The sequence below is a fragment of the Pleurodeles waltl genome, chromosome 5 (assembly GCF_031143425.1).
Source record: "Pleurodeles waltl isolate 20211129_DDA chromosome 5, aPleWal1.hap1.20221129, whole genome shotgun sequence".
Lineage (NCBI taxonomy): Eukaryota > Metazoa > Chordata > Amphibia > Caudata > Salamandridae > Pleurodeles > Pleurodeles waltl.
The window spans coordinates 68,276,410-68,348,498 of NC_090444.1; the positions used below are offsets into that span (position 1 = coordinate 68,276,410).

The 72,089-nt window shown below is 51.8% G+C and overlaps 1 protein-coding gene across 1 annotated transcript; it reads right to left on the minus strand.

The window, feature by feature from the left end:
- Positions 1-17,336: 17,336 nt before the first annotated feature.
- LOC138296988 (serine/arginine repetitive matrix protein 1-like) lies at positions 17,337-42,964 on the minus strand. The gene is made up of 2 exons (XM_069236504.1): positions 42,882-42,964; positions 17,337-17,934 (listed from the first exon to the last, which is right to left on the minus strand). The coding sequence occupies exons 1-2, from the start codon at positions 42,962-42,964 to the stop codon at positions 17,337-17,339; spliced, it is 681 nt and encodes a 226-aa protein (XP_069092605.1).
- Positions 42,965-72,089: the final 29,125 nt, after the last annotated feature.

The window sequence follows — 72,089 nt, forward strand, 5'->3', positions numbered from 1 at the left end:
CGCATGGAAAGAGGAAAAAGCCTCCCAGGATTGTTTTTGTGCAGGAAGGTGCCTCTTCCTGCACAAAAACAAACCTGCATGCAACACAGACACCCTGCACCATGCCGCAAGGGTGTTTACGTTTACATTAGGGGATCAAAACCGCGTCAGCGCAGTGGGAGAGGACAGGAATGCGCCGTATGCCATAGATCGGTGACTTGCTGCGTTGCCCTGCGTCAAAAGCCCATAAATACGGGCGTCGGCCCCCGCTGCTTCTGATGAGGGGTGGACGGCGCGTACCGTAGCCAAGATGCAATTTTCTTGTTTGTTTTGGATGACTGAATGGAAAATTATTTGTATATTCGTGAGAGAGGTTTAATGTTTGGTTTGCCTATTTGGCATGAGATCAAACATAAATAAAAGAAATTGGAACTCCTGTCAAAATAAACACTCAATTTGCAAAATAGACTTTGTTTCGGATTGTTTCTTAAATTGTTACATGTAAAGCACTTTCACAAGTGGCTGCAGTTCAAGTGTGTAATGAAGTACAGATAGATCTCTGCTTTCTTGTAATAAACTCCAGCTGAACGACGAATAATTACGAGGCAAGAAATGTCTCTTTATCAACTAATAACTGCATTTTCAGGAATAATACTAGGAAAAGAGCTGTAAAACTAGTTTTCCCTTTCTTGTTGTCGCCAGACCTTTCACTCTGCTGGCTCTTGCTCAGAATAAATAATAAATCATTACAGTAGAGTAGCGCTGTCATATTCTTATTACAGTGAGTAGCGCGGTTATCTCAGCTGTGTTGAGGAAACTGAAGAAACATTTTAAATGGTTATTGCAGACCTGCATATATTACTGTACTATAAAGCAGGCTGCCTGCTATGTGGTCTCTTGGATAATGTTCAGACACGCTGTTAGAGGGGCTGGGGACGGGCCCCTGGTCGGTCATTCCAGTTCCGGACCATTCTGGTCCATGACCTATGACCTTCATTACCCTGAGCCCTGGTCCTCTTGGTCACACCCCCTCCCATCTCCAACCCCATTGGCCTCTACATTCTCCTAGTCTTGCCTGGGATTTGCAGGTCGCCCACTAAGGTGGGATTGGAAGATATGGAGAAGGGAATCTTAAGGTAAAGAGCAGAACCGTGGATAAAAAACATAGATTTCTTCTTTTTTCTTTCCTTTCAGAGAGGGAAGGAGGGTGGACAAAGGGGTAATGACATGCGATGAAGCATGTAGGGCACCCCCTCCCCCCGGCCTCACCCTCCTCCCTCCTTCTTTTCCATTCACTGCCCCCAGCTCTCAAGGCAGAGGCTCCATTCACAGGGGTAAGAAAAGCGACGCCGATGAAAACGAAAATCTAGAACTACCTAGTGATGACGTGTGATGTGACAACCCTCTGTTAAGTGTGAGACGCAAATATAACCATCAGAGGGAACATAGGCAAATATATAGTTATCTGCATCAAGTCTCTGTCCTTGCCTGCTTCCCAGATGTCTGAATCCCTGCCTCCTCTCTTCCTGTGTGCTTCCTTCCATACCCACAGCATCCCTGCGTCTACGTGTCTGCAGCATCTCTGCATCCGTGTCTGCGGCATCTCTGCATTCGTGTCTGCAGCATCTCTGCATCCGTGTTTGCGGCATCTCTGCATCCGTGTCTGGAGCATCTCTGCATCTGTGTCTGCAGCATCCTTGCACCTATGTCTGCAGCATCCTTGCACCTATGTCTGCAGCATCACTGTCTCCATGTCTGCAGCATCTCTGTCTCTATGTCTGCAGCATCTCTGTCTCCATGTCTGCAGCATCTCTGCACCTATGTCTGCAGCATCTCTGCATCCGTGTCTGCAGCATCTCTGCATCCGTGTCTTCAGCATCTCTGCATCCGTGTCTTCAGCATCTCTGCATCCATGTCTGTGGCGTCTCTGCATCCGTGTCTGCAGCGTCTCTGCACACGTCTGCAGCATTACTGCATCTGTCTTTGCAGCATCCCTGCATCCGTGTCTGCAGCATCTCTGCATCCAGGTCTGCAACATATCTGTAACGATGTCTGCAGCATCTCTGTCTATGTCTGCAGCATCTCTGTACCCATGTCTGCAGCATCTCTGCATCCGTGTCTGCAGCATCTCTTCATCTGTGTCTGCAGCATCTCTGCACCCATGTCTCAGCATTACTGCATCTATGTCTGCGGCATCTCTGCATCTGTGTGTGCAGCATCTTTGCATCTGTGTCTGCAGCATCTCTGCGCCCATGTCTCAGCATTACTGCATCTATGTCTGCAGCATGTCTTCATCTGTGTCTGCAGCATCTCTGTCCATGTCTGCAGCATCTCTATCCATGTCTGCAGCATCTCTGCATCTATGTTTTCAGCATCTCTGCATGTATATATCTGCAGCATCTCTGCACCTATGTCTGCAGCATCTCAGCATCTATGTCTGCAGCATCTTTCCATATATGCCGGCAGCATATCTGCACCTATGTCTACAGCATCTCTGCACCTATGTCTACAGCATCTCAGCATCTATGCCTGCAGCATCTCTGCATCCATGTCTGCGGCATTTCTGCATCTATGTTTGCAGCATCTCTGCATCTATGTTTGCAGTATCTCTGCATCCATGTCTGCGGTATCTCTGCATCTATGTCTGCAGCGTCACTGCACCTGTGTCTTTGACATCTGTGCAACTGTCTGCAGCATCTCTGTATTTATGTCTGCAGAATCTCTGGACTTATGTCTGCAGCATCTCTGTCTATGTCTGCAGCATCTCTGCATCCATGTCTACAGCATCTCTGCATCCATGTCTGCAGCGTCTCTGTATCTATGTCTTCAGCACCACTACATATATGTCTGCAGCATCTCTGCATCTATGTCTTCAGCACCTCTGCATCTATGTCTGCAGCATCTCTGCACCTATGTCTTCAGCACCTCTGCATCTATGTCTGCAGCATCTCTGCATCTGTGTCTACTGCATCTCTGCATCCGAGTCTTCAGCAACTCTGCATCAATGCTTGCAGCATCTCTGCATCTATGTCTGCACCATCTCTGCATCTATGTCTACAGCATCTCTGTCTATGTCTGAAGCATCTCTGCATCTATGTCTGCAGCATCTCTATGTCTGCAGCATCTCTGTCTATGTCTGCAGCATCTCTGTCTATGCCTGCAGCATCTCTGCATCTGTGTCTGCAGCATCTCTGCATGTGTGTCTACAGCATCACTGCATCTGAGACTGTGGCACCTCTGCATCTATGTCTGCAGCATATCTGTCTATGTCTGCAGCATTGCTGCATCTGTGTCTGCAGCATCTCTATCTGTGTCTGCAACATCTCTGAATCTGTGTCTGCAGCATTTCTGCATGGTGTATGTCTGCAGCATCTCTGCATCTTGTAGCAGCAAATGTGGATCTGCACCATCTCTCCATGTCTGTCTGCAGCACGTCTGCAGCTACATCTTCAGCATCTCTGCACCCATGCCTGCTAATGAGATGCATGCACCGAAACCCTTCTGTCCCTAACTGCATGCACTCATCCTTTCTGACATTTCTGCATCCATGCCTGTCTAACTTCATGCATCCATGCCTTCCTATATCACTGCCTGCATTCATACCTACCTCCATGCCTGACTGCATTCATGCATCCTGCCTTCCTATATCACTGCCTGCAACTATTCCTGCATCCATACCTGCCTCCTTCCTATATCACTGCCTGCATCTGTTCCTGCATCCATGCCTGCCTCCTTCCTATGTCACTGTCTGCATCTATTCCTGCATCTATGCCTGCCTGCATTCATGCATCCCTGCCTTCCTATGTCACTGCCTGCATTCATGCCTACATCCATGCCTGCCTACATTCATGCACTCCTGCCTTCCTATATCACTGCCTGCATCTATTCCTGCATCCATGCCTGCCTCCTTCCTATATCATTGCCTGTATATATTCCTGCATCCATGCCTGCCTGCATTAATGCATCCCTGCCTGCATCTATGCCCACATCCTTGCCTGAATGCATTTATGCACACCTGCCTTCCTGTATCATTGCCTGCATCTATTCCTGCATCCATGCCTGCCTCCTTCCTATGTCACTGCCTGCATCTGTTCCTGCATCCATGCCTGCCTCTTTCCTATGTCACTGCCTGCATCTATTCCTACATCCATGCCTGACTGCATCCATGCATGGCTCCTTCCTATATCACTGCCTGTAGATATTCCTGCCTCCATGCCTGCCTGCATTCATGCACCCCCACCCTTGCCTGTCTCCCTTCCTCTCTGCACTTACCCCTTCCTATGTACCTGCCTCCTCGCACCACTGTCTACATCTAGACTTACCCACAGCTCCACCCCCCCCCCCCCACTCACTCCTGTCCCTCCCCTCCCCCGCCAGAGCCTGCACCCACACCCCCCATCCTTCGTCCTATCTGCCTGCACAGCTCGCTGCGCCCCGACCCTTCCCCTCCTTCCACCCATGCCTGCCCGCCTTCCTGCACCCCGGCACGGATTCTTATCTGTATCCCTGCGTGACTGCCAGCATCCATCAGGGCCCACCTCTGCCTCCGCCCTCGCGCCTCATCACGCGCCTGTCTGCGCCCTCCCAGCAGTGCCTGCGCGCATCCTCTGGGGGGATCCAGGCTCCCTGCACACCTGGACCCCTCCCTTCCTGCTTGTGCACCTCCTGCCTACCTGACGCCGCCCTGCAGCCCTGTCTGCCTCCTTCCCTTCTCCGCTGCCTGTCTGCGCCCTCCCAGCAGTGCCTGCGCGCATCCTCTGAGGGTGCACCCTCCCTGCACACCTAGACCCTTCCTTTCCTGCGTGTGCACCTCCTGCCTCCCTGACACCTTCCTGCAGCCCTGCCTGCCTCCTTCCCTTCTCCGCTGCCTGTCTGCGCCCTCCCAGCATTGCCTGCTCGTATCCTCGCCTGCGAGCATCCTCTGGTGGGTGCACCCTCCCTGCACACCTGGACCCTTCCCTTCCTGCGTGTGCACCTCCTGCCTCCTGACGCCGCCCTGCAGCCCTGCCTGCCTCCTTCCCTTCGCCACTGCCTGTCTGCGCCCTCCCAGCAGTGCCTGCGCGCATCCTCTGGGGGGATCCAGGCTCCCTGCACACCTGGACCCCTCCCTTCCTGCTTGTGCACCTCCTGCCTACCTGACGCCGCCCTGCAGCCCTGTCTGCCTCCTTCCCTTCTCCGCTGCCTGTCTGCGCCCTCCCAGCAGTGCCTGCGCGCATCCTCTGAGGGTGCACCCTCCCTGCACACCTAGACCCTTCCTTTCCTGCGTGTGCACCTCCTGCCTCCCTGACACCTTCCTGCAGCCCTGCCTGCCTCCTTCCCTTCGCCACTGCCTGTCTGCGCCCTCCCAGAAGTGCCTGCGCGCATCCTCGCCTGCGCGCATCCTCTGGGGGGTGCACCCTCCCTGCACACCTGGACCCTTCCCTTCCTGCGTCCCCTGCCGCCCTGCAGCCCTGTCTGCCTCCTTCCCTTCTCCGCTGCCTGTCTGCGCCCTCCCAGCAGTGCCTGCGCGCATCCTCTGAGGGTGCACCCTCCCTGCACACCTAGACCCTTCCTTTCCTGCGTGTGCACCTCCTGCCTCCCTGACACCTTCCTGCAGCCCTGCCTGCCTCCTTCCCTTCGCCACTGCCTGTCTGCGCCCTCCCAGAAGTGCCTGCGCGCATCCTCTGGGGGGTCCACCCATCCGTGCACACCTGGACCCTTCCCTTCCTGCGTCCCCTGCCGTCCTGCAGCCCTGCCTGCTTCCTTCTCTCCTCCACTGCCTGCCTGTCACTCTGTGCCCTCTCCAGCTGTGAGACCAGGACCCCTGAGCACTACTGCTGGTCGTTCCAACAACAAACTGTGCGATCCTGGCGAGTACTTTTATTTCTCTCAGCATAAGTCCTCGTGTCTGTGAAACTGGTAGCGCTTAGAAGCGGTGTGAGCGCTGTGAAGGCCCAGAAAGGGCGCTATCTGGTCGGTGCTCAGGTACAATGAATCGATATGTCATGGCTTCTGATTTGGGATACTCGTGGCCCCGCCCATGGCCCCGCCCCTAAGGGTTGTGGTTGCGTTGGCGCTGATACTGCACCTGTCCGTGCCCCTTCCCGTTCTTCATTTCGATGTGAACCGACAGAACATACTTTTCGTGAAAACGCGGATAAATAAATGTATTTTTTATAGCGCCAAGAAAGCGGAGCCTTGTTTTGCTGGCCCTGGTGTTAACTTACTTTTATCAACTCATTTTATTATTTCATCTCTATAAGAAAGTACAGTACTGCTTCTGGGCGCGTTATAATAACATGTGTTCGTCCTATCCCAAGTAATGGCTTTCATTACACACTGAAAAGATGAAATCCTGACTCGGCCCTGTTATTCAAACCCGTGACACGCAAATTACATTCATACCTCTACGATAGGCGCATTAATATGCCGAACACAATTGCTCGACCATAGCTGATACTATAGCTCACTGAAACGCAGCGATGGGTTTATGGGCGCTATAAGGCGGGGTTGAATCTCTCCTTGCGGACCCCCGGGGCTGCAGGCGGCGCACTCACCCACCAAGCGTCCACCCGCAGTTCACCCGGATCTGTCTGTGCTCCAGGGGACCAGCAGGAGAGCGACGAAACACCACATCTAGCAAGGAGACGCGAACTGCACCCCAAAAACACTGGACATGCAACGAAGTAAATAAGCGCCCCGGTCAGTGTGTGCCCCCGGACCCTCGGGGGGACCCGGGTTCAGTGCTCGGGGTTTACACCGACCCCTCTCGCAGGCATTGGTTTGTGGCCGCTTCGTGTCTGTGGTTATTTTGTTTTAATGGCACTTGGTGGCCCTAAAATAGATTGTTGCAGCTGTGGGCGCCCTGGGGGGCGCAGATAACTCGGGCACTTCGGGTCCCTACCAGCTCGGCCGCTCGGTGTCTTTGTTAAGTGTTTTACCAGTTGCCACGGTGGTCCACGTGATGTGGTTCCGTTTGCCCTCCCGGCTGCAGGAGATGCTCGTCTCTCGTGGGGACGAGCCAGGGCAGGGGTGGGTTTATTTCAGGGGGCCTCGTTGTCTCCCCATCCGAGAGAACAAAAAATAACAAACACAGAAACTTCACCTGCTTGGATCGACAATCACAAGAGGTGGGTTTCAACGAAATGCGATATATTTACATGTTACACCTTCGTTCGTTGCATTAGAAAAATAAAAAGCGAAACTCGGGGAGGCAGCTCAATAGAAAGAAACATCTGTTCCGCCAGCTCGGCGGGTTAATGCGCCTGGAGCACAGACCTTGTGTGTAAAGCGAAGATCCGGCGGGTAAAGTAGGGGGCGGCTCCGCGTTTCATCTTCCTGCGGTCGATGAAATGAGCGCAGTGTGAGCCCGTGTCTTGTACCCAGACCCCCGGCCTGGCCGAGCTCTGAGGCTGGAAATCAGGGGCTGCTCGAGCGAGGGGCACTTGTACTGAAATACATCTACTTATTGCCCCGTGGGCCGTTTATTATCAGAATATGGCGCTACATCGGCCTCAGGGCGCGCATCAGGGTTTGTTTTCACGTCGAACCATCCGGCGGTTTCAGATCTTCACATTATGAATCCAGCCCCGGGGGAGACGCCCTCCTTTTATACCAAGATATGGTCCTGGAGGGGTACACAGCATCAGGTAACGGGGACCCCCGGAGAAGCCGCGGCTCTGCCTAGCGCCTTCACTGACAGCAAACACTAGCGCCTCCACTAGCGCCTCCACTGACAGCAGATACTAGCGCCTAGCGCCTCCACTGACAGCAGACACTAGCACCTAGCGCCTCCACTGACAGCAGACACTAGCGCCTTCACTGACAGCAGACACTAGCGCCTTCACTGATAGCAGACACTAACGCCTCCACTGACAGCAGAAACTAGCGCCTTCACTGACAGTAGCGCCTAGCGCCTCCACTGACAGCAGACACTAGAGCCTCCACTGACAGCAGACACTAGCGCCTTCACTGACAGCAAACACTAGCGCCCAGCGCCTCCACTGACAGCAGACACTAGCGCCTTCACTGACAGCAAACACTAGCGCCTAGCGCCTCCACTGACAGCAGACACTAGCGCCTCCACTGACAGCAGACACCGGCACCCACCCTGAATGTACACATATGTGCTGAGCCCCCGGGAGAGAAAATACCCCGAACCTCGTTTCTTTATGTTAAACACATCACCCCCCAGAGACAAGTACGAGGCGTGAATGATGGAATCAGGAGCTATGACCGGGCGGACGCAAAGCATCACGAATCAAGTGATAATATCGGGAGGAGGGGCGCCTGAGCGGGAGTTCAGCTCCCTTAACGTGACTGTCGGGGCACATTGTTAGGGTGCAATGGGACAGTGATTAAACGACTGTAGCGCCTCTCGGTGGGACTGCAGATTGTGTCCCCCTCCCCTCAGGTGGCAGTCGGGGCACACTGTGAGGGTACCCTTGGACGGTGATTAAACGAGTGTAGCGCCTCTCGACGGGACTGCAGATCGTGCACCCCTTCCCCTCATGCGGCAGTCGGGGGACACTGTTAGGGTACCCTTGGACGGTGATTAAACGAGTGTAGCGCCTCTCGACGGGACTGCAGATGGTGTCCCCCTTCCCCTCACGCGGCAGTCGGGGCACACTGTGAGGGTACCCTTGGACGGTGATTAAACGAGTGTAGCGCCTCTCGACGGGACTGCAGATCGTGTACCCCTTCCCCTCATGCGGCAGTCGGGGGACACTGTTAGGGTACCCTGGGACTGTGATTAAACGAGTGTAGCGCCTCTCGACGGGACTGCAGATGGTGTCCCCCTTCCCCTCACGCGGCAGTCGGGGCACACTGTTAGGGTACCCTTGACGGTGATTAAACGAGTGTAGCGCCTCTCGACGGGACTGCAGATCGTGTACCCCTTCCCCTCACGCGGCAGTCGGGACACACTGTTAGGGTATAATTGGACGGTGATTAAACGAATGTAGCGCCTCTCGGTGGGACTGCAGATCGTGTATCCCTTCCCCTCATGCGGCAGTCGGGGGCACACTATTAGGGTGCAATGGGACGGTGATTAAACGAGTGTAGCACCTCTCGATGGGACTGCAGATCGTATACCACCCCACGCGGCAGCCGGGGCACCCTGTTAGGGTACCCTTGGACAGTGATTAAACGAGTGTAGCGCCTCTCGGTCGGACTGCAGATGAGAAGCCCCTCGAACAACAATACCTTTATCTTTGGAGGCGCTGCAGCTATTTAGCGCTATGCACCCCAGCAGTAAATGATGCAGGTTTCATGTGGGTGGGGGGAGGGGAGACAGCGCGGAAAGTAACACCCACAGCAGAGAGCACGAAAAGGACATTTTCCATCATTTTTTGTTGAAAAAGAACATTTGGCTGCAAAGGAAAGAGCTGTGCAGCCTGGTCCAAAACCCAGGCTCTCTCGCCGCATCTCAGTAACACCGGGGTAATATTACTTACACCCATAGCCTATTATTATACCCTATATCTAGCCGTAGCGCCCACACAACAGCACGTAGCGCTACTAATTTTAACGAGCAAGATATCTATTTTTCTATAATTGATCTATTTCTCCCCACCAGCGCTTTGGGCGATATATTACGACATTGAACAAAAAATGTTCAAATCAGAAAACAAAATCAAAATAAAAAAATGCCCCATTTAATTTTTTTCTTATTTTGATTCGCAAATATTTATTGACAGGAATGCAAGAACAGTTGGACTGGATTTCCGTTCCATTAGAAAATGTTAGGACATTTCACTCGTGAAATGATTGCACACTGTGAGCTATTTATAGCGAGTACTCAATAAACGGAATTATCTACTGAAGTCCAACACCTGGCGTTGTAATGGGCTACACATCTGGTACTCATTTTTTTTTTTATCAATCTGAGATGGATGAGAGGCTGAGACAGCCATCAGGACGCTAACATGTCGCTTGCAAGTTACACGCACGGGTATCCCCAGACGTGTCTCGTGCTCACTGCGCCCCTGGATTCAATCTAGCCTGGCTGATGAAGGTGATACCCCGAAACCAGCCCTAGGATGCTTGCTTCCGGTCCAGGGAGGACCTGGCCTGGCTGTTGGAGTTGGACTGTTCTCATTGGGAAGAGGGTCAAGACTTATTTCAATTTGGCTGGGTCCAAACTAGGGTGGCATAGTGAGCAAAAAAAACTTGGATTAAACCCAGATCTGTGATTGGGATGAGTGAAAAGTTTCAGGATTCCCTCCCTCATCCTTGTAAGTTACACGCACATCTCTGCAGAAGGTGCATGAACCCATCAGCTGTCTTCCTGTGATATAAAGGTGCGACCCACAGGCTGGTTAGAGGTCTGCAGATGGTGGGATAACGGGGTCCCCTTCCCCGTGGCTTGTCGTAGGTGAGGCAGAGCGCTCTGCGGTACCCACGATAACCCACTGAGTTATCTTACGAGCTAGCCACATACCATCTCTGATACTTTTATAACACAGTCACCATCTTGCGGCGTTTTTCAATGGCTCCCTACAACTCCCTGCCTCGTATGCTGATCCCGCCTCCAGGCGCCTTGACTCCAGAGTAGGCGCTGGCGGGGTCAGCCAGGCGCGCAGGATGAACTCCCATCCGCCACGGGGCGCGATCATGGAATTAATTAAGGTGCTAATAGAGACGCGCCGGCATTAGCGTCCGAGAAGATCCCATTATAGCTGGCGGCTCTAGCGCATCGATGCGCGGCGGCGCGCCAGGAGCTATCCATCACCCGCGAGTCTGCGCGCCGCGCAGCCAGGCGTGGAAATTAATCTGTTCATTCACATTAAACAGGAATAGAAAGCCCCGAGCTCGCTCTGATCGCCTTGGCGCCTCTCCAGGAATGCGCCCCTCGGCGCTTTAATTTAGGAACCAGAGACCTAGGCCTCTGCTCTTTTTATTTTTTCTCTGTCTTAAAATATAATTACCGTTTTATATGAAGCGCTTACATTCGCCTCGCAGCATCGAAGCGCTGCACTTGTCTTCACGAAGAGCGTCTCTGAAAGAGGCGCAGCGCGCGGTAAACGAACACTTCAGAGTGACAGCAAGGGAGGGGTGTTACTGCAGTAACATTACTCAGACGTCACTTATTATTCATTGCAGAGAAAGCATTGCAGGGGAGGGAAAGCGAACGTCATCAATAGTATTATTCGGCTATTTAGATACATATTTGGCCAAATCTCTTCCTCGGATGTAATTTAAATCGTATACGATGTGTTTCATATATATATATATATATATATATATATATATATATATAAAAAACACATCGTACAAGATTTAAATTGCTGTTCACAATAAAACAAACACCTTTTTCAACCTCCAGAGAACGAAGAGTTAAAAACGGAGACAGTGAGGAGACCTTCCAGGCCGCTGCTACCACTTTCAGGGGCGTCTCTGCAGCAGGTGCATTAACCTATCGAGCTCTCCTACGGGGATGGAAAACGGAGGATCTCACACGTGCACGCACTCTCTTGACTCACATTAACCCCCAGAGCTATCCCAGTAGACTTCAAATATGTCCCCCGCAGACAGTGCTTAATTTGTAAATAAAACGTTGCCGGTGCCCACAGCCCTCCTCTGAAACACGCGGCCGCTGCAGCTAAATATCCGAGCATCGAATACTGAGGCAGGTAATCCTGAAGCCATCTCGGGCCTCTTTTTCAAATTATTTTTATTGCGATGAAAGAAACATTCGGTTATCAACAACAAAACAATTCCTGAGTTACATCCGGAGTCTGTCAAACGAGTTAAAGTATTTTCCTTTTTTTTTCAAATCGTCCCCCGCCCCCCCCCTACAATCCACAGATAAATCAAAGACTCGTATCGGGCACCACAATCCCACATCGTCTAGTATTTAAATCAGTGTGCGGAACAGGAGTACACCCCCCCCCCAACCCCTTGGAGGAATTGCATTTTTCCCAATTTTTTGGGGCATCCTCTACTTTCGTAGACCGATTTTTCCTCACCCATATTGCATTGGTCGCGAGAGGCTGGTTTCCTCCCAAATCTTGAGAGGCATGATTTGGGGGTGCACCTCAGTCCCACCCACTTGTGTGTTCGACACAGGATTAGAGGTCCCCAGTATCGAAGGACCTTCCCGCCCACCACAGCCCCCGGGGGCGCCCCGGTGGGATCTTCCCCATCTCTGTCGGGGTGGGGCAGGCACAGTAACACCTATGGCGGATTCTGAGCTGGACCTATAGCGGAATCTATAGGATTGCTACCTCTCTGAGCTGTTTGTCATTCGTTGTCTCCAAGAAGCCCCAACTAATGTTCCAGCGCCTGGAAGTCACCGGAGAGTCAGGGGAGCTGTTTGTGGTGGGTGAGGGAGAGCTTTGTGTCGGTGTGGGGGGGTCCTCTGGTAGCCTGTCTTCTGGGGGGCGCCCAGGGAAGGTCCTTCTATTTTGTCAGTGCCTGTAATAGGGCGTCTTATTTGTAGATATCGGGAGGTTTCGGTAGGGGGCCTCTGATATTCTGTTTGGAGTTCTATAAATGGGTTCACCCATGGTTAATTTGTGAATAAAGACGTGCCGGTGTCCAAAACCCTCCTCTTAAACACGGGCTGCTGCAATTAAATGTGGGAGCACGGAATACTGAGGCAGCGTAATCCTGAAGCCATCTGGGGCCTCTTCAATCCATATGAAGCCACTCTCTGCCCCTTCAGCTCACTCTTGCAGATTTCAGCTTTCTCCCTTTGTGACGCTTTTTCGTTTTTTCCTTCCTCCGTCTTTCCCATATGTGTCTTTAGCTCGCAGTAAATGCTGGAGGCAGAAAAATAATTGCCGGCTCCCAAAAATAAGTGCCGTGTCCCCGCACCGGTAACCACCGGTTCAAATTAAGCACTGACCCACCTCCCCCTCCATAAGTCCCCCACCCTCGACAGGCTTATGAGGTCCCATTTTTAAAACCTCCCTGGTTTCCTAACAACCCCAGTTGGGGCGAACCCCATAGGGGAGCTGCTAGAGTGATTTTGTCTCCCCAACCCAATGGCTTCCTTGCCTTATGCCAGATAGATATGGTGAGCTTTGTAGAGATCGGGATGGGGAGGGCACGCCCCCTCCATAGATGGCTTTGTAGCTCCAGTGATTGATTACCACAAGTTGGGCTCCCCAGTAGCACTTCTGTACATGGGGGCAGAGCACACCTCCCATCACACCAGTGACTATCTCAGACCTCTTTAATCCATTTACAGCCACTCCCTGCCCCATCAGCTCACTCTTGCAGCTTTCTGCTTTCTCCCTTTGTGAAGCTTTTTCGTTTTTTTCTTCTTCCGTCTTTCCCATATTTCTTTTGCTGCAGTAAATGACTGATGCAGAAAAATAAGTGCCGGTTCCCCGCACCGGAAACCACCGGCTCAAATTAAGCACTGTCTGCAGAATACCCACACAACTCTACAGCAGGTGCAACACCCACGGGCAGTCTCCCCAGGATGGGACATGTGATCTGCATGTTGTGCGCAGATCTCCGCAGTAGGTGCATCAACCCACGAACTATCTTACTCTCAGTAGAACCTCAAACCTCGAAGTTGCGCAAAAATCTGAAGTGCCGCAACCCACTGGGCTATCTTAGTAGGAGCGGATTCTGCGATCTCTTCACCATTCATCCACCAGGAAATATGTTACAGAAAATGTCCACTTGTGCAAAACACAGGGCAATGCATTTGCATCGATGTTTGCTGATTTTGTTCGATGAGCAGGGAGGACGGCAATTGCACCAAGTAAATTCGCGCAGTTTTTTGCTGTTTATGTTCCAATAAATGAACACATGGATTCCGTCTACTTTTCAAATGTGAAATATGCGTCCAAGCTCCAGACGCAGAGAGGCAATAACGTTTATTGATTATGGAGCAGTTAAAATCAGTTCTATTTCTTCAAACAGGTTACTCACGACTCGGATTTATTTGCCGAAAATCTCACTTAGCGCCTGGAAAATGGGTCTTAAGTACAAAGTGCACGTTGTATACGCCGCAAAGATTCGATAAACATTTGTATAGATTTGAAAAGTGATGGAGAGATCTTTTAGTGGCGGGGCTGGAGCAAACTGTGCTTGTTCCGTTCTCGTGCACAAGCGCAAGGTCACCGCGACTAGATCATAGCGCCTTTGACCTCACACGGGTCATCGAGGCTCTCGACACATTTTCAGCCCATTTCTACCTCCCCAGCACAAGCCTCGTGCTCGTTCACACTGAAGTGCTTCGGCGCCGCTCAAGGCAACGAGGCGCCATAGAAATCTACTACAGCAAAACATAATTTGAACAACGAATTAAACAGTATTTTTTTCCACCAACGAAACTCATCTGAAACGTGGCCCCATATATCTTTATTTTATAAAAAGAGACTCAGTTTTTTTGCAGTAATTTCACTATATTTCACGAGAGTCCGTGCACGGAAGAACAAGTCAGTGCACAGGCAGTGACACCCGCTGCACACCCGGCAAATGTAAAGTTCCCGGCACATGTATGTGAGAGCGCGGGGGTCCTTTGGGGGCTCGGCACGTTGCACTATTTTAGAAACACATTCTGCAGACACCAATGTGAGTGGCAGGGCCGGGGATAGACAGGGTCAGACAGGGAGAGACAGGAGAAGAGAGATCCAGCGATGAACCCACGGACAGGGTCTGCGATTAGCGTTTTTTACATAGCGCTACCCCAGAGTTGGTACTTCGCAGCGCTGTAAATTACAACCGTTGCTGTTGGCCACTGGCATAGTAATCGATATATTTACTTCGAGGGCGCGAAGGACAGAGATGGGCGTGCCTTTTGCTCACTGTTGACTTGTAGATGTCAGCAGCGAGTGTTTAACTCCCTGTGATATATTTTCGGCTGGGGGGGGGGGAGGGGAGGAGAGAGACAGAAAAGCTGTGGCTGGTGGAGACACTAGGGAGACCAAGGGACAGGGCTCGTGGTGAATGGAGGGACAGGGTGAGGGGAGAGGGATGAATATTCAGAGGGGCGACGCCGTAATGGTGGGTCCCGTCCACAGGTGGGGTCCACACCTGGCCCGGGGGGGGGTGGGGGGAGGCACGCTTGGCACCCATTGGCTGCCTGTGAGCCTGAGGGTTTTTCACCCGCCCATCCCCCCATCGCTTCCTGCCGTCCGTACACGCTGGCGCTGGACACAAGCTCCTTGAAGCCGCCCGCCCATCCCCTGGATGATGATTGAAGGGAGGCAGTTTGGCGTTCTGATTGTTCCTCGTCAAGTTTCTCCAGCTGTGTGTTTCCTTCGAGTATATTTTCATGATTTCTCACTTTATGTGGGAAGGAGTCAGGTTCGGCCACAAAGCCAGCAGACCCCTGGCATCTGGAACAAGAAGGCAGGTGAGCTCTGGACACATTTGGCTTTAAACTTCTGACCAAGTCAGGTAAGTGCTACGGTCCGTAAGGCAGGGCCCGGGGGTGGGCTACACGGATTGCCCTTGGCCCTTGGTGCTCTGTTGCATTGCCCTGGGTTTGTTGGTGGATGGAGCTTGCACCAGGGGCCAAGACCCAACCCGGCTGCCCAGACCCATCTCCCGAGGTTGCCGGGGAGGACCCCTCTTTGGGTTGCTCTGGCTTGGATGTTTAGGGGTTCAGCTCACTTGGCCTGGGCTCCCCTCCTTGTGAGGGAGCAGGTGAGCCCACCTGGTAAAGGGGACACCTCAGGGGTCTCGGTAGGGGCTCTGAGTGGATTCCACTTCATGGTGTAATAGGGTCCCTGACAGCAGCTCCAGGACAGAGGTGACCTACTGTGAACTGTCCATTTACTAACATTGTAAGATGGCACACTCCGTGCCGCAGGGCGGGGCCAGGGGGCGCGTTTGCATGTTATACAACTGTCCATAGCTCTCTCGCCCCACCAAGGCCGCCAGTTGAATATTGTCCTGGGGTGTATGACAGAGCCCCGCGAGCATGTACCCCGCATGCCTTTACAACAGTCTCTACCACGACTGCAATATTACTATGCATTACTTTACCACACAAGTCATCACAACGACTTACCTTAGGGGAGCTGGACTTTGGAATAACAGAAATGACTATTCCAGCTACACTCTACGCAACAGTAGGGAAGGTTTTGGACTTAAAAATCCAACACCAATCTAACAACGTGCCCCCTATGGCAAGTTGTTATAACGACTTGCGTGGTAAAGTAATACGTGGTAACGCCGCGGTCGTGGTAGAGACTGCGCTGTAAAGGCGGGGCGTTGCTCTGACTGCGCTGTAAAGGCGTGGCGTCGGCCTGACTGCGCTGTAAAGGCGGGGCATTGCTCTGACTGCGCTATAAAGGCAGGGCGTTGCTCTGACTGACTGCGCTGTAAAGGCGGGCATTTCTCTGACTGCGCTGTTAGGATCCAGAGGCCTCCAGCCAGCCCCCACTCCCCCCACCAGCTATACACAGACCGACAATCTTAATTGTTGGAAGAAGTTTTTATTAACACACCTTTGTATCCTTATAGCATAAAGCCATAAATCATTTATAAAAAACATTACACAAATGTTTACAAGTCATGAGATACCAAATTAGTGACCATAAATCTTTTCTGACAGGATCCCTTCCTGTCCTGACCCACCATTGGACCACACAGGTGACCCATATCTCACCTGTATCCTTAGGAGGGGCGGTTACCGTGACTACACCGATCCTTGTCCTCACGCTCAGGGTTCCGCCCCCTCCCCTCCAAACACAAATCAGTCTCGGGGAGTAACGGGGCGGCCAAGAGCTGGAGCCCCATTGCCCCCCCAGCGATCTGTGCTCCCTTACCCCTTGATCTGGTGTGTACATCCGCAGGTTGGCTCAGAACTTCAGGATCCTATCTCTGGTGTCTTCCCGGGGCCCCAACCTTGGGGACCCCTCTATTGTTTCTGGTCACTTTAATACCTCAAAACTAAAAACCTTACTTCGCAACCTAAATTAAGGAGAGGGTGGGTGGGACAACTGCGGGCCCCAGCAAGATCCAGCCGCCGCATCCGGAAAAGAAGGACGAGCCTTCTTGGGTGGGCTCTTAAATAGCCCCCCACCGGCTCGCGGCGGCTGGATCTGGCTAGCGGCCAACGCAGCCACTACGATCCCTCTTGTCTGTACTTCCGCCCCCACGCCTAACGAGGCATGGGGGCGGAAGTCCTGGCCAGTCTCACGCACCACCAGTGCATAAGGGGAGCATCGGGCCTCGGAGGCCCCGTCCCCTAACGGGCCGCGCTCCCCCATGTTGGGGGGCGCTTTACCCAAAGGCAGGGCGTTGCTCTGATTGCGCTGTAAAGGTGGGGTGTTGCTCTGACTGCGCTGTAAAGGTGGGGTGTTGCTCTGACTGCGCTGTAAAGGCGGGGCGTTGCTCTGACTGCGCTGTAAAGGCATGGCGTTGCTCTGACTGCGCTGTAAAGGCGGGGCATTGCTCTGACTGCTCTATAAAGGCAGGGCGTTGCTCTGACTGTGCTGTAAAGGCGGGGCGTTGCTCTGACTGCGCTGTAAAGGCGGGGCGTTGCTCTGACTGCGCTGTAAAGGCGGGTTGTTGCTCTGACTGCGCTGTAAAGGCGGGGTGTTGCTCTGACTTCGCTGTAAAGGCGGGGCGTTGCTCTGACTGCGCTGTAAAGGCAGGGCATTGCTCTGACTGCGCTGTAAAGGCGGGGCATTGCTCTGACTGCGCTGTAAAGGCGGGGCGTTGCTCTGACTGCGCTGTAAAGGCGGGTTGTTGCTCTGACTGCGCTGTAAAGGCGGGGTGTTGCTCTGACTGCGCTGTAAAGGTGGGGCGTTGCTCTGACTGCGCTGTAAAGGCGGGGCGTTGCTCTGACTGCGCTGTAAAGGCGGGGCGTTGCTCTGACTTCGCTGTAAAGGCGGGGTGTTGCTCTGACTGCGCTGTAAAGGCGGGGCGTTGCTCTGACTGCGCTGTAAAGGCGGGGCGTTGCTCTGACTGCGCTGTAAAGGCAGGGCATTGCTCTGACTGCACTGTAAAGGCGGGGCGTTGCTCTGACTGCTGTTAAAGGATGTTTCCCTTGTCCTGCTGCTGATTGTCAGTGTGAACCAAAAGCACTAGTGCAAACCAATCAGCGCCGGGGTACTGTCCAGTTAGACACCTGTGTTTTTCCTCAACAAGCCCCCAAAACAGGTAAAAAGAAGGGGGAGAGGCGGGTGCAGCCAGTTGCTGCCCCAGAGACGCTCTCCACCAGAGTAGATATGGGGGTGCATCCCACAAGGGGGGGGGGAGCTCCACCTCTCTCTGGTAGTGCCAGTCCATAACACTCCTCTCTTTGGCAGTGCCTGTGGTACTGGTCCAGCACCTCTCTTGGCAGTGCCTGTGGGACTGGTCCACCACCTCTCTTGGCAGTGCCTGGGGTGTTGGTCCAGCACCTCTCTTGGCAGTGCCTGCGGTACTGGTCCAGCACCTCTCTTGGCAGTGCCTGGGGTGTTGGTCCAAACCAAACTTCTCTTTGCAGCTCCCGGTGCCCACGGCGGCCCAGCTGAGGTTGGCACAAAGGGTGGCAGAGTTGAGTAGGGAGCAGGGCCATGTAGCGGCCGAACAGTACCATCGAGGCTGACACCTATCGACGAGATGAAGGCCAGGTTCAGAAACGGGGCACACGTTGATAATTTTGAGGTCACTAATGTAAAACCGGCGTCGGAGGACCCCAAAACCCCCGAAGAGTGCAGACGTGGGCGTAAAAAGACCAGGGTCGAGAGCCCTCAATCCATTGTTCAAGGGCTTCACCATCTCCCACTCATCACTCTCTGCTGCGAGAGAAAAACAGAACTGGGTTCACCGATGTCCTTTTGTCAACATAGAATAGTGGGGGCACAGGTAGAATGTGGGGGACCTGCCGGATGGACTATGACCAAGCCTTCTGGTTGAAGAAAGCTGCCAACAGAAGATGCTTTGGGATTGGATTGACATTAATTCACGGTGGCGCTGTATAGTGCCTTAGAACTCAGGGTATTGGGTACTCGCCTTGTCATGCTTCAGTCGGGGGAGACAGAAAGAAAGAGGCAGCCTGGGCTTCCAGAGAATAAAACACATTCCCGAGACCGCTGGGTACCTGTGAGCTCAAACATATCAGTTCATTCTGCGGCACGACAAGTCTCCCAGGTGTGAATGTCTCATGAAGTCTAAGGATAAAGGAAGCCAGAAGTAGCCGAGAGCACTTCTACTCAGTAAAGCATCCTCTCCTGTCTCCCTGTCGGCCTTCACTCCATGGCGAAACTCAAGCATCCTCTCCTGTATCCCTGTCAGCCTTCAATCCATGGCTAAACTCAAGCATCCTCTCCTGTATCCCTGTCGGCCTTCACTCCATGGCTAAACTCAGGCATCCTCTCCTGTATCCCTGTTGGCCTTCACCCCAAGGCAAAACTCAAAGCATCCTCTCCTGTATCCCTGTCGGCCTTCACCCCATGGCGAAACTCAAGCATCCTCTCCTGTATCCCTGCCGGCCTTCACTCCATGGCTAAACTCAAGCATCTTCTCCTTTATCCCTGTCAGCCTTCACTCCATGGCTAAACTCAGGCATCCTCTCCTGCATCCCTGTCAGCCTTCACTCCATGGCTAAACTCAAGCGTCCTCTCCTGTATCCCTGTCGGCCTTCACTCCATGGCTAAACTCAAGCATCCTCTCCTGCATCCCTGTCGGCCTTCACTCCATGGCTAAACTCAAGCATCCTCTCCTGTATCCCTGTCGGCCTTCACTCCATGGCTAAACTCAAGCATCCTCTCCTGTATCCCTGTCGGTCTTCACTCCACAGCTAAACTCAAGCATCCTCTCCTGCATCCCTGTCGGTCTTCACTCCACAGCTAAACTCAAGCATCCTCTCCTGTATCCCTGTCAGCCTTCAATCCATGGCTAAACTCGCGCATCCTCTCCTGCATCCCTGTCGGCCTTCACTCCATGGCTAAACTCAAGCATCCTCTCCTGCATCCCTGTCGGTCTTCACTCCATGGATAAACTCAGGCATCCTCTCCTGTATCCCTGTCGGCCTTCACTCCATGGCTAAACTCAAGCATCCTCTCCTGTATCCCTGTCGGCCTTCACTCCATGGCTAAATTCAAGCATCCTCTCCTGCATCCCTGTCGGTCTTCACTCCATGGATAAACTCAGGCATCCTCTCCTGTATCCCTGTTGGCCTTCACTCCATGGCTAAACTCAAGCATCCTCTCCTGTATCCCTGTCGGCTTTGAATCTATGGCTAAACTTAAGCATGCTCTCAAGTATCCCTGTCGGCCTTCACTCCATGGCTAAACTCAACCATCCTCTCCTGTATCCCTGTCGGCCTTCACTCCATGGCTAAACTCAGGCATCCTCTCCTGCATCCCTGTCGGCCTTCACTCCATGGCTAAACTCAAGCATCCTCTCCTGTATCCTTGTCGGCTTTGACTCCATGGCTAAACTCAAGCATCCTCTTGTGTATCACTGTCGGCCTTCACTCCATGGCTAATCTCACGCATCCTCTCCTGTATCCCTGTCGTCCTTCACTCCATGGCTAAACTCAATCATCCTCTCAAGTATCCCTGTTGGCCTTCACTCCATGGCTAAACTCAGGCATCCTCTCCTGCATCCCTGTCGGCCTTCACTCCATGGCTAAACTCAAGCATCCTCTTCTGTATCCCTGTCGGCCTTCACTCCATGGCTAAACTCAGGCATCCTCTCCTGCATCCCTGTCGGCCTTCTCTCCCTGGCTAAACTCAAGCATCCTCTCCTGTATCCTTGTCGGCTTTGACTCCATGGCTAAACTCAAGCATCCTCTTGTGTATCACTGTCGGCCTTCACTCCATGGCTAATCTCAAGCATCCTCTCCTGTATCCCTGTCGTCCGTCACTCCATTGCTAAACTCAATCATCCTCTCAAGTATCCCTGTTGGCCTTCACTCCATGGCTAAACTCAGGCATCCTCTCCTGCATCCCTGTCGGCCTTCACTCCATGGCTAAAATCAAGTATCCTCTCCTGCATCCCTGTTGGCCTTCACTCCATGGCTAACCTCAAGCATCCTCTCCTGTATTCCTGTCGGCTTTCACTCCATGGCTAAACTCAGGCATCCTCTCCTGCATCCCTGTCAGCCTTCACTCCATTTCTAAGCTCAAGCATCCTCTCCTGCATCCCTGTCGTCCTTCGCTCCATGGCTAAACTCAAGCATCCTCTCCTGCATCCCTGTCGGTCTTCACTCCACAGCTAAACTCAAGCATCCTCTCCTGTATCCCTGTCGGCCTTCACCCCAAGGCAAAACTCAAAGCATCCTCTCCTGTATCCCTGTCGGCGTTCACGCCATGGCTAAACTCAAGCATCCTCTCCTGTATCCCTGTCGGCCTTCACTCCATGGCTAAACTCAGGCATCCTCTCCTGCATCCCTGTCAGCCTTCACTCCATGGCAAAACTCAAAGCATCCTCTCCTGTATCCCTGTCGGCCTTCACTCCATGGCTAAACTCAAGCATCCTCTCCTGCATCCCTGTCGGCCTTCACTCCATGGCTAAACTCAAGCATCCTCTCCTGTATCCCTGTCGGCCTTCACTCCATGGCTAAACTCAGGCATCCTCTCCTGCATCCCTGTCAGCCTTCACCCCATGGCTAAACTCAAGCATCCTCTCAAGTATCCCTGTCGGCCTTCACTCCATGGCTAAACTCAAACATCCTCTCCTGCATCCCTATCGGCCTTCACTCCATGGCTAAACTCAAGCATCCTCTCCTGTATCCCTGTCAGTCTTCACTCCACAGCTAAATTCAAGCATCCTCTCCTGCATCCCTGTCGGCCTTCACTCCATGGCTAAACTCAAGCATCCTCTCAAGTATCCCTGTCGGCCTTCACTCCATGGCTAATTTCAAGCATCCTCTCCTGCATCCCTGTCGGCCTTCACTCCATGGCTAAACTCAGGCATCCTCTCCTGTATCCCTGTCGGTCTTCACTCCACAGCTAAACTCAAGCATCCTCTCCTGCATCCCTGTCGGCCTTCACTCCATGGCTAAACTCAAGCATCCTCTCCTGTATCCTTGTCGGCTTTGACTCCATGGCTAAACTCAAGCATCCTCTTGTGTATCCCTGTCGGTCTTCACTCCACAGCTAAACTCAAGCATCCTCTCCTGTATCTCTGTCGGCCTTCACCCCAAGGCAAAACTCAAAGCATCCTCTCCTGTATCCCTGTCGGCCTTCACTCCATGGCTAAACTCAAGCACCCTCTCCTGCATCCCTGTCGGCCTTCGCTCCATGGCTAAACTCAAGCATCCTCTCCTGTATCCCTGTCGGCCTTCACTCCATGGCTAAACTCAGGCATCCTCTCCTGCATCCCTGTCGGCCTTCACTCCATGGCTAAACTCAAGCATCCTCTCAAGTATCCCTGTCGGCCTTCACTCCATGGCTAAACTCAAACATCCTCTCCTGCATCCCTCTCGGCCTTCACTCAATGGCTGAACTCAAGCATCCTCTCCTGTATCCCTGTCAGTCTTCACTCCACAGCTAAATTCAAGCATCCTCTCCTGCATCCCTGTCGGCCTTCACTCCATGGCTAAACTCAAGCATCCTCTCAAGTATCCCTGTCGGCCTTCACTCCATGGCTAATCTCAAGCATCCTATCCTGCATCCCTGTCGGCCTTCACTCCATGGCTAAACTCAGGCATCCTCTCCTGCATCCCTGTCGGCCTTCACGCCATGGCTAAACTCAAGCACCCTCTCCTGCATCCCTGTCGGCCTTCACTCCATGGCTAAACTCAAGCATCCTCTCCTGTATCCCTGTCAGTCTTCACTCCATGGCTAAACTCAAGAATCCTCTCCTGTATCCTTGTCGGCTTTGACTCCATGGCTAAACTCAAGCATCCTCTCGTGTATCCCTGTCGGCCTTCACTCCATGGCTAACCTCAAGCATCCTCTCCTGTATCCCTGTCTGCTTTCACTTCATGGCTAAACTCAGGCATCCTCTCCTGCATCCCCGTCGGCCTTCACTCCATGGCTAAACTCAAGCATCCTCTCCTGCTTCCCTGTCGGCCTTCGCTCCATGGCTAAACTCAAGCATCCTCTCCTGCATCCCTGTCGGTCTTCACTCCATGGCTAAACTTAGGCATCCTCTCCTGCATCCCTGTCGGTCTTCACTCCACAGCTAAACTCAAGCATCCTCTCCTGTATCCCTCTCGGCCTTCACCCCAAGGCAAAACTCAAAGCATCCTCTCCTGTATCCCTGTCGGTGTTCACTCCATGGCTAAACTCAAGCATCCTCTCCTGTATCCCTGTCGGCCTTCACTCCATGGCTAAACTCAGGCATCCTCTCCTGTATCCCTGTCGGTCTTCACTCCACAGCTAAACTCGAGCATCCTCTCCTGCATCCCTGTCGGCCTTCACTCCATGGCTAAACTCAAGCATCCTCTCAAGTATCCCTGTCGGCCTTCACTCCATGGCTAAACTCAAGCATCCTCTCCTGCATCCCTGTCGGCCTTCACTCCATGCCTAAACTCAGGCATCCTCTCGTGCATCCCTGTCGGTCTTCACTCCATGGCTAAACTCAAGCATCCTCTCCTGCATCCCTGTCGGCCTTCACTCCATGGCTAAACTCAAGTATCTTCTCCGGTATCCTTGTCGGCCTACACTCCATGGCTAAACTCAAGCATCCTCTCCTGTATCCCTGTTGGCCTTCACTCCATGGCTAATCTCAAGCATCTTCTCCTTTATCCCTGTCAGCCTTCACTCCATGGCTAAACTCAGGCATCCTCTCCTGCATCCCTGTCGGCCTTCACTCCATGGCTAAACTCAAGCATCCTCTCCTTCATCCCTGTCGGTCTTCACTCCATGGCTAAACTCAAGCATCCTCTCCTGTATCCTTGTCGGCTTTGACTCCATGGCTAAACTCAAGCATCCTCTTGTGTATCACTGTCGGCCTTCACTCCATGGCTAATCTCAAGCATCCTCTCCTGTATCCGTGTCGTCCTTCACTCCATGGCTAAACTCAATCATCCTCTCAAGTATCCCTGTTGGCCTTCACTCCATGGCTAAACTCAGGCATCCTCTCCTGTATCCCTGTCGGTCTTCACTCCACAGCTAAACTCAAGCATCCTCTCCTGCATCCCTGTCGGCATTCACTCCATGGCTAAACTCAAGCATCCTCTCAAGTATCCCTGTCGGCCTTCACTCCATGGCTAAACTCAAGCATCCTCTCCTGCATCCCTGTTGGCCTTCACTCCACGGCTAACCTCAAGCATCCTCTCCTGTATCCCTGTCAGTCTTCACTCCATGGCTAAACTCAAGCATCCTCTCCTGTATCCTTGTCAGCTTTGACTCCATGGCTAAACTCAAGCATCCTCTCGTGTATCCCTGTCGGCCTTCACTCCATGGCTAACCTCAAGCATCCTCTCCTGTATTCCTGTCGGCTTTCACTCCATGGCTAAACTCAGGCATCCTCTCCTGCATCCCTGTCGGCCTTCACTCCATTTCTAAACTCAAGCATCCTCTCCTGCATCCCTGTCGGCCTTCGCTCCATGGCTAAACTCAAGCATCCTCTCCTGCATCCCTGTCGGTCTTCACTCCACAGCTAAACTCAAGCATCCTCTCCTGCATCCCTGTCAGCCTTCACCCCAAGGCAAAACTCAAAGCATCCTCTCCTGTATCCCTGTCGGCCTTCACTCCATGGCTAAACTCAAGCATCCGCTCCTGTATCCCTGTCAGCCTTCACTCCATGGCTAAACCCAGGCATCCTCTCCTGTATCCCTGTCGGTCTTCACTCCACAGCTAAACTCAAGCATCCTCTCCTGCATCCCTGTCGGCCTTCAGTCCATGGCTAAACTCAAACATCCTCTCCTGTATCCTTGTCGGCTTTGACTCCATGGCTAAACTCAAGCATCCTCTTGTGTATCCCTGTCGGTCTTCACTCCACAGCTAAACTCAAGCATCCTCTCCTGTATCCCTGTCGGCCTTCACCCCAAGGCAAAACTCAAAGCATCCTCTCCTGTATCCCTGTCGGCCTTCACTCCATGGCTAAACTCAAGCATCCTCTCCTGTATCCCTGTCGGCCTTCACTCCATGACTAAACTCAGGCATCCTCTCCTGCATCCCTGTCGGCCTTCACTCCATGGCTAAACTCAAGCATCCTCTCCTGTATCCCTGTCAATCTTCACTCCATGGCTAAACTCAAGCATCCTCTCCTGTATCCTTGTCGGCTTTCACTCCATGGCTAAACTCAGGCATCCTCTCCTGCATCCCTGTCGGTCTTCACTCCACAGCTAAACTCAAGCATCCTCTCCTGTATCCCTGTCGGCCTTCACCCCAAGGCAAAACTCAAAGCATCCTCTCCTGTATCCCTGTCGGCCTTCACTCCATGGCTAAACTCAGGCATCCTCTCCTGTATCCCTGTCGGCTTTGACTCCATGGCTAAACTCAAGCATCCTCTCCTGCATCCCTGTCGGCCTTCACTCCATGGCTAAACTCAAGCATCCTCTCCTGTATCCTTGTCGGCTTTGACTATATGGCTAAACTCAAGCACCCTCTCTTGTATCCTTGTCAGCTTTGACTCCATGGCTAAACTCAAGCATCCTCTCCTGTATCCCTGTCGGCCTTCACTCCATGGCTAAACTCAAGCACCCTTTCCTGTATCCCTATCAGCCTTCACTCCATGGCTAAACTCAAGCGTCCTCTCCTGTATCCCTGTCAGCCTTCACTCCATGGCTAAACTCAAGTATCTTCTCCTGTATCCCTGTCGGCCTTCACTCCATGGCTAATCTCAAGCATCTTCTCCTTTATCCCTGTCAGCCTTCACTCCATGACTAAACTCAGGCATCCTCTCCTGCATCCCTGTCAGCCTTCACTCCATGACTAAACTCAGGCATCCTCTCCTGCATCCCTGTCAGCCTTCACTCCATGGCTAAACTCAAGCATCCTCTCCTGTATCCCTGACGGCTTTCGCTCCATGGCTAAACTAAAGCATCCTCTCCTGTATCCCTGTCGGTCTTCACTCCAAGGCTAAACTCATACTTGAGACCTGATGGAGCCCAGCAGTTATACGGTGTTGTTCCTTTAGGGTTTTAGAATACCAGCCAAAGGGATGGAGTTTTGCAGATTTTGCAAAGAAAACATCAGTCATTGGGCCTTAGCAAGGATATAGGAAAAAAGAGGATTAAAAAAGAATTGAAACTGGGGAGCGTAGCAGGACCTTTTGCAACCATCCTTTTGACAACTTTGTCTGTGCATCACTAGGGATTGTTCAAAAGATCCCTGAGAATTTAGACTCATGCACAACATATCCGCCCGAGGAGGGAGCCAGTCAATGATGCAGTTGACCCAGCACTTAGTTCTGTAACGCAGGCCTCCTTACATGGAGCACTGTCTAAGTTAAGGGAGCTGGGTCATGGGGCCTGTATGACTAAGGCAGATGTGGAGTCAGCTTTCCTCTGGTCCTTGGTCACTGGATGACTTCCATCTGTTGGGTTTTCAATTGGAGGGCAACTTCTTCTACAACAAATATATACCCCGTGTGTGTTCAGTATCCTGCGCCTACTTCGAATGGTTTAGCACCTTCCTCGAATGGGCCTCAGCCTAGTTAGCTGGGACCAATTCAGTCATTCACTACTTAGACGATTTCCTATTTTTGGGCGACAAGGGCTCATCAGTATGTGGCAACTCATTCATTCACCTTATGGGTGAGTGCGAGGTTACGCGGGCCCAGGACAAACATTCAGGCCCAGATCCAACCCTTGAAGTCATGGTGATTGGGACTGATTCTCTGAAGGTGGAAGGCAGGTGCCTCTACAAAAAGTGAAGGCTTTTAAGACAGTTTTGGAAGCTTGTCTAGGGGTGCGTAAGGTCACATTACAACAGTTGCAGGTCTTAGTGGGGCAGCTCAGCTTCAAGCTGTGGATCACCGCAGTGGGTCTCCCTTCTCAAGATGGATCTCACAGGCCATGCCAGGGCTTGGCGAGAATCCCCACAGAACACGTCTGTCGGTAGGGGTAAAGCAGGACACAAGGACTGGTTATCATTCCTTGAAAACTTTGATGGTTCAATGGTGTTACCTACCCACTGCAATCAAGCAAGATTTTGGCCAGTTCACTGATGTGGTGGGCATTGTTGGTTTTGTTGCCATACTGGTTGACAAATGGTGTGCCCAGCATTGGCCGCAGCACTTGCTCAGTTCTAGGCTGGTAAGAAATGTTACTTTTCTTGAAATTTTTCCTATGGAAGTGGCTTTTGCGTATTTGGACGGGTCGGTTCTGAAATCATTCAGTAACCTTTTGGTCGGACAGCATGTCAGTGGTTGAGTCCATTAACGTCTAGCGTGCAGAACGTAAAATGGTACAGAGTGTGCTAAAGGAGCTTGTCCAAGTTTGTTTAAAGAATAATATTCTGTTTAAGGCTAAGCATGTACCTGGTATTCTAAATAATGCACCTGATGCCCTATCTCATCTCAAGTTGCAGGATTTCCAACATTTGCATCTAGGGGCAGAAGCAAAGCCCGCTCCTGCTCCAGAGCGAATGAATCTTGGAGCTCAGGCCTACCAGGCCTAACTGTGGACAACTTAGCACCAAAACAAACAGAAAGGGCTTGTGAGAGGGGTTTCAAGCTTATCTTACCTGCACTGCACGTCACACTCAACCGCAGAGCTTCTCATGAAATACCGGTGAGGGGTCCTGGATGGGTGAGGGAGGTCGACAGCATCCGCTGGAGTCACATCTGAGAGTTATCCTTCTGCCGTAAACTGGACAATCCTCCAGACCAGTGGTTCCCAACCTTCTGACTTCCGTGAACCCCTACTTTATCAGTACTGGAACCCGGGGACCCCCACTGAACCATTATTGGAATCCGGCGACCCCCACCAATGACTCATTACTGAAAGCTGTTAATATTTTTAAATTTTCGAAGCAGTCACGGACCCCCTAAGGAGGCTTCGTGGACCCCCAGGGGTCCAGGACCACAGGTTGGGAACCACTGCACCAGACCATTCCCACCCTTTCCTCTTAGAGGGTGGAGAGGGCAGGAGACGCACCACTGATGGCGGCAAGCGGGGAAGGATTTGGGGGTTCTGCTCCGTATGTGTAATTCCTCCTCGGCTTTTATAGGGCATTTAGGATTAAGGTGAAAGTGGCAGAATACAAAAAAGACATGAATGGGATGTTGCTACCCAACCACATCTCTTGGCTAGAGGGGGATTTGGTGTCAACACTGATCAACTAGGAAAAGGGGAGCAGGTGATCACGTGCTGGGTCTAAGGGGTCACGGGTTGTCCGGTCACCATGATGAGTGAATTATTGGGGATGCAGCCTAATGATGCGCCCACATCCCTAACAATGCACAACACAGGTATCCTGCTCACAAGGTTTCAGCTTAGAGGGTAATGGGCCAGGCCCTGCAGGCTTTGGGCATAGAAACAATGACTACACTGGTCCCCGGTCCCTGATTACCACAGCAGCATGACTGAAGTCTCTTCCCATGGTTGCCTCAGGGGAGAAGCCCGCTTTCAAGGGGATGGTGTTCATTTGTCCACACAGGGCCACTAGTAGTTTAATGAAACTTCGCTGGCTTTTGCAGTGTGGTATTGCTCGAAGTCACCTGTAGCAGTCGAAGAGTCGTGCTTGGCCATAAATCAGGTAGACATCTTGGTTTAAGGCACTGAGGGCCTCGTTTACAACAAACTGGTGCACCGATCACGACGAGCCAGTGTGGTTGTGCCGGCTTGCACCCCCCTAACGACACCCTGGCAGCGCTGTATTTACAATACAACACACTATGGCACTCGTTAGCACAGCTGTGGCAGAATTTCTGAGGCAGTTGTGGCGCTTTGCTGGACTAGTGTAAAAAAAGTTGACGGCACTCCAGCAAAGCTCGGGGAGGCCCATTTAAAACAGACTCGCATCACTTTAACAGGCGTTAAAAATCACGCTAGATTGACGCAATGAAATCTTGTAGATTTCACTGCGCCATTCCTGCGGGCCTCCTAGCGGGGGAACGCCCCACTTGCATACATTATAGCTGGTGCAGGTAAAATGTGGTCCAAGGGTTTACAAACTGGCGCAATGGTCCCATTGCGTCAGTTTGTACATGCGGCGCTGTGTGGGGGACTGTTGGCGCTGCTGTAGTGTCAAACAAATTACACTGCAGTGGAGCAAGGGGCTTGTAAATGAGCCCCTAAAAGTGAGGTGAATTCTGGATTAACTTGGCTTTAACTCTTATCTGACAGCTGGTGGTGGTCCGGCAGTGTGTAGGGTAGGTCCGGGGACGTGCACGGCAGTGGTTGTCCTCCGGGGTGCTTTACAGCACTACCCTGGAGTTGTTAGGAGTTGCTGCTTGTGCCAGAGCACTAAGGTATGGCCCTGTTGCCCAGGTCCACCTCCTGAAGGGATCCAGGGGGTCCATATTTTGGGTTGGGTCTGTCACGGTTGGTTAAGGGCTCTGCTTACTTGTTGGCCTGGGCTCCTGTTAGTGTAGGAGGGGGTCTAGGGGGGGGGCGGTCGTCTTATAAAAGATAGATCTGGGGACCGTCCAGGGAGGGGTTGACTCATCCAAGTCAATTAGCAGGTGCTCTAAGGGTCAACCAGGACTCCATAGAAATGTTGGTTAGTATGTTCAATGTCTAGCCTACTGTCAATCATAAAACATGTCACAGTTACTGTCATGTTATGCAAAACAGAAATGAATGTGTATTATGACTTTATCCTCTGATGCAATGGCAGACTGGCCTCAGGTTGATTGTGCATGCTTGGGGGATTACACTGAGTGGAAATGTTATCTTATCCTGTCTGTCCGCCCTTTGGGCTCCCCCCCCGGAGTTTCTGTGGGGTCCCTCACCGGTGCCACAGCCAGATAAGATTACACCTGAGCAGGCCAGGTTACCCCTAGCCTGAAAGAAGGACCCCCTTCAGAGATCTCTGCAATGCTGTCCCCATGACCTAAGGGACAGGATGTTTCATCCTACAATCCACACTCAAAATGTACATTCAAGGTGGATCCCATCTCATATGTAATACATTGCTACATAGCGCCTTGACCCATCTGGAGTACAGGGCTGAGCTTCACATACATAGTGACCATCTCACCCCTGCTCATTGCTGACACTGTCCCAGCCCTAAACTTTTCACCTACAAATCATTGATTTCAGGTGTGTTAGTTTGATTAGTTAAATGGAAGCAAAACAGGACTACAACACCCAGAATGCATTTAGCCAACATATGTTTAGTCACAAAAGACCCGGACTGGATATAGAGTCCCTAATCCTGGAGGGAGGTGGTCACCCTACCCAGGTATCAAACTAAACAATACCACACTCAGGTCACACCACAGCCAGCACTCTTCTGACAACGCACCGAAAACCAAGTAGCTCCTTAGTTACCCAACCAAAGTGCTGCTAGGCCTCGAAATAGTGTAACAAAGTGCCTCTTGGGAATGAGACGCTCTATGCACATCTACAGTGCAATAGAACATTATACATTCAACACCACAGAAGTCAGTGCCCTAGGCAGCAATAACATATTAAATGTCCTTTTCATTCAGCACGTCATACAACAGCGTTCATACACTGAGTTCAGAAAAGGACAGAGATAGTGGCCTAGATCATGCGTAACACCTTCAGCCAGCTCTGGCTTTACAGTGATCAACACACTGCATTCTGGGACTTGTAGTTGGTCTTTTAACATAGTATGTCCGGGCTAAGAAACTCTGGAATGAAAAGAGCTGTTTGTTAAACAGCCAAGAATGCCTACACATAATATGGGGTCAGTTTGCAACTATTGACAGACCCCACCGCTCCCTTGTCGCTGCGTATCAAGAAGACAAGAAAACAAACAAGCATTTGCAATGCAATGGGTCTTGCGTTTGCTCGGGTTAGAGCTATTGGCTTTGTAAATTCCTAACTGGATGTTTCTTGCCACATAAATTGAAAATCAAAATTTAAACAGTTGACATAAGCGAGACGATTCAAAGCGCCATGGCCGCCACGAGCGCCAAGCAGAGACACAAACGGAAAAAGAAGATCGCTCGCAGTCAAACGTATCGGCAAACATGCAATTATCCATGTAACAGGGTCGGTGTCCAAGGCGGTAAAAGACCGCCACAAGGCGGGACAAACATAAAGCATTTACCAATGATAACACAGGATTTTTGAGGGGCAAGCCCACGAACGAGTGAAAGTGATGGGCATACGGTGGGCGTGGTTAAAGGCCCACAAGACTTACAACAGGTCAAAGCGCTTTCGGCTCAACCTAAAAACAAGCGGTCCCTTGAGGACAGCATTGCGCGGAGAGCAGGGGTGAGTCAGAGAGGCAGGGTCAGGGGTTCAGGTGAGCAGCATCCTGTGATTCTGCGTCATCAAGCATACACTGTACACCTTGATTATTCTATTAAGCCAACATTTAAACATCCAAATGAAATGTGACAAGAACCTTGCGCATGTTTTTAACAAATCTACTAGGTAGCTTCTGACGAATAAGGATTTCAATTCATTCGGATTCTTTAATCACACATAACTTCAATCTTTCTTATTTTTGTGCGTGTTTTTATGCGTTTTCCTATTTGATTCATTGTATGATCTGCCTTCAAACTCAGAAACAGAAAGTGACATCAGAGAAAGACAGGAAGTTCTGCAGATCTATTACAGCAACTAAGATGCAAAGTAAAAGCCTGCCTGGGCTCGTTGGTGGCACATGAAATGTGGCCTCATACATGCCTTTATTGAGACTTGCTCTAAACGGGAGCTCTTATGTTTCAGAGTTCCATGCACGAGTCTTCCATCCATTCCAGTTTTGTTTTTCAGCATTCTGGGACTTGTAGTCCGGCTGAGCCTATTATAAAATCAGGACTACAAGTCCCAGAATGCAAGGAAACAGGATGGCCTGGATGAGCTACTCACACATGGATCTGGAAAACTTGAGACCTTTGCATTTTAGAGTCACTTTATCTAAATTTGTGTTAGCACCCACAGGGTGCAGGCTCCTGCGTTCCCTCCCACATGCTCTTATGTCTCCCTCCCTAGTCCTTTGTTTCTGTCTGCAGGAGAGTGTCAGAGTTCATGACGTGGGTAGATTGGATGCTGGTAGTTTTCAGGACCGGCTGACCTAGAGTCATCATATTTCTGATAGGGTGCAGCCTGGGACTGGGCGTGAGTGCAACCCAGTGCTTTATGTAGGATGACAATAACAAGGGGGTCTCTTAAAGGATCGTGGGCAAAGAAGGTTAACTAGGAATCTTTAAAAAAAGGTGTGGCCTATTTAATTAAGGGCATGGTTTAAAACATGCAAATTGAAATCCTCTGCTTCGTGCTGCATGGCACGTGACCAGTATATGGACGCCCTGGTGATTTGTTCCTGTAGTTGCATCCAAATATATAAAATAACGAAGGACACCCACCTAAAACAAGCCACACCTATTGGCTTTGCCAATGCTTGTTAGCAATCTCAAAAAAATGACTAGCCATGATTTTGATCTCGATAATTATAACTGAAAATGTTTACATTCTGAAAATATTAGGGAGCGAATGAAATATCACCAAGGTCTGTGGAAGGAGTAGTGGTCTTTGTTCCCCCTTTCACATCACTCACTCTGGGAAACACTTGAAGTTTTCTCCCCACCTTTCTGAAATCGTCATCTGCATCTCTCACAAGTCATCTCTTGCCTCTTTGGTACCATTTTCTCACTGTCTCTGCAAGCATTTCCATCTCCCCTCTTCACCCCCACACAGAACCCACCCACTCCCCCTAAGCTCTGCATCTTATCTTAATATTCCAACAGCTACAGACCTCGTTAACACTTTCCGATAGAAACACAATTACCATTGGCACATATGTGACTATTGCGCTGTACGCTCTGCAGAGAGGCCAAGGATTGGATGTGCATGTAGCCTGGACACCTCTAAGGCTATGACCCTCTGACAGACACTGGGGAAACTCGCACTGCCTTCAACCTCAGCCCCAGAGCCCTCAGTCGTGTCAGTCATAAACAGCCACCCCCACCCTGAGCTCAGACAGCTAGAGCTGTCTCAGGTCACAGGGTGCATCACTCCGGGGTCAAGAAACTAAGGAAACACAACTTCTGGAACGGAAGATGGAGTGAAACACGTGAAACATAAAGTTAGACTGCATCACTAGCGATTTGAAATCAGGGACTGATAGACGTCGGTTTCATATTCAGTTTTTAATGACTACTGGGTCTGAAGACCGGCTGGACCCGTTGCCACTTAAAACCCTGGAGTCACCTGTGATCTGCTTTCCTATACATGGACCTGATGTAAACACACATGTTGTTCACCTGCAGCTGCCTGGACCATTCCATGTAACACTGACCTCCAGCTGGAATGTGACCCGGCCTCAGTGGTGGTGAAACAACTCAGAGGGGGGGTGCGGGCATCAGTGTTACATCACTGAACTCATTAGGACTGTGAGAAATCCAAGCACCACCCAAAGGACAAGCCTAGAAAATGAGCCACGCCCCTTCAGCAGGAGGGTGGGGAGGGTGGGGTAAGTAACCGGTGATTAATTTGGGCCCCCCTGTCGCAAATATGTTACTGAAGCATGGTGCGGTGGTGCACTCACGTATAACAGCTCATTTCCCACACATGCAGCTTTACTGATAAAACTCCATAGATATTTACAATTTGCACAGAACCAAGCAAAGTCTCTTGATATGCTTCGATCCTATTAAAATCTCCGTTTTCATTTAATTACAGAATTATGTCAAAATGTGCTTCATTTGTGCTTTCTTAACTATCGATATATTCTGAAATATTTGTACAGATATTTTACAGGTATTTAACATTTGAGTATTAAAAAAAACTGACATCCCACAGCCTTCCTTTTCACCCTCCCTGCCCCCCAGCAAGATTCTCTGATACTTAACTTTACAAAAAGCTCTCACTTTGCAGTCAGAGGAAGGAAGCACAACTCAACATGTTCACAATAAGCAGTATTTTGTCAGGAGCCGCAGCTAACATCTGACCGATGTCTCTGAACGCCAGCAAAGGTGACAAGATAAAGGTCAAAAGTGAAGACATCTTTATTGCTCGGGTACCTTCTGAACTTCAGCAAGGTTATTTCAGGGGTGCAGCTGCACCCCTACGTCTAGCGGAAAGTGAGATAAACTTCCAAAAACGCCGTCCCAAACGTGTAAACATGAGGCTCCCCTGCAGCGCCAGTGACTTTTGTCACTTTTAAGGCGGGAGCTCAGGGTTTGATCAAACTGTGTGATCCTGGGCAGATTCCAGCCGTACTGAGAGAAGGCCTACAGCGGTCAGAATGTGCACCCCCTGCGCCCCTAAGCAGAGCCGCGGGCACATCTGATGAAAACACTGCAAGGTGTAAAGCTGCGATGGCCAACGCCGGTCCAGGACGGGCCGGGTCCATGCCGTGTTTTGAGGATTCGCTGAATGCGTTCCCCGTTTGCACCACGGGATCCTCCTGGCTGTGGCCCTCCTGTGCCTGCAGCGGACATAACCTTTTGTCCACAATTATAAATCTACAAGCCGTGCAATAGCAGTGTTACTACCTGCTCCAGGTGCACAGACATCAGAGCCCAAGCCTGGGCGTTTGTCTAACCATCTATTGCATTCTGGGAGTTGTAGTCTAGGTTCAGTTCAAGTGCTCTGAAAATATTTTGTAAAAGTAAAGCCCAGCACTGGGGTGCGTGGTGGGGTCCTGCAGCGACTTTAAAGGCTGGCCTCTTTGTTTACTTGAGTGACAGCTCGTATTTTCCAACCCCTCGGACATGAGACTGTGGGGGCGTGGCCAGGGTGAAATACACACTTAGGACAACCTCACCATACAAAGTACACGCTTTGCACTTGATTGGCTATAGCATCACTTGATTGGCTCTTCTGGGTCATATTGTATAAAGAGGTTTTTGTGGGGGTCGTAAATATACTGAATGGCAACAATATATCTCGATGGTCACCAAGGCTGCTGTAATTTTTATATTACATTTAGAAGGGAAAGGTTGGCGACTGTTTTTAGCACATTCATTGGAGTCTGCTAAAGGAACTGGCACCGGCCAGGGGCATGGCATGGCGCAGCATCATTGGCATCGGATGGGCATGGGGGCGAGGGCTGGGCAGGTGCATTCGTGGGCTCATGGGATTATGGACCTGTGAGCTGCTCAATAACTCAGTAATGCTCGTTATTCTCCCTTAACCTGCTCAGTCAATCGAAGGCCAATAACATTATTGATTAGATAGGTCGATGGGGTGGGCGGGATGGGGTGTGAGAGGGCACCACAGACCAGCCTGAAACCCACGTGGTCTCTGAATTTCAGCTCCTGCTGCACTCCGTATTGTCAGCTGGTTGGGAAGATGGCTCAGTGAGTTAATGCCCAGAGCATGGCTCAGTGCCCGGAGCATGGCTCAGTGAGTTAATGCCCAGAGCATGGCTCAGTGAGTTAATGCCCAGAGCATATGCCCAGAGCACGGCTCAGTGAGTTAATGCCCAGACCATGGCTCAGTGAGTTAATGCCCAGAGCATGGCTCAGTGCCCGGAGCATGGCTCAGTGAGTTAATGCCCAGAGCATATGCCCAGAGCATGGCTCAGTGAGTTAATGTCCAGAGCATATGCCCAGAGCACGGCTCAGTGAGCTAATGCCCAGAGCATGGCTCAGTGAGTTAATGCCCAGAGCATGGCTCAGTGCCCGGAGCATGGCTCAGTGAGTTAATGCCCAGAGCATGGCTCAGTGAGTTAATGTCCAGAGCATATGCCCAGAGCACGGCTCAGTGAGTTAATGCCCAGAGCACGGCTCAGTGAGTTAATGCCCAGAGCATGACTCAGTGAGTTAATGCCCAGTGCTGATGTCATTAGTGATGGGAAAGTCTCGAGCCCCCTGCCCAGGGCCGTGACAGGCTGGTCTGCCTGTACCAATAAACGGGATACTAGCAAAATGTGTTCCTGCAATGCTTAGAAATGGGAGAAGCACTATACGAGGCGCTATATGAAACCAAGTTTTTATTGCACACAAATCTGTGTAGTCTATAAGCCGCTGGTGGCTGCATGGTGCAGCGCCTGGAGACAGGGCTTGTCTTCGAGGCTCTGTGTAGCTTGCCTCTGGAGGAGACATAGGGTAGCAAGTGGGTGGGAAAATCACAAGACGCCCAGAAAGGTGAGGACAAAGGACGAGGAGTCGCGAGGTTTTAACCTGTTCCCTCCCTCCCCCTAAAAAATCATTTCCAGAACCTTCTAACCTGTCCACGAATAGGCTGATTCTGTGGCCACGCAGTGGCCTGCCTGACAGCTCATTGGCTGCCTGTGCATCAGACTGCAGCCAATCAGTGAACCACACCATATATGGATCCGAGAGAGCAACTTGCCAGCCAGACCCTGGAACCTCTAGGAGGAGAGAGATCGCTGCATGGACACAGAAAAAGCGCCCACCTCCAGCCTAGCGCTGGGATCTGACCACGCTACAGACCTACCCACCTCCAGCCTAGCGCTGGGATCTGACCACGCTACAGACCTACCCACCTCCAACCTAGCGCTGGGATCTGACCATGCTACAGACCTACCCACCTCCAACCTAGCGCTGGGATCTGACCATGCTACAGACCTACCCACCTCCAACCTAGCGCTGGGATCTGACCATGCTACAGACCTACCCACCTCCAGCCTAGCGTTGGGATCTGACCATGCTACAGACCTGCCCACCTCCAGCCTAGCGCTGGGATCTGACCATGCTACAGACCTACCCACCTCCAACCTAGCGCTGGGATCTGACCATGCTACAGACCTGCCCACCTCCAACCTAGCGCTGGGATCTGACCATGCTACAGACCTGCCCACCTCCAACCTAGCGCTGGGATCTGACCATGATACAGACCTGCCCACCTCCAACCTAGCGCTGGGATCTGACCATGCTACAGACCTGCCCACCTCCAACCTAGCGCTGGGATCTGACCATGCTACAGACCTACCCACCTCCAACCTAGCGCTGGGATCTGACCATGCTACAGACCTACCCACCTCCAACCTAGCGCTGGGATCTGACCATGCCACAGACCTACCCACCTCAAACCTAGCGCTGGGATCTGACCATGCCACAGACCTACCCACCTCAAACCTAGCGCTGGGATCTGACCATGCCACAGACCTACCCACCTCCAACCTAGCGCTGGGATCTGACCATGCCACAGACCTACCCACCTCCAACCTAGCGCTGGGATCTGACCATGCCACAGACCTACCCACCTCCAACCTAGCGCTGGGATCTGACCATGCCACAGACCTACCCACCTCCAACCTAGCGCTGGGATCTGACCATGCCACAGACCTACCCACCTCCAACCTAGCGCTGGGATCTGACCATGCTACAGACCTACCCACCTCCAACCTAGCGCTGGGATCTGACCATGCTACAGACCTACCCACCTCCAACCTAGCGCTGGGATCTGACCATGCTACAGACCTACCCACCTCCAACCTAGCGCTGGGATCTGACCATGCTACAGACCTACCCACCTCCAACCTAGCGCTGGGATCTGACCATGCTACAGACCTACTCACCTCCAACCTAGCGCTGGGATCTGGCCATGCTACAGACCTACCCACCTCCAACCTACAGCTGGGATCTGACCATGCTACAGACCTGCCCACCTCCAACCTACAGCTGGGATCTGACCATGCTACAGACCTACCCACCTCCAACCTAGCGCTGGGATCTGACCATGCTACAGACCTACCCACCTCCAACCTAGCGCTGGGATCAGACCATGCTACAGACCTACTCACCTCCAACCTACAGCTGGGATCTGACCATGCTACAGACCTGCCCACTTCCAGCCTAGCGCTGGGATCTGACCATGCTACAGACCTACCCACCTCCAACCTAGCGATGGGATCTGACCATGCTACAGACCTACCCACCTCCAACCTACCGCTGGGATCGGACCATACTACTGACCTACCCACCTCAAACCTAGCGCTGGGATCTGACCATGCTACAGACCTACCCACCTCAAACCTAGCGCTGGGATCTGACCATGCTACAGACCTACCCACCTCAAACCTAGCGCTGGGATCTGACCATGCTACAGACCTACCCATCTCAAACCTAGCGCTGGGATCTGACTATGCTGCAGACCTACCTACCTCAAACCTGGTGTTGGGATCTGACAGTGAGACAAACCCATCCACCTCAAATCTAGCGCTGAGATCTGATCATTCCACAAACCCGCCCACCTCTAACCTATCGCTGGGATCTGACCATGCCACAAACCCACCCACCTCAATCTCAGCACAGGCCACAAACCCCCCCCACCTCAATCCTAGCACTGAATTATGACCAAGCCACAAAACCACCCACCACAAACCTAGCAGAGATCTGACCATGCCTCAATCCCACCCACCTCAATCCTAGCGCTGAGGTCTGACCAAGACACAAACCCACCCACCCCAAATCTAGCTACGAGATCTGACCATGAAACAAACCGACCACCTTAAACGTAGCTCTGAGATCAGACCATACCACAAACCATCCCCTCAAACCAAGCTCTGAGATCAGACCATACCACAAACCATCCCCTCAAACCTAGCTCTGAGATCAGACATACCACAAACCATCCCCCTCAAACCTAGCACAGAGATCTGACCATGACCCAAACCGACCACCTCAAACCTAGCTCCAAGATCAGACCATGACTCAAACCGACCACCTTAAACCTAGCTCTGAGATCAGACCATATCACAAATCATCCCTCTAAGTCCTAGCACAGAGATCTCACCATGACACAAACTCACCTACCATAAACGTAGCTACGAGGTCTGATCATGACACAAACCGACCACCATAAACCTAGCTCTGAGATCAGACATACCACAAACCATCCCACTCAAACCTAGCACATAGATCTCACCGTGACACAAACCCACCCACCCCAAACCTAGCACAGAGATCTGACCATGACACAAACCGACTACCTTAAACCTACCTCTGAGATCAGACCATATCACAAATCATCCCTCTCAGACCTAGCACAGGGAACAGACCATACCACAAGCCACCCCCTCAAATCTAGCTACGATATTTGACCATGACACAAACCCACTCACCTCACACCTAGCGCAAACATCTGACCATGCTACAGACCTACCCACCTCAAACCTAGAGCTAACACCTGATCCTGCCATAAACATGCAAGGGAAGTGAAGCCACCCACAGAGGTTCCAGAGCCCTAAAGAGCAAGAACAGTCCTGGAAAGCAGGTGACACTAGAATGGCTCTATGTATTTGAGATATGACACCGAGACCAAAAACCCACAGGAATTTGACATATTCTGCAAGATCTCTGGCAATGAACAGGAAGAAATAAAAGGCAACATGACTGGGAGGACAAGCTGGGCTATCAGAGAACCCGGCCATGAAAATTCAAGACTGGGTTAACCACAGTACAGAACCCATAAAATACCACTGCTTCCACTCAACACAGAAATCGGAAGATCCACCCTGGTCCTACCAGACCAAATAAGTCAGACCACAGAAGTCAGAAGACCCACCCTGGTCCTACCAGACCACAGAAGTTAGATGACCCACCCTGGTCTTACCAGACCACAGAAGTCAGACCACAGAAGTCAGAAGACCTATCCTGGTCCTACCAGACCACAGAAGTCAGAAGACCCACCCTGGACTCACCAGACCACAGAAGTCAGAAGACCCATACTGGTCCTCCCAGACCACAGAAGTCAGAAGACCCACCCTGGCCCTACCTGACCACAGAAGTCAGAAGATCCACCCTGGTCCATCCAGACTACAGAAGTCAGAAGAACCATCCTGGTCCTACCAGACACAGAAGTCAGAAGACTCATCCAGGTCCTACTAGACCATAGAAGTCAGAAGACCCATCTTGGCCCCCCAGACATAGAAGTCAGAAGAACCACTGTGGTCCTATCAGACTACAGAAGTCAGAAGACCCATCATGCTCCTACCAAACCACAGAAGTCAGAAGATACAACCTGGTCCTACCAGACACAGAAGTCAGACGACCCACCCTGGTCCTATCAGACCACAGAAGTCAGAAGATTTGTCCTGATCCTACCAGACACTGCCCGCTCACCTCTGCCTGCAACAGCTCTCTGTTCCTCCACACTGCTCACTGCCCCTGCCCGTTCGCCTCCGCCTGCACCAGCTCTCTGTTCCTGCGCACTGTCCATGCGCACTACCCGCTCACCTCTGCCTGCACCAGCTCCCTGTCCCTGCGCACTGTCCGTGCGCACTGCCCCTGCACACTGCCCGCTCACCTCTGCCCGCACCAGCTCCCTGTCCCTGCGCACTGTCCGTGCGCACTGCCCCTGCACACTGCCCGCTCACCTCTGCCCGCACCAGCTCTCTGTCCCTGCGCACTGTCCCTGCTCACTGCCCCTGCACACTGCCCGCTCACCTCTGCCTGCAACAGCTCTCTGTTCCTGCGCACTGTCCCTGCTCACTGTCCCTGCGCACTGCCCGCTCACCTCTGCCTGCACCAGCTCTCTGTTCCTGCGCACTGTCCCAGCTAACTGCTCACTGCCCGCTCACCTCCGCCTGCACTGGCTCTCTGTCCCTGCGCACTGCCTCTGCGCTGATGCATCCTCCATACTGCCCACTGACTGCGTCTTCTCCCTGCCCCGGCGCCATGCCCCCCGTCTGTCCCCAGACTCCCATCTCTACCTCCTGCCCTGCACACTGCGCCTGCGCAGGTACAACCTCCATACTGCCCACTAACTGTTCTTGCTCTGCCCGGCTTCAAACCTACGCCCCGCAACACCCCCTGCCCGGCTTTCTTCTCTGTGCCAGGCTGCCAACTGCTCTGATTTACTGGCAGCCGTGCTCTCTGTCCGTTACCCTCTCAGCTCTGTCCCGCTCTGTCCTCCCCTGCCCTGTCTCTGTCCAGCTCTACACCACAGCACGCTGCATCCTGTTTCTGGCCCCCGCCCCCCCTCCACACCCCTGCTCCTGTCCCCCATCGCTGCACTCTCTCCCCGTCCCCATGCTCTGTCCCAACCCCTGCTCTCTGTCCCTTGTTCTGCGGGTGCTCCCTGTCCCATCCTCTGTTCTGTCCCAACCCCTGCTCTCTGCCCCATCCTCTGCTCTGTCCCAACCTCTGCTCCCTGTCCCATCCTCTGCTCTGTCCCAACCCCTGCTCTCTGACCCTTGTTCTGCGGGTGCTCCCTGTCCCATCCTCTGCTCTGTCCCAACCCCTGCTCCCTGTCCCATCCTCTGCTCTGTCCCAACCCCTGCTCTCTGACCCTTGTTCTGCGGGTGCTCCCTGTCCCATCCTCTGCTCTCTGTCCCATCCTCTGCTCTGTCCCAACCTCTGCTCCCTGTCCCATCCTCTGCTCTGTCCCAACCCCTGCTCCCTGTCCCATCCTCTGCTCTGTCCCAACCCCTGCTCTCTGACCCTTGTTCTGCGGGTGCTCCCTGTCCCATCCTCTGCTCTGTCCCAACCCCTGCTCCCTGTCCCATCCTCTGCTCTGTCCCAACCCCTGCTCTCTGACCCTTGTTCTGCGGGTGCTCCCTGTCCAATCCTCTGCTCTGTCCCAACCCCTGCTCCCTGTCCCATCCTCTGCTCTGTCCCAAACCCTGCTCCTTGTCCCATCCTCTGCTCTGTCCCAACCCCTGCTCTCTGACCCATGCTGTCCGTCCCTCCCCTCCAGCACTACCCTGCCCTCATCTGCCCCTGTCCCAATCCTGTACCCTGCACTCTGCCTTGGCCCTGGCCCCGGCACTCTCTCCCTGTCCCACCGCTCCCTCACACCCCGGCCTCCCGGGCCCTCTCTCGGTCTATGGCCGTGGGCTCCCGTGTACCGTCTCGAGATTCCCTCTCTGACCTCCGTGTCTCTCCCCGTCCCCTCTGCCTCCCTCCAGCCCCTCTGTCTCTTACCAGCCCCTCTCTGTCTCTCTCCAGCCCCTCTCTGTCTCTCTCCAGCCCCTCTCTGTCTCTTTCCAGCCCCTCTCTGTCTCTCCCAGCCCCTCTCTATCTCTCCCCAGCCCCTCTGCCTCTCCCCAGCCCCTCTCAGTCTCTGTCGAATTGTCTCTGTCTCTCCCCAGCCCCTTTGTATCTCTCTCAAAGACCCTCTGTATCTCTCTCCAGCCCCTCTCTCTCTCTCCCCAGCCCCTCTCAGTCTCTCTCAAAGCCCCTCTGTATCTCTCTCGAGCCCCTCTCAGTCTCTCTCCAGCCCCTCTCTGTCTCTCTCCAGCCCCTCTCTGTCTCTCTCCATCGCCTCTCTGTCTCTCTCCATCGCCTCTCTGTCTCTTTCCAGCCCCTCTCTGTCTCTCCCAGCCCCTCTGCCTCTCCCCAGCCCCTCTCAGTCTCTGTCGAATCCTCTCTGTCTCTCCCCAGCCCCTCTGTCTCTCCCCAGCCCCTTTGTATCTCTCTCAAAGACCCTCTGTATCTCTCTCCAGCCCCTCTCTGTCTCTCTCCAGCCCCTCTCTGTCTCTCTCCAGCCCCTCTCTGTCTCTCCCAGCCCCTCTCTGTCTCTCCCCAGCCCCTCTCTATCTCTCCCCAGCCCCTCTCTATCTCTCCTCAGCCCCTCTCTATCTCTCCCCAGCCCTTCTCAGTCTCTCTCCATCCTCTCTGCCTCTCTCCAGCCCCTCTCAGTCTCTGTCGAATCCCCTCTGTCTCTCTCCGTCCCCTCTGTCTCTCTCCATCACCTCTGACTCTCTGCATCCCCTCTCTGTCTCTCCCCAGCCACTCTCTGTCTCTCTGTGACCCCTCTGTCCCTCTCCGGCCTCTCTCTGTCCCTCTCAAAGCTCCTCTGTCTCCAGCCCCTCTGCCTCTCGCCAGTTCCTCATAGGTCCCTCTCTCCCTCACTGGTCCCTCTCCCCGTTCATCTTTCTCTCCCCCAGTTCCTCGGTCCCTCTCCCCGTCCCTCCTCGTTGCCCCGGTCCCTCTCCCCCCGTCCCTCGGTCCCTTCCCCGTCCCTCGGTCCCTCTCCCCCCGTCCCTCAGAGGTCCCTCTCCCCCCGTCCCTCGGTCCCTCTCCAGTCCCTCGGAGGTCCCTCTCTCCCCGTCCCTCGGTCCCTCTCCCCGTCCCTCGGTCCCTCTCCCCGTCCCTCGGTCCCTCTCCCCGTCCCTCACCTCTTGAGCCGGATGCCGCAGCCCCCGTTGCTCCGCTGCCCCATCACTAGGCGGGAGGTCTCCGAGTTGGTCCCGGGGTCCATGGCTGTCCTTGTGTCCCCGAGGGGATGCAGGGCTTCGGAGGGACCTTGTGTGCCCTCCCCGGGGCTCCCTGCACCCAGCCCTCTCCGGGGATCCCCAAGATTCAGCGGAGACTCCCCGCGCACCCGCGGCTACTCCGTGTGCCTTGCGCAGTCTGAGGAGCACAGCGCACGAACACTGGGCGCTCTGGTGTCAGTGCTCCAGCGCCCCCACCCTTAAAGACACACTGACACCGAGCGGGGAGCCCCCACCACTGCACTGGCACTGCACGACACACAGACACCACACCCCTGCACTGCATGACCTCCCCCCCGCACTGGCACTCAATGACACACAGAGACAGACACCACACCCCTGCACTGCATGACCCCCCCACCCCCGCACTGGCACTCAATGACACAGACAGAGAGACACCACACCCCTGCACTGCATGACAACCCAACCCCCCCACTGGCACTCAATGACACAGACAGACACCACACCCCTGCACTGCATGACACACACAGTGACACACACACACACCTGCACTGGCACTGCATGGCACACACACACCTGCACAGGCACAGCATGACACACACACCACACCCCTGCACTGCATGACCCCCCCCACCCCCGCACTGGCACTCAATGAAACAGACAGACAGACACCACACCCCTGCACTGCATGACCCCCCCCCCCCCACTGGCACTCAATGACACACCCCTGCACTGGCACTGCATGACACACACAGACAGACACCACACCCCTGCACTGCATGACACCCCCCTGCCCTGGCACTCAATGACACACCCCTGCACTGGCACTGCATGACACACACAGACAGACACCACACCCCTGCACTGCATGACACCCCCCTGCCCTGGCACTCAATGACACACCCCTGCACTGGCACTGCATGACACACACAGACAGACACCACACCCCTGCACTGCATGACACCCCCCCCCCCGCACTGGCACACAATGACACACCCCTGCACTGGCACTGCATGACACACACAGACAGACACCACACCCCTGCACTGCATGACACCCCCCCGCACTGGCACTCAATGACACAGACAGACAGACACCACACCCCTGCACTGCATGACACACACAGTGACATACACACACACACACACCTGCACTGGCACTGCATGGCACACACACACCTGCACAGGCACAGCATGACACACACACCACACCTCTGCACTGGCACTGCATGACACACACAGACACCACACCCCTGCACTGGCACTGAATGACACACACACACACCTGCACTAACAGTGCATTACACACACAGACAGACACCACACCCCTGCACTGGCAATGAATGACATACACACACCACTATACTGGCACTGCATGACACACCCACACACCTGCACTGGAACTGCATGACACACATACACCCCTGCAGTGGTATTGCATGACACACCCACCCCTGCACTGTCACTGCATGACACACACACACCTGCACAGGAACAGCATGACACACACACCCCTGCACAGGAACAGCATGACACACACACCACATCTCTGCAGTGAATGACATACACACACCACTGCACTAGCACTGCATGACACACACACACCCCTGCACTGGCACTGCATGACACACACACACACCTGCACTGACACTGCATGACACACGCACACCCTGCACTGGCACTGCATGACACACACAGACACCCCTGCACTGGCAATGATTGACATACACACACCACTGCACTGGTACTGCATGAGGCACACACACCCCTGCACTGACATTGCATGACACACACACCCCTGCACTGACATTGCATGACACACACACACCTGCACAGGCACATCATGACACACACACACCACACCTCTGCACTGGCACTCATGACACACAGACAGACACCACACCCTGCACTGGCACTGCATGACACACACAGACAGACACCACACCCCTGTACTGGCACTGAATGACACACACACACACCTGCACTGACACTGCATGACACACACAGACAGACACTACACCCCTGCACTGGCACTGAATGACATACACACACCCATGCACTGGCACTGAATGACATACACACACTCCTGCACAGGCTCTGAATGACATACACACACCCCTGCACCGGCTCTGAATGACATACACACACACCTACACTGACACTGCATGACACACACAGACAGACACTACACCCCTGCACTGGCACTGAATGACATACACACCCATGCACTGGCACTGAATGACATACACACACTCCTGCACAGGCTCTGAATGACATACACACACCCCTGCACCGGCTCTGAATGACATACACACACCACTGCACTGGCACTGGCACTGCACAACACGCACACACCCCTGCACTGACACTGCATGACACACAAAGATAGACACCACACCCCTGCACTGGCACTGCATGACACACACAGACAGACACCACACCCCTGCACTGGCACTGAATAACATACACACACCCCTGCACCGGCTCTGAATGACATACACACACCACTGCACTGGCACTGCGCGACACGCACACACCCCTGCACTGACACTGCATGACACACACAGACAGACACCACAGCCCTGCACTGGACACTGCATGACACACACAGACAGACACCACAGCCCTGCACTGGCAATGATTGACATACACACACCACTGCACTGGCACTGCATGAGACACACACACCCCTGCACTGACATTGCATGACACACACACACCTGCACTGTCACTGCATGACACACCTGCACAGGCACATCATGACACACACACACCACACCTCTGCACTGGCACTGCATGAAACACAGACAGACACCACACCCTGCACTGGCACTGAATGACACACACACACACCTGCACTGACACTGCATGACACACATAGACAGACACCACACCCCTGCACTGGCACTGAATGACACACACACACACACCTGCACTGACACTGCATGACATACACACACCCCTGCACAGGCTCGGAATGACATACACACACCCATGCACTGGCACTGAATGACATACACACACCCCTGCACAGGCTCTGAATGACATACACACATCCCTGCACCGACTCTGAATGACATACACACACCACTGCACTGGCACTGCACGACACGCACACACCCCTGCACTGACACTGTATGACACACACAGACAGCCACCACACCCCTGCACTGGCACTGTATGACACACACAGACAGACACCACACCCCTGCACTGACACTGCATGACACACACAGACAGACACCACACCCCTGCACTGGCACTGTATGACACACACAGACAGACACCACACCCCTGCACTGGCACTGAATGACATACACACACCCCTGCACAGGCTCTGAATGACAGACACACACCCCTGCACCGGCCCTGAATGACATACACACACCACTGCACTGGCACTGGCACTGGCACTGGCACTGCACAGCACGCACACACCCCTGCACTGACACTGCATGACACACACAGACAGACACCACACCCTTGCACTGGCACTGAATGACATACACACACCCCTCCACAGGCACTGCATGACACACACAGACAGACACCACACCCCTGCATGGGCACTGAATGACATACACACACCCCTGCACAGGCTCTGAATGACATACACACACCACTGCACTGGCACTGTGCGACACGCACACACCCCTGCACTGACACTGCATGACACACACAGACAGACACCACACCCCTGCACTGGCACTGCATGACACACACAGACATACACCACAACCCTGCACTGGCATTGAATGACATACACACACCCCTGCACAGGCTCTGAAAGACATACACACACCCCTGCACTGGCACTGAATGACACACACACACCACTGCACTGGCACTGGCACTGCACGACACGCACACACCCCTGCACTGACACTGCATGACACACACAGACAGACACCACACCCCTGCACTGGCACTGCATGACACACACAGACAGACACCACACCCCTGCACTGGCACTGAATGACATACACACACCCCTGCACAGGCTCTGGATGACATACACACACCCCTGCACTGCCTCTGAATGACATACACACACCACTGCAATGGCACTGGCACTGCATGACACGCACACACCCCTGCACTGACACTGCATGACACACACAGACAGACACCACACCCCTGCACTGGCACTGAATGACATACACACACCCCTGCACAGACTCTGAATGACATACACACACCCATGCACTGGCACTGAATGACATACACACACCCCTGCACATGATCTGAATGACAGACACACACCCATGCACCGGCTCTGAATGACATACAGACACCACACCCCTGCACTGGCACTGCATGACACACACAGACAGACACCACACCCCTGCACTGGCACTGCATGACACACACAGACAGACACCACACCCCTGCACTGGCACTGCATGACACACACAGACAGACACTACACCCTTGCACTGGCACTGTATGACACACACGGACAGACACCACACCCCTGCACTGAAACTGCATGACACACACACACCCCTGCACAGGCTCTGAATGACATACACACACCCATGCACTGGCACTGAATGACATACACACACCCCTGCACAGGCTCTGAATGACAGATGCACACCCCTGCACCGGCTCTGAATGACACACACACACCACTGCACTGGCACTGGCACTGCACGACACGCACACACCCCTGCACTGACACTGCATGACACACACAGACAGACACCACACTGCTGCACTGGCACTGCATGACACACACACACAGACACCACACCCCTGCACTAGCACCGAATGACACACACACACCCCTGCACAGGCTCTGAAAGACATACACACACCACTGCACTGGCACTGCGCAACACGCACCCACCCCTGCACTGACACTGCATGACACACACAGACAGACACCACACCCCTGCACTGGCATTGCATGACACACACAGACAGACACCACAACCCTGCACTGGCATTGAATGACATACACACACCCCTGCACAGGCTCTGAAAGACATACACACACCCCTGCACAGGCTCTGAATGACACACACACAGCCCTGCACAGGCACAGCATGACACATACACCCCACACCTCACCCCTGCACTGGCACTGTATGCCAAACACACCCCTGCACTGGCACTGCATGACACACACAGACACCAAACCCCTGTACTGGCACTGCATGACACACACACACCCCTGCACTGGTACTGCATGACACACACACACCCCTACACTGGCACTGCATGACACACACAGACAGACACAACACCCCTGCACTGGCACTGAATGTCACACACTCCTGCACTGCATGACACACACACACACACACCACACCCCTGCACTGGCACAGCATGACACACACCACACCCCTGCACTGTCAAAGCATGACACACACACCACACCCCTGCGCTGGCACTGCATGACACACACACACCACACCACTGCACTGGTACTGCATGACACACACACAGACACCACACCCCTGCACTAGCACTGCATGACACACACCCACCCCTGCACTAGCACTGCATGACACACACACACACCACATCCCTGCACTGGCACTGCATGACACACACACACCACACCTCTGCACTGGCACTCATGACACACAGACAGACACCACACCCTGCACTGGCACTGCATGACACACACAGACAGACACCACACCCCTGTACTGGCACTGAATGACACACACACACACACCTGCACTGACACTGCATGACACACACAGACAGACACTACACCCCTGCACTGGCACTGAATGACATACACACACCCATGCACTGGCACTGAATGACATACACACACTCCTGCACAGGCTCTGAATGACATACACACACCCCTGCACCGGCTCTGAATGACATACACACACACCTACACTGACACTGCATGACACACACAGACAGACACTACACCCCTGCACTGGCACTGAATGACATACACACCCATGCACTGGCACTGAATGACATACACACACTCCTGCACAGGCTCTGAATGACATACACACACCCCTGCACCGGCTCTGAATGACATACACACACCACTGCACTGGCACTGGCACTGCACAACACGCACACACCCCTGCACTGACACTGCATGACACACAAAGATAGACACCACACCCTTGCACTGGCACTGCATGAAACACACAGACAGACACCACACCCCTGCACTGGCACTGAATAACATACACACACCCCTGCACCGGCTCTGAATGACATACACACACCACTGCACTGGCACTGCGCGACACGCACACACCCCTGCACTGACACTGCATGACACACACAGACAGACACCACAGCCCTGCACTGGAAACTGCATGACACACACAGACAGACACCACAGCCCTGCACTGGCAATGATTGACATACACACACCACTGCACTGGCACTGCATGAGACACACACACCCCTGTACTGACATTGCATGACACACACACACCTGCACTGTCACTGCATGACACACCTGCACAGGCACATCATGACACACACACACCACACCTCTGCACTGGCACTGCATGAAACACAGACAGACACCACACCCTGCACTGGCACTGAATGACACACACACACACCTGCACTGACACTGCATGACACACATAGACAGACACCACACCCCTGCACTGGCACTGAATGACACACACACACACACCTGCACTGACACTGCATGACATACACACACCCCTGCACAGGCTCGGAATGACATACACACACCCATGCACTGGCACTGAATGACATACACACACCCCTGCACAGGCTCTGAATGACATACACACATCCCTGCACCGACTCTGAATGACATACACACACCACTGCACTGGCACTGCACGACACGCACACACCCCTGCACTGACACTGTATGACACACACAGACAGCCACCACACCCCTGCACTGGCACTGTATGACACACACAGACAGACACCACACCCCTGCACTGACACTGCATGACACACACAGACAGACACCACACCCCTGCACTGGCACTGTATGACACACACAGACAGACACCACACCCCTGCACTGGCACTGAATGACATACACACACCCCTGCACAGGCTCTGAATGACAGACACACACCCCTGCACCGGCTCTGAATGACATACACACACCACTGCACTGGCACTGGCACTGGCACTGGCACTGCACAGCACGCACACACCCCTGCACTGACACTGCATGACACACACAGACAGACACCACACCCTTGCACTGGCACTGAATGACATACACACACCCCTCCACAGGCACTGCATGACACACACAGACAGACACCACACCCCTGCATGGGCACTGAATGACATACACACACCCCTGCACAGGCTCTGAATGACATACACACACCACTGCACTGGCACTGTGTGACACGCACACACCCCTGCACTGACACTGCATGACACACACAGACAGACACCACACCCCTGCACTGGCACTGCATGACACACACAGACATACACCACAACCCTGCACTGGCATTGAATGACATACACACACCCCTGCACAGGCTCTGAAAGACATACACACACCCCTGCACTGGCACTGAATGACACACACACACCACTGCACTGGCACTGGCACTGCACGACACGCACACACCCCTGCACTGACACTGCATGACACACACAGACAGACACCACACCCCTGCACTGGCACTGCATGACACACACAGACAGACACCACACCCCTGCACTGGCACTGAATGACATACACACACCCCTGCACAGGCTCTGGATGACATACACACACCCCTGCACTGCCTCTGAATGACATACACACACCACTGCAATGGCACTGGCACTGCATGACACGCACACACCATTGCACTGACACTGCATGACACACACAGACAGACACCACACCCCTGCACTGGCACTGAATGACATACACACACCCCTGCACAGACTCTGAATGACATACACACACCCATGCACTGGCACTGAATGACATACACACACCCCTGCACATGATCTGAATGACAGACACACACCCATGCACCGGCTCTGAATGACATACAGACACCACACCCCTGCACTGGCACTGCATGACACACACAGACAGACACCACACCCCTGCACTGGCACTGCATGACACACACAGACAGACACCACACCCCTGCACTGGCACTGCATGACACACACAGACAGACACTACACCCTTGCACTGGCACTGTATGACACACACGGACAGACACCACACCCCTGCACTGAAACTGCATGACATACACACACCCCTGCACAGGCTCTGAATGACATGCACACACCCATGCACTGGCACTGAATGACATACACACACCCCTGCACAGGCTCTGAATGACAGATGCACACCCCTGCACCGGCTCTGAATGACACACACACACCACTGCACTGGCACTGGCACTGCACGACACGCACACACCCCTGCACTGACACTGCATGACACACACAGACAGACACCACACTGCTGCACTGGCACTGCATGACACACACACACAGACACCACACCCCTGCACTAGCACCGAATGACACACACACACCCCTGCACAGGCTCTGAAAGACATACACACACCACTGCACTGGCACTGCGCAACACGCACCCACCCCTGCACTGACACTGCATGACACACACAGACAGACACCACACCCCTGCACTGGCATTGCATGACACACACAGACAGACACCACAACCCTGCACTGGCATTGAATGACATACACACACCCCTGCACAGGCTCTGAAAGACATACACACACCCCTGCACAGGCTCTGAATGACACACACACAGCCCTGCACAGGCACAGCATGACACATACACCCCACACCTCACCCCTGCACTGGCACTGTATGCCAAACACACCACACCCCTGCACTGGCACTGCATGACACACACAGACACCAAACCCCTGTACTGGCACTGCATGACACACACACACCCCTGCACTGGTACTGCATGACACACACACACCCCTACACTGGCACTGCATGACACACACAGACAGACACAACACCCCTGCACTGGCACTGAATGTCACACACTCCTGCACTGCATGACACACACACACACACACACCACACCCCTGCACTGGCACAGCATGACACACACACCACACCCCTGCACTGTCAAAGCATGACACACACACCACACCCCTGCGCTGGCACTGCATGACACACACACACCACACCACTGCACTGGTACTGCATGACACACACACAGACACCACACCCCTGCACTAGCACTGCATGACACACACCCACCCCTGCACTAGCACTGCATGACACACACACAAACACTCCTGCACTGGTACTGCATGACACATACACACCCTTGCACTGGCACTGCATGACACACACTCACACCTGCACCGACACTGCATGACACACACACACAGACACCCCCCCACACTAGCACTGCATAACACACACACGCACACACACATGCACCCCTGCACTGGCACTGCATGACACGCACATCCCTACACTGGCAGTGCATGACACACACACCCACCCTTGCACTAGTACTGCATGACACACACACACCCCTGCACTAGCACTGCATGACACACACTCACACCACACCCCTGCACTGGCACTGCATGACACACACACACACATAGACAGACATCACACCCCTGCACTAGCACTGCATGACACACACCACACCCCTGCACTGTCACAGCATGACACACTCATGCCACACCCCTGCACAAGTACTGCATGACACACACACACACTCCTGCACTGGCACTGCATGACACATACACACCCTTGCACTGGCACTGCATGACACACACTCACACCTGCACCGACACTGCATGACACACACACACACACACACACAGAAACCACCCCCCCACACTGGCACTGCATAACACACACACACACACACCCCTGCACTGGCACTGCATGACACGCACATCCCTACACTGGCAGTGCATGACACACACACACACACACACACCTGCACTAGTACTGCATGACACACACACACCCCTGCACTAGCACTGCATGACACACACACCACACCCCTGCACTGGCACTGCATGACACACACATAGACAGACATCACACCCTGCACTGACACTGCATGACACACACACACTCCTGCACTGGCACTGCATGACACATACACAACCTTGCATTGGCACTGCATGACACCCACCCACACCTGCACCGACACTGCATGACACACACACACACACACACCACACCCCTGCACTGTCACAGCATGACACACACATGCCACACCCCTGCTCTGGCACTGCATGACACACACACACCACACCCCTGCACTGGCACTGCATGACACACACACACCACACCCCTGCACTATCACTGCATGACACACACACCCCTGCACTAGCACTGCATGACACACACACACACACCACACCCCTGCACTGGCACTGCATGACACACACACATTGACAGACATCACACCCCTGCACTAGCACTGCATGACACACACACACACCTGCACTGGCACTGCATGACACATACACACCCTTGCACTGGCACTGCATGACACACACTCACACCTGCACTGACACTGCATGACACTCCCCCACAGACACCACACCACCACACTGGCACTGCATAACACACACACACACACATGCACCCCTACACTGGCACTGCATGACACGCACTTCCCTACACTGGCAGTGCATGACACACACACACACCCCTGCACTAGTACTGCATGACACACACACATCCCTACACTGGCAGTGCATGACACACACCCCTGCACTGGCATTGTATGACACACACACACCCCTGCACTGACACCGAGCGGAGACCCCTCACCCCTGCACTGGTACGGCATGACATGCAAACACCCCTGCACTGGCACTGTAAGACACAGACACCACATCTCTGCACTGACACTGCAGGACACACACACCCCTTAACCGGCACTGTGTGACACACACACACCCCTGCACTGTATGACACACACCCCCCCCTGCACTGGCACTGCTTGACACGCAAACACCCCTACACTGGCATTGCATGACACACACACACCCCTACCCTGGCACTGCATGACACACACAGCCCTGCACTGGCACTTCATGACACACGCACACTCTTGCACGGACACTGCATGACACACACACACACACCCTTGCACTGGTTCTGCATGACACACACCCCTGCACTGCCACTGCATGACACACACAGCTCTGCACTGGCACTGCATGACACATAGCCCTGCTCTAGCACTTCATGACACACGCACACCCCTGCACTGGCACTGCATGACACAAACTCACCCCCTGCACCACTGATACTGCGTCACACCCACATGCACCTTGTACACTAGCAGTGTATGGTACTACCTTATCTTCTACGCTAGCTTTACATGTGAAATCTCCACCTCCTATGCTAGCAATGAATGAAATATTCACACCTGCACTAGCACTGCATGACAACTACACACCTCCTACACTAGCACTGCATGACAACCACACACCTCTACACTAGAACTGCCCGGAGACATCCTCATCTCCCACACTAGGAGTGAATGAAACCTTCACACCTTCTGCACTAGCACTGCATGATACCCACACACCTCCTAGCAATGAATGAAACCTCACCTCTTACACTAGCACTGCATGACACCCACACACCTCCCACACTGGCATTGCATGACACCCACACACCTCCCACACTAGCACTGCATGGTACTACTTTATCTCCTACACTAGCATTACATGAGAACCCTACACCTCTTACGCTGTGAGGGTTTAAATCATTGCATGAGTGCACTAGCACTGCATGAGAACCACACACCTCTTAAACTAGCACTGCATGGTACTACCTCATCTCCTACACTAGTATTACACGAGAACCCTCCACCTCCTGTGCTGTGAAGGTTTAATTCATTGAATGAAAGCTTCACACCACCTGCACTAGCACTGCGTGACAACCACACACCTCTACACTAGAACTGCACAAGACGTCCTCATCTCCTACACTAGCATTGAATGAAACCTTCACACCTCCTGCACTAGTGCTGCATGAAACCTCACCTCTTACACTAGCACTGCATGACAGCCACACACCTCCTACACTAGCTCTGCATGATACCATCTTCTCTCCACTGCATAACAACCACACACCTCCTACACTAGCATTGCTTGGCACCACACACCTCCTACATTAGCACTGCATGACATCCACACACCACCTACACTAGCATTGCTTGGCACCCACACACCTCCTACACCAGCATTGCTTGGCACCCACACACCTCGCACACTAGCACTGCATGACATCCACACACCTCCTACACCAGCATTGCTTGGCACCCACACACCTCGTACACTAGCACTGCACGACACTCACATACCTCCTACACTAGCTCTGCATGATACCATGTTCTCTCCTACACAAGCACTGCATAACATCCACAAACCTCCTACACTAGCATTGCTTGGCACCCACACACCTCCTACACTAGCACTGCATGAAACCCACACACCTCCTACACCAGCATTGCTTGGCACCCACACACCTCCTACACCAGCATTGCTTGGCACCCACACACCTCCTACACTAGCACTGCACAACACTCACACACCTCCTACACTAGCTCTGCATGATACCATCTTCTCTCCTACACAAGCACTGCATAACATCCACACACCTCCTACACTAGCGTCACTTGGCACCCACACACCTCCTACACTAGCACTACATGACATCCACACACCACCTACACTAGCATTGCTTGGCACCCACACACCTCCTACACCAGCATTGCTTGGCACCCACACACCTCCTACACTAGCACTGCATAACATCCACACACCTCCTACACAAGCACTGCATAACATCCACACACCTCCTACACTAGCACTGCATAACATCCACACACCTCCTACACAAGCACTGCATAACATCCACACACATCCTACACTAGCACTAAATGACATCCACACACCACCTACACTAGCATTGCTTGGCACCCACACACCTCCTACACCAGCATTGCTTGGCACCCACACACCTCCTACACTAGCACTGCATAACATCCACACACCTCCTACACAAGCACTGCATAACATCCACACACCTCCTACACTAGCACTGCATAACATCCACACACCTCCTACACAAGCACTGCATAACATCCACACACCTCCTACACTAGCACTAAATGACATCCACACACCTCCTACACTAGCATTGCTTGGCACCCACACACACCTAGTCCAGTTCAAGTGTGTGGCCATGTGTACCCTGTGTCAGGATGTGGCCCCATGGCAGTGGCAGGACTGATTTCCAGGGATGTACTGCACAGGCCAAGTGTTTTTACTATTGCTTGTCATACCTTGGCCAATCATGCTATCCATTGTCACAAATGATGCCCCCCTTGTCACACAAGCCCATTGCAGCCATTGCAAGTCTCACGCTTAGAAATGTCAGTGGTCTGTTCATACATTCCCGTCCTTCTGGTATTTTACATCCACTGGCTCATGTGTGGGGTCCTTGTTTACCTCATTATGGAGATGTTATAGTTGTGTGTCATGAGCTACAGTTGTACAAGTTGGCAACATGGATGTAACTCATATGTTGTGGTCCATAGATTGTGTCCTTCAGTTGTGACATGCAATTGATGAGTCTATTTGTAATGTGTTTGACGGTAGTAGTACGATCATACGCATCACATGTGATATTGCAACAGAAGTTTTCAGATTTCTATTTGTGAAATGCTCCCTGAGGTAATACTCACATTCCTAAGGTACATGTGATGGAGAATGAAGACACCAGAGCAGGATTGTGTGACCAAGTAAGGTGTTTATTTACAAATATTTACAAGATGTGTAGAGGGACTATAAAGTGAAAACGTTTTGTACAATTTGCTGTCTGCAGCGCATTCCAGCAGCTGTGTTCTGCTGTTCCCCCTCATTTTCCCTGCCACCATCCTCCTCTTCCTCCTTTGGCAGTTCTTGGTCCAGCTCATATGATGGGATGTTCATCCTCACACAAATGTTGTGCAGGATAGCACAGGTCAGTATAATTTCACAAACAACGTGTGGGGCATCTAGGAGGCTGCCTCCTGTGATGGATGTCCAGGCACCTGAATCTGGACTTTATAATGCCAAAAGTTCTCTCCTCAATGGTGCGTGTCCTCTGATGTGCCTCATTATAGGCACGCTCTGCTGCTGTGCTTGGGTCAGGGAATGGGATCATGATCCATGGCTGGATCCCATAACCCTGATCCTCTGCAAAAGATGATAGGAGTGAGTATTATGTTAATGCTTGCACCAGGATTGTCATGCAGCAGGGCAGTTGATATATTGTGTTGTTTGTGACTCATATGTGTTTGTGGTATGGTGTGAGTTCCTGGCCTTCTGTAAGCACTGGGTTGTTGGACATGACAACTTGTGTTTGGCTCAAGAACCTGGGATATATGATTTGGTTTCTTAACTGATAGTCAGTATGTATGTACCATGTGTTGTGTAGAGTCCCATATGTATCAGTGTGCTTTCACTAGAGGGGACTTATTACATCCACACACAGAATGGGTTCATATGTGGTGGTAACATGGTTGCACTACATGGCCTTGACTTCCCATCCGTTTAGACATGTGTCATTGCAGATGAAATGCAACACTGAGGCCCATTGAATTGGGTAGGTGGCAATGCACAACATATTTCCAAAATTGGCAGCACTGACCTGTTAAGTTTTTACAATGCACGATTGTCCCATGTGTGACTTGTTTCTGGGCAACCCTTTATTGTTCCCTCTGCCAGTTGCTCATGTGCAACCGTGCACCTACACTACCAACCTTGCACCAGGGAACCTGGCTCACTGCCTTGTGGCGGTGGATGTATCTGTGCAGGAAGGGCCACCTCCCTATACATATGCTGCTTTGATGGACAATTGGCTCTTTCAGTGTGTGCAGCAGTGTGCATGTTGCATTGGTGGCACATGAATATGTGTTCATAGCACAGTCCACTTCCTTATTGCAACCTGCAAACAGCAGCCCTGGAGTGAGTTTGATGTTGGCACGGCCTCGGTATTTTTGTGACACCTACATCTGAGTCAGCATCATCATGCTATGTGTCACCTGCTGCAACACACATTGCACACCCCTTCCACGCTACATACTGCTTGGGAGGGTGGCTGATTGACTATGTGGCCTCAAGTCATTGGAAATAGTTCATCTTCCAAGTTGTACTTACAGTGCAGGCCATGACATTGTCACTGTGGGCTTTAACATTGGTCCCTTGGTGCTCCTGAGTGGCAGCTAATGTTTGTGGCAGCAGTCAGGTGTCCAAGGGTGTGTATCCCATTGTGTCAGGGCGTACAACATGACTACCAGTGTCACACCTCAGTGTCACCCTGCCCTTGTGTTTATGTAGTGGTGTATGTCTTGTGTGTCCTACAGGGTTGTTGTGCTGTGTGTATGTTGCTAGGTTTGGATACTTACCGACAAGTAGGCCATTGCCATATTGTCCATCCTGGAAGTGCTCATTGATCCTGCTGTGCCGGAATATGAAGGAGTCATGGACACTCCCAGGATACTTGGCCAAGATGTTAGTGAACAGTCCCTGGTGGTCAACTATGGCCTTCACCTTGATAGAATGCGTGTGCTTTCTGTTCCTGAATAGGTGCTCTGTTGCTGCAGGTAGGACGATCCGGACATGGGTGCAGTCAATTGCACCGAGCACATGCGGGAAGCCATGAATTTGATAAAACCCCTGTTTTATCTCCTGCTGCTTCTGCTGGGTGTTGGGGAAGCTGATGTGGCGGGGTGTCAGGGAGATTATGGCATCTAACACCTTGGGCAGGAAAGCCGAGAATGAGGGCTGTGATACCCCAGTGACCAGGGAAGCCGTTGTCTGGAAAGAGCCACTTGCCAACATATGCAGGACAGCTAGCAGCTTGGTCACCGGTGGTATGTTGTGTGGTGTCTGCAGGCTGGCTGTTAGTTGTGGCTCTATGTGGCGCAGCAGCTACAGCATGGCTTGGCAGTTGAGTCGGAACTCCGAATGATGTCCTGATCCCTGAGACCAAGGAGGGTTGTCCTGTTTCTGAATATCCTCTCCTGCCTTCTGCGTTGCCTTTGTGGGCCGCATTGGGGTGATGGTTGCTGTCGTACTGTGCTCGGCGTTGTCTTGCAAGCTGCATCAGTAGCACCTCCATGTTGTCCTGTTGGTCTGTGATATTGCTTGTGTGTTTTCATTAAGTAGTGGTGAGTTTGCCTCATTTTAACGCCTGCCCTGACCCACGCGTTACATTGTGACGCAAATCGGAGTTACTGTCATTTTTTGGATCTGCCTCCCACCCGTGCACCTTTTTTGCCCAGTTGTATAAATATGGCGCTAGTGGCTTTGAGTAATTTTTGGGATGGGAACACCTCCCTTGCATCTCATTGACGCAAGGTGGTTTCACGCATCCAAAAAATGACGTTATCTCCATATTTGTGACCCTAGATGGGTCTAGCATCAAAGTATAACTATGGAGTTAAGTTTGCGCTGAATTAGCGTAAAAACAATGACGCTAATTCAGCGCTAACAGAGAATAAATATGCCCCTTGGTGTGTTTTATAACTGTTTAATTTAATGCTGATTTGTCATAATAACTCTTCTTGTATTACATGCATGTTTTTTTTTACATATGTACCTTTCATGGCTATTTGTGTGCCAAGAAAAGCGTATGAACTGAGCTGTATTTTGTACTGCACTGGTTATCGCACATAAGCAGATAAACATGACTTTTCTTTCATAAGTCGGACGTACTTAATGGATGGAAAATGAGGCATTTTATCAAGAAGTGTGATTGTAGGATAAGGAGTTCGGAGGGAGCCGAAAGGAACAAGCAAACAAGCGCCAAGAAACTCGGGCTGCCCATGGATGCCGGCCGAACACTTGTGCCAAGCAAAGTATGCATGTGTGGGCGCCGTGACGCACTCGAGATATTGCGTGTTCATGGCGCGAATTGATGATTTGTGATGGTCCCAACTTCCACTGACTCACTTCTTCCTTCCTGGCCCCTCTAACGCTTCACGGCGCTAGCCTGCGTCACTGATCCTCAGCAGCACCTGTGCCACCTTAACATGACTCCAAGCCACTGGTACCTGGCCACATGCCCCACGCGCCTCCCCATGGGCACAGATGCTTGTATTTCAAGGCAAATACCAGGCTTCCTTACTGGAAGGCACCAGGATATGTTTTGTGAATAGAGAACAGGAACAATGGTTTGTGCCGCACTGCGCAACTAGTAATGCAACCTCAAACCCAGGGTCTTTAAGAATGTGAAAGGGCAGCAATGCACCATATTTACGAAATACTGTGCATTTCTGTCCTTTCCTCCTGCTCTGGGGTGCAATTGGCTGCCTAGCGTCAACGCAGGCATCTTTGCACCATGGGGCACCTTCCTGCACAAAAACATTCCAGAGAGGCGTTTTCCTCTTTCTATGAGTGCTGCATTCTGGACACACAGGTAGGCTACCTTGGGCCTACCTTAGGGGTGACTTACATGTAGTAAAAGGGAAGGTATGGACTTGGCAAGTGGGTGCACTTGCCAGGTCAAACTGGCAGTTTAAAACCACACACACAGGCACTGCAGTGGCAGGTCTGAGACATGTTAAAAGGCTACTCATGGGTGGCACAATCAGTGGTGCAGGCCCGCTAGTAGCATTTGATTTGATTCACACATGGTGCACTTTTCTAGGGACTTACTAGTAAATCAAATATGCCAATCATGGATAAACCAATCATCATTACAATTTAGACAGAGAACACTTGCACTTTAGCACTGGGCAGCAGTGGTAAAGTGCCCAGAGTCCTAAACCCAGCAAAAATGAAGTTCAGCACAGGATCAAAACAGGAGGTCAGAAGCCAAAGTTACAGGGAAAACACTGCAAAAAGGGCCATTTCCAACAGGTAACATTAGAGTTGCCTTATTACATTTTATAAACGTAATTTCCAAATGGGAAAAGATAATTCCTTCAAGTTTAGTGTCTCTGGAATTACAATTTAAAATCTTAATTTATGGTTAAATTGGATTTTAAATTGCAATTCTGAAAAGGCCAATTTCAAAAACTTGCATTTTCTTGCCTTAGCAATTTGGTGCCTGCAGCCTGTCTCTGGTCACATGATTGGGTGTATTTGGAAGTTGGGCTTTGTGTATGTCCCCTAGCCAGCAAGAAACAATGGACGCTCAGGAGTGACTAGATGGGATATCCTGGCAGGATGAGAGGATGAGCACAGCCTCACTTACACCTAAATAGGCTGTGTCCTGTCCCCACACAAAGGGGCTGCATACCCCCTGTAGTTAGTCTGGAGCAAAGGCAGGACATCTGTACACGTCAAAGGCATGTCTTTGAAGTCTTCCCCCAGTTCAAAGGCACAACTGGGTGTAGGAACTGGACCTCGGACACCACCTCTTCAGTACACTTCTGGGCCTGTGGATACTCTGCTAGGAAGAAGGACTGCTGTGCTGCTGAAAGGACTGCCACGCTGCTGGACTCCTGCTTTTCTATGCTGACCTGCCGCCCCCTGCCTGGGTGAGAAGGACTGCACCTGCATTTCTTGAACCCAGAGCCCAAAGTGACTCCAATGGCTGTTTGGCTGGCCACCTGATCCGAAGTCTCAATGTCTTTAACGTGCTACTGTTTGAAGTGTTACATAAATAGTATACACGTTGCCTCTAAATTAGGCCTGACTGCTCTGTGCCAAGCTATCGGGGGTTGAGCACAGGTCAATCTGGGGCTTGCTTGTGTCTTACCCTGTCAAGGATTGTGGTTGCTGCTTGACTGGGGTTCACACCCTCGTCAACCAACAACCCAATTTCTTACAGTGTTCGAAGCAGAAAATAGTATCAGTGAGGGACAAAGAATTATGGCAACTGTAGCCACTGTTTGTAAGCTGAGTGGCCAACGGTAGCATTGTTATGGAAAGTAGGGCATGGAGTGGCCACCACCTATGGTTCTGACCTCAATAGCAAATAAATCTGGATGCAGGGCCCAGGCAATGATGACACCTATAGGCCTTAGAACCTTGAACGGTCTCCCTCTTTCTCAAGCGCCAACACTTATTTTGTTCCCTATCGCCAGCCACTGCTGCGTTCTCCATGGGTTCCTGGCATTTTTACCCTCTGACGTAGGCTCTTATGTCAATCCTGTCCTACATTTTAATGGGGCTGCAATTGGTGAGGTTCTATTTATAAGCAATTGTTCCTAAGTTTGCAGAGACTGTTTAACCAGACCAAGGTTCTAGAGTCTGAATTCTAGATTCACATGGTGCGGACCGCAAAGCAGTTCTAGAGTGACAGCTCTTGCGGATAAACGCCACCGACTGTTGACATATGCAGGGTTTGATGGTGAACATAAGGCAGAGACGAGAGAGACGATGAGTGCTTCTAGAGATTGTTTTATTTTAATATTCTCAAGCAAGGACAAAAGGAGTATAAGGATTTCATTGTCAAAAGAATTCTCAGGCTCAAGTAAAACCTGGGAAGGCTTTACAGAAACAGCCAACCATTAAGATTAGAGATAGTTCTGGAAACCAGCTGCTTAAGAGACTCCTGTCTACTCTTGAGGCATAAATTGTAACGTTAGGACTGACGTATGTGGGGAGATGACTCCACCATTTATTCCAGCAAGACTTCTGATACTAAGGACTGATATCTGTAAGAATAAACAGGATGAAAGCTTACAATGGAACAATAACTATGAAGTTGAGACTGTCCTAGCATCTTGAGATGATCTCAAAGACCTGCTGGTCTGAAGCTGCTGGAGATGTGTTCTCAAAGTGTTCGACCTTTGAGGAGGGCTTGCCAGGATCCTAGCAGTTTCCATTGTAGCCAGTGTTGAGCAGGCATGTTCTGGGCCGCAGACCCCTCACACTGAGTGTGCACTGAGGGGGGCAGCTGTCAGAGGATTCCACATTCTTGGTCCTCGACTTGAAGTAGTTGCGGACAGCTTTGGATGTTTCTCTTCCTCAGCTTCCTTTCCAGGGGGCATTTACTGAGTAAATGTTGCCACACCACCAAATACCTTTACAGAACCAGTTTTGATCGTACGCTGGTGAGCCTGCAGATGGAGAGGCTCCCAGTGTATAAGACTTATTCTGAAATCTCTAAGCATGCCACACTGTCCTCCACGCCTTTAATGTAATTCTCCACGTTAAAGAGAGGGGCCTACTTATCATTCACCCAATGCAGATTAACACCCTCACCAACAATATATTCTTCATCCCAATACAACATCGTGTTTAGTTACCAGTATTTTAACACTTCCTGTCTCTTTCAGACAAAAGGCTGATGAATCAAGGAAGATTGTGTCACTTGAAGTACTTTTGTTGCTATCTTTGCCCTCCTGTTGATTTCCATCCTATTTTTCCAGCTTCTTGCAGGGCTTCTGGACTAGTTTTCTTGCTTTTTCATGCCCTCACCTGTTCCATCACAGCCAGGGCCCAGGATTTTCATTGTTATTTAGCGCCCTCAGAATTCAAGCCTCTACTATCTCTCTTTCCAGGTTGTGCCCAGTCTGACCACTCAAAGGAATTTTCATATTCGTTGGGCTCTTTCCTCCTTTCAAGTGACTTTTCTTTGGAGGCACCAGCTGCATATTTATCTACAAGGTGGGCAGCACCATGACTACAGGAAGTTGTTGCCCATTTGACAGGCCGACAAAGCGTAAGAAAAAAGTGTGATCATTATGTCCAGTCCTTGGCAATTTGAGGTGTGTTGTTCAAAGTCCTGACAATTTGAGGTGTTTTCTTCAGACTCCCGACAGTTTGAGGTGTCTATGAGGTGTGTTTTTCAGAATCCTGGTGGTATGAGGTGTGTGCTTCAGGATCCTGGTGGTATGAGGTGTGTGCTTCAGGATCCTGGTGGTGTGAGGTATGTTCTTCAGGATCCTGGTGGTGTGAGGTGTGTTCTTCAGGATCCTGGTGGTGTGAGGTGTGTTCCTCAGAATCCCAGCAGTTTGAGGTGTGTTCTCCAGGATCCTGTCAGTATGATGTGTCTTCTTTAGAATCTTGGTGGTTTGACGGGCGTTTTTCAGAAATCTGGCGGTTTGAGGGTGTTTTTCAGAATCCTAGAGGTATGAGGTATGTTCTTCAGAATCCTGATATAGACAAAGTGCTGAAACCCTTAGAGTTTTTTCAACACTAAACAAAGGAGACATTGAACCACTTTATAAACATGGCACAGCATTTTTGGCCTTCCAACGCCACATTAGCGTAAAATATGACACTAATGTGGCATTGGAATGGCACTAGGCCCTCTTAAATCTGGTCCTGGTATTCCATGAGGCTGCGATCTGTGCATCATGCAGGGCAAACCATGCAGCATTCCATGACACTGCAACCTGTACTCTGTGCAGGGCAGGGCATGCAGCATTCCATGACACTGCAACCTGTACTCTGTGCAGGGCAGAGCATGCAGCATTCCATGACACTGCAACCCGTACTCTGTGCAGGGCAGAGCATGCAGCATTCCATGACACTGCAACCCGTACTCTGTGCAGGGCAGACCATGCAGCATTCCATGACACTGCAACCTGTACTCTGTGCAGGGCAGACCATGCAGCATTCCATGACACTGAGGTCTGCACCGTGCACAGGGCAGCGCATGCAGCATTCCATGAGACTGAGGTCTGCACCGTGCACAGGGCAGCGCATGCAGCGTTCAATGACACTGAGGTCTGCACCGTGCACAGGGCAGCACATGCAGCGTTCCAAGAGACTGCCTAGTGCAGCATTCACAGAAAATGTCCGACATAGACAGCATTCGATTTGTAAATGGAGGACACGAGTGCATAGGAGTCTGGTACACTAATCATTGGAGGGTCCAGGTCATATGAGCAGTTCCCTGGGGAGGTGAGATGGTTTTCGTGCCCTTACAAATGATAGTCCATGGAAAAGACCCTTGAACGAAATAACTCACCCTGACTCTGAAGCAATAAATAACTTATTTATACTTTTTGTGTAGTGCAAACCAAGTTTGGGTGCCAACAAGCTGGGCACCTAAACTTGGACCTCGAGGGAAGAGACCAATAAAAATAGGTGGGGGGCGATACCAAGGGCAATGTGCATCAAGGTGACTTCATCATAAGAAGGGCTGTCACAATCTTATGTAGCCCTCGTATACAGTCATAGGTGAGGTAAAACCTTAGCAATATGCATTATATATGCAGGTAAAGATAGGATTTGTAAGAGGCTAGCTCAGTTTATGGTGTACACCTATGGTCAAGGCAACCATTAGTGATCGTGAATAGGTGTCCAGATAGCAAGAGCTCTCTAAGGGTAACTGAGGCGAGCAGCTAAAGCTTATCCAGGAGGAATGTAAAGCACTTGCAATATCACAATAGACAGACAATAACTTAGTCACAATAAAAAAACACATAAGTGTTGCATAAATAAAGGATTCTTTATTACAGCAATAACTCCTAGACTAGCATTGGTATATATCCCTTTGGAGATATCTGCACACAATATACACACAAAATAACCAGCAGCAATAGCATAAAATGTACAGGACCCTATGGGGGGGGCAAACCATATACTAAGTAAGTGGAATGCAAGATAGTGAACCCAACCAAGGTAAGTGTGGTAGTTAGCTAGGGGCTGGGGAAGAACAAAAACACCAGAGGTAGGTACAGCAAGTGTCCCCAGCAACCGGTTACAGAGTGGTTACCCACTTGGTTGTCCCATAGACTATCACAGGGATGTCGTGGTGGGAATTCAGGAGTTTCAGAACCCTTCCCAGTGGACGCCGACCCAAAGACAGGAGGAAGGTTGGAGAGTGTCCCCAATCAAGGTTACCCAGAAGATAGGAGTACCTACACCAGAGGACCCGGATGCATAGGGGTGAAAAGACGTCAGAAACCCTTGCTGAAGTCAGTGGAGGCCTCAGTTGTCCAATTGCTGTTGCGACCCTTGAACCAGGCCGATGGAACCCAGGGACAGATTCCAGATGTAGAAGATCTGAAAAGGAAAGGGACAGAGTCCAGCACCCTCAGCAGTGCCCAGGTGGTGTAATTGGCAATGCCCACCTCCTAGAGGTAAAGTTCCTGTAGGTTGTTGAAATAAGAAGTTCAGCTGCGGGGTCCAGGAGCCACAGAAGATCCTAGGAGTCACCTACGCGCTGTCCTACATCAGTCGCCAGATTGCAGGAGGGTCAACAAGCACTGGCAAATGCAAGTATGAGCTGAAGATTGATTTGCAAGTTTTTAGGGACCAGCAAGGTCCAGGAGACTCTACCTTTGAGGTGGAGTTAGGGCTGGCCCTCGGCATGCAGGGAGGCCAGCAGAAATCACTGGAGCCCCCACAAGTGACCCACAGTCGATGGACACAGAGAGTCATAAGGAGCCCTCAGAAGCACAAAAATGGCAGAAGTCCCACGTCGCAGGAGCTGGAGAACAGAGGCTGATTTTCAGGTTGTAGAGTGCTGGAGGCTGGGTCTTCTTGGTGCCTGAAGATCTTCTGGAGGAAGAATCAACAAGCCCTGGCCAGAGCAACAGTTGCAGTGCACAGGAGTTCCAGTTCAGTGACAGGAGCAGAGGCCCACCATCTCCCAAGTTGGTCAGAAGACATGCAGGACCCAGAGGAGGCCATAGAACTACCACCTGTGGTGCAGAGCATTTCAATGTCCGTGGGACGGCAGACTCCACCAGCCAGTTGATGTTGTCTTGAGGTGCCTGCAGATGCAGGGGAGTGACTCCTTCACACCAAGGGAGATTTCTACATGCTTCCAGGAGCAGAGTCCTTGTGAGCCTGGAGCATTCACAGCCTTGGATGTTGCAGACTTCTTGCAGGATCTGGAGACAAAATGTTGCAATGGGAGCCTTCCCACCAGAAGCAGACTTGTTTCGGTTCCAAAGCAGACCAGCAGCAGGAGCTTAAGATGTTTTGCAGAGAGTTCCTTGTAGAGTCTTGCTTGATGAAACTGAGGACCCACCCAGCCCTTAAGTAACCCTAAAAGGGGGTTGGTCACTCTCTGTAGTGACCCACCTATCAGAGGAGGTCAGGGATGGCATCTACCTGGCCTAACCAGTCAGATACTCCCAGGGGTCTCTGTCTACCTTGTTTCCAAGATAGCAGAATCAACTGGCCACCCGGCAGAGCTCTGTGCATCTCCATAGGGGAAGAGATGGTGGTCACTCCTCTGTCTTTTGTGCAGTTTTGTGCCAGAGTGGGAACCTAATACACAGGGGCAGGTGGTCACACCTCCCCCTTGCAGGAAATTATTTGTTCTTCCTTCCTCTGCTTGAGCCAGGCTCGCAGCAGGAGGGCAGAACAGTGCTTAGGGTTGGCAGCAGCGTGGGCTGGCAGCCAGGCCCCGTAAGGCTGCACAGGCAGAACTGGGGGATCCTCTAAGGAACACCCAGAGTACAGGGGATCATGCAACTAGCACTGGAATTGGTATAGTTACATGATTCCAAAATGTTTAATACCAAACATGCCTAGGTTCAGAGAAGCCATTATGTAGTTGGACCACTGGTGTTGACCAGTGTCCACTACATACCTTAATATGGCTTCCCCACACTTACAAAGCCCAGGGAATTGGGGTATGGGGTTTGTAGGGGTACCCTTCTCATGCAAGGGTACCCTCACACCTAAGGACATACACTCTGCCCTTGGGCTGAAGGCCAAACAAGAGGGGTGACTCATAGTGTCTAAGTGCAGTGACCAGGATATAAGGCAAGTCTTAGATCAGTGGTGAAAGCGTGCCTGCACCATTCACGCAGGCTGCAGTGCCAGGCCTGCAGACACAGTTTGCATGGGCTGCCATAGGTGGCACAATACATGCTGCATCCCATGGGAAACCCTGGTGTACCAATGCCCTAGATACCTAAGTACCATATACTAGGGACTTACATGGGTGCACCAGTATGCCAATTGTGGGGTGAGAAAGTTACCAAGCAACCAAATTTAGAGGAGAGAGCCCAGCTACTGGGGTCCTGGTTAGCGGGCTCCCAGTGAACTACAGTGTAAACATGCTGACATCAGGCAAAAAGTGAGGGCAACTATGCTAGAAAGATACTACTTTCCTACAGGATTTATGGTGCATATTTTCATATACAAACCACAAGCAGGTATTTAAGAGGTTAAAGTTTGTGTGCTGTTTTACCAGTGCTCTAAAAAGTCCTCCTGGTTTTTTGAGCACTATGAAAAAAATAAACTAAAAGCTGTCCTAAATGAAAATGCGGCAAGAACATTTGAGTTATTTGACTACCGTAAATCACATGCATGTCTTGCACGCATTAAGGCGCTGACCTTATGAATGAATCAAAGTGACATTTTAAAACAAGGGTGATACATATGTTGTGCATTTAAAAAGGGCAGTTTTTCAGAAAGTTGTGTAAATGTTCTTCCTGGAATGTTGTAATGCTTGGGTGCTAACGGTATGAGGAATGAGTGAGGACTTTGAATTTGCAACCTTCTATGTTTCTGACACCCCACCTCAGCCCCCTTTAGAAATGTTCATCACTCATTCACACCTTGCCTTGCTGAAAGCAAGCGCCTGGCAATACATGAGCCTTATTTATGTTCAGCCAGTAAGCAACATTAAGAGACTAGCCCAACTCTTGGGCACTTATCATAAATTATTGGTGGGGCCCAAACCCCGCAAGTTCTTATAAGCTGGTCTATAAGCCCCACAAGCCCTTGTAACCTGAACCAAAGTCCCACACATCCTTACAGCATCCAAGGATCACGAGCCCTTATAACCAGCACCAAAACCCCACAAGTCCTTATAACTTGGCGCTTGAGCTTCACAAGCCCTTATAACCTGGCACCCAAACTCCTATAAATGACACCCAATCCCCACAGGTCCTTAGAACCTGGCACCAATGACCAACAAATTCTTATAACCTGGAACCCCAAGTGCCACAAACCATTATAACCTGACATTAAAGCCCCACCAGCCCCTATAACATGGCGCGCAAACCCCATAAGCCCTCATAACCATGCCACAAACCATTATAGCCTGGCACCCAAGCCCCACAAGCGCTTATAACCTGGCACCCATGCCCCTAAGTCCTTATAAACTGGCACCTAAACCGTTATAACCTGCCAGCCAATCCCCACAATCCCCTATAATTTGGCACCCAAGCCTCATAAATTCTTGTAATCTCTCATCAAAGCCACACAAGTCCTTATAACCTTGCACTGAAGTCCCACAAGTCCTCATAACCTGGCACCCAAGCCCCACAAGAAATTATAACCGGGCACCCAAGCCCCACAAGACATTATAACCGGGCACCCAAGACCCACAAAGCTCTTATAATCTGCTGCCCAAGACCCACAAGTCTTTATAATCCGGCAACCAAACCTCACAGCCCTTGTTACTTAGCACCCAAACCACACAAGCCCTTATAACCTGGTGCCCAAGCCCCACAAGTCCTTATAGCCTGGCACCTATGGCAGGGGGTTACCTTTTAATGCTTTGTGACCACATGAGCAGTTGTAAGAACTGGTGCATTGCCTTGCAAGGAGGGGGCAGTGCGTCTTGGCAGGCCCCATTCCTCTGCGATTGGCAAGGGTTTGTTAGATGTGCAGCACGATTAGCACTGGCAAATGCAATTCTCAGTGCACTTCTGTGCATTGGGTATGAGTACAGAAGTACAGAATCAGTGATTATCTGAGCAGGGGCCACAGCCACACTGGGGATGGGTTTGAGAATCCAAAGTACTCTTATGATCCTGAGTGAAAATGTCCCCACTTCATGTCCACAATCCTCTAAAGACGATTTTCTTATAGGACCTTAAACATTAGTTATAGGAAAGGCACGAGATCTGGCCTTCGTGAAGAAATGATTGAGGTTCTCAGGAATCTTAACGTGGGAAAAGATGAGATAAGACTTTGTACATTTTTTACAGCAAATACAAGTATTTGATTAACATTACACATAAGTGTACATACATGAGATAAGATTCCAAACTAAATATTGTTCATTAATACAATTGAAATATGGTTAAGACATTTGTAAACCAGAGTGCACGTTTTATCAAATCTAACACAACTCCAATAGTAAGCTCATCTTAAACAAACAAATGGCTGAATCTAATATTTTGCTTGTGTGTTTCAAAAGAATAATTCCAGTCCGTCTGCTTCCTTTAGCCTTATAGGTCTTTCTACATGTTTAGATATTGTATTTTTACTGCTTCTTCTACAGTACCAATATAGGACCACTCATAACCTGCATTACTCACACCTCATTCTTCATTCCTCATTCCTCATCCCTCAGTCCTCAGTTCTCATCTCTGAGTCCTCAATCCTCACCCCTTAGCTCTCACTCAAGCTACTCATGCCCCAATCTTCATCCCTCACCCTAAATCCTCATCTGTGAATCATCAATCGAAAAAATGTTTTCTAGAGCGCGCTACTCACCCGTGAGGGTCTCAAGGCACTAATGGGGGGGCCTGAAGGGGGGTTACTGTTCGAACAGCCATGTCTTGAGGTTTTTTCTGAAGAGTAGGAGGTCTTTCTTTTTGCGGAGGTTGGTGGGGAGGGTCATTAAACCTCAACGCTCACTCCCGAGTCCCCTGTTGGGCCTGGTCCTTTTTGCAGGGTTATCCCTGAAATTCTTACCTTCTTCCTCCTATTTTTTCTGACCTGTTTTTGTTGACCTTAGGACTCTGGGCACTTTACAACTGCTATCCAGTGCTAAAGTGCAAGTGCTCTCTGTCTAAAATGTATTGGTGATAGGTTTATCACTGATTGACATATTTGATTTACTAGTAAGTCCCTAGTACAGTGCACCAGGTTTGCCCAGGGCCTGTAAATCAAATGCTAATGGTGGGCCTGCAGAACTGATTGTGCCATCCACATGAGTGGCCCTACAAACATGTCTCAGGCCTGCCATTGCAGCGCCTGTGTGTGCAGTTTTACACGGTCATGTCGACCTGGCAAGTGCACCCACTTGCCTAACCTAAACCTTCCCTTTTACTACATATCAGTCACCCCTAAGGTAGGCCAAAGGTAGCCCCATGGGCAGGGTGCAGTGCATCTAAAAGGTAGGACATTACTGGTGTGCTTTATTTGTCCTGATAGTGAAATAGTGCTAAATAAGTTTTTCACTATTGCAAGGCCAATCTCCCCCTTAGGGTAACATAGGGATTGCCTTGAGATATCTTTTAAGTGGGATTTCCCCTTTGGGAGCAGATAGAGATATTGAGTTTGGCATTTCTGAACTCACAATTTAAAAATACATCTTTTGGTGAAGTTGGTTTTTGAATTGTAAGTTTGAAAATGGCAGTTTTAGAAAGTGGGCATTTTCTTGCTTAACCATTCTGTGCCTCTGCCTGTCTGCTGAATACACGTCCGGGTGAGAATGACAGTTGGGCTGATTGTTCATTCACTGTAGACAGTCACAGAAAGGGAGCTTGGGTGTGCCCTGTAAATCCTGATGGCCCATCACCAGACTGATGGGTCTTCCTGAGCTAGAGTGATGGGAGAAGCTGACACTTGCACCTGAATAGGGCTGTGCCTGTCCTCCCACAAATCTGTCTGGGGCCAGGGCAGGGAAAGGCAGGGTTTTGTGCACTACAAAGACTTCTCTTTGAAGTTTGCCTACTTCAAAGACAGAAATTGGTATAAGTACTGGACCTCTCTCACCACAGAGTTAGAACACTTCTAGACTGAGGACATTCTGCCAGGAAGAAGAGCTAGATGCTGTAGGAGGAACTGCCTCTCTGCCTCTTGCTTTGTTGTGCTGGCCTGCTGCTTCTCTCCTGGAAGTGAAAGGACTGGACTTGGCTTTCTACACCCGGCTTCCAAAGGTTCTCCAAGGGCCTGGACTAAGCTTGCCTCCTGTTAAGAAGTCTCATGGACATCAAAGACTTCACCTGCCAGTGCCTGGGTGAGAGTCCTGACTTGCCAAGTGGTGCCAAATACAGCTCCTGGGCCCTTGGGCTTGAGTTCTGGTGTAAGAAGGAAGAAACTAGTGCATCGACGACCAGATAACTTCAGGACAGGTGTCGCTCTCTGACTCTGTGCTGCTGCCTGCACTGGAGCTGTGTTACGTGGTGAGTGCAACGACCACAACTTCGAGAGCAGGCCCAACACAGCTGCAGCACCTCCGAAGTCCCCCACAGCGTGAGTGCAGATCGATGCATTACTGAATTCCACTGCACCTGACTCCGCCGCAGCACCTGCGGCTCTATGGTGTGATTGTGACATCACAAAGTCGACCCCGATTAGAGTGAGGGTTCTTACTTGGAAAAGG

What these genes read in the sequence shown, in the direction of transcription:
- LOC138296988 (XM_069236504.1), bottom strand. Translation starts at nt 42,964, where the DNA reads ATGGACCCCGGGACCAACTCGGAGACCTCCCGCCTAGTGATGGGGCAG. An exon ending in TGCGGCATCCGGCTCAAGAG is followed by an intron (nt 17,935 to 42,881) that starts GTGAGGGACGGG and finishes ACTGACAATCAG; the next exon opens with CAGCAGGACAAGGGAAACAT.